The following is a 72,089-nucleotide window of genomic DNA, read 5'->3' as shown; positions in this document are numbered from 1 at the left end:
CGAGGGGTCCGGGAATTGTCCACAGACTATTTTTTCGTTTTTCGCGTTTATCTCGGCTCCTGGGCTTCCTAGAGCCAAACGGGCCCGGATTTGGGATCACACAGTTTTTCGCCCATATCTTTGAGAATATCATAGCTAGGACAATTTGGCTGGCGCCATTGGATTCGTGAGACGATTTCCGATTTTTCTAGGGAACCGGGAATTTCCTAAAGTCGATTTTTTCGTTTTTCGCGTTTTTCTCGGCTCCTGGGCCTCCTACAGCAAAACGGGCCCTGATTTGGGATCACACCGTTTTTGGCCCATATCTTTGGAAATATCATAGCTAAGACAATTTGGCCGGCCCCATTGGATTCGTGAGAAGATTTCCGATTTTTCTAGGGGTCCGGGAATTGTCCACAGACTATTTTTTCGTTTTTCGCGTTTATCTCGGCTCCTGGGCCTCCTAGAGCCAAACGGGCCCGGATTTGGGATCACACCGTTTTTCGCCCATATCTTTGAGAATATCATAGCTAGGACAATTTGGCTGGCGCCATTGGATTCGTGAGACGATTTCCGATTTTTCGAGGGGTCCGGGAATTTTCTAAAGTCGATTTTTTCGTTTTTCGCGTTTTTCTCGACTCCTGGGCCTCCTAGAGTCAAACGGGCCCGGATTTGGGATCACACCGTTTTTCGCCCATATCTTTGAGAATATCATAGCTAGGACAATTTGGCTGGCGCCATTGGATTCGTCAGACGATTTCCGATTTTTCGAGGGGTCCGGGAATTGTCCACAGACTATTTTTTCGTTTTTCGCGTTTATCTCGGCTCCTGGGCCTCCTAGAGCCAAACGGGCCCGGATTTGGGATCACACAGTTTTTCGCCCATATCTTTGAGAATATCATAGCTAGGACAATTTGGCTGGCGCCATTGGATTCGTGAGACGAGTTCCGATTTTTCTAGGGAACCGGGAATTTCCTAAAGTCGATTTTTTCGTTTTTCGCGTTTTTCTCGGCTCCTGGGCCTCCTACAGCAAAACGGGCCCTGATTTGGGATCACACCGTTTTTGGCCCATATCTTTGGAAATATCATAGCTAAGACAATTTGGCCGGCCCCATTGGATTCGTGAGACGATTTCCGATTTATCTAGAGGTCCGGGAATTGTCCACAGACTATTTTTTCGTTTTTCGCGTTTATCTCGGCTCCTGGGCCTCCTAGAGCCAAACGGGCCCGAATTTGGGATCACACCGTTTTTCGCCCATATCTTTGAGAATATCATAGCTAGGACAATTTGGCTGGCGCCATTATATTCGCGAGACGATTTCCGATATTTCGAGGGGTCCGGGATTTTTCTAAAGTCGATTTTTTCGTTTTTCGCGTTTTTCTCGGCTCCTGGGCCTCCTAGAGCCAAACGGGCCCGGATTTGGGATCACACCGTCTTTCGCCCATATCGTTGAGAATATCATAGCTAAGACAATTTGGCTGGCGGTATTGGATTCGTGAGACGATTTCCGATTTTTCGAGGGGTCCGGGAATTTTCTAAAGTCGATTTTTTCGTTTTTCGCTTTTTTCTCGGCTCCTGGGCCTCCTAGAGCAAAACGCGTTCGGATTTAGACTCAGACAGTTTTTTGCCCATATCTTGGGAAATATCATAGCTAGGACAATTTGGCTGGCGCCCTTGGATTCGTGAGACGATTTCCGATTTTTGTAGGGGTCCGGGAATTGTCCACAGACTATTTTTTAGTTTTTCGCCTTTATCTTGGCTCCTGGGCCTCCTAGAGCCAAACGGGCCCGGATTTGGGATCACACCGTTTTTCGCCCATTTCTTTGAGAATATCATCGCTAGGACAATTTGGCTGGCGCCATTATATTCGCGAGACGATTTCCGATTTTTCGAGGGGTCCGGGAATTTTCTAAAGTCGATTTTTTCGTATTTCGCGTTTTTCTCGACTCCTGGGCCTCCTAGAGCAAAACGCGCCCGGATTTAGACTCAGACCGTTTTTTGCCCATATCTTTGGAAATATCATAGCTAGGACAATTTGGCTGGCGCCCTTGGATTCGTGAGACGATTTCCGATTTTTGTAGGGGTCCGGGAATTGTCCACAGACTATTTTTTAGTTTTTCGCCTTTATCTTGGCTCCTGGGCCTCCTAGAGCCAAACGGGCCCGGATTTGGGATCACACCGTTTTTCGCCCATTTCTTTGAGAATATCATCGCTAGGACAATTTGGCTGGCGCCATTATATTCGCGAGACGATTTCCGATTTTTCGAGGGGTCCGGGAATTTTCTAAAGTCGATTTTTTCGTATTTCGCGTTTTTCTCGACTCCTGGGCCTCCTAGAGCAAAACGCGCCCGGATTTAGACTCAGACCGTTTTTCGCCCATTTCTTTGAGAATATCATAGCTAGGACAATTTGGCTGACGCCATTGGATTCGTGGGACGATTTCCGATTTTTCGAGGGGTCCGGGAATTGTCCACAGACTATTTTTTCGTTTCTCGCGTTTATCTCGGCTCCTGGGCCTCCTAGAGCCAAACGGGCCCGGATTTGGGATCACACCGTTTTTCGCCCATATCTTTGATAATATCATAGCTAGGACAATTTGGCTGGCGCCATTGGATTCGTCAGACGATTTCCGATTTTTCTAGGGGTCCGGGAATTGTCCACAGACTATTTTTTCGTTTTTCGCGTTTATCTCGGCTCCTGGGCCTCCTACAGCAAAACGGGCCCTGATTTGGGATCACACCGATTTTGGCCCATATCTTTGAGAATATCATAGCTAAGACAATTTGGCCGGCCCCATAGGATTCGTGAGACGATTTCCGATTTTTCGAGGGGTCCGGGAATTGTCCACAGACTATTTTTTCGTTTCTCGCGTTTATCTCGGCTCCTGGGCCTCCTAGAGCCAAACGGGCCCGGATTTGGGATCACACCGTTTTTCGCCCATATCTTTGATAATATCATAGCTAGGACAATTTGGCTGGCGCCATTGGATTCGTCAGACGATTTCCGATTTTTCTAGGGGTCCGGGAATTGTCCACAGACTATTTTTTCGTTTTTCGCGTTTATCTCGGCTCCTGGGCCTCCTAGAGCCAAACGGGCCCGGATTTGGGATCACACCGTTTTTCGCCCATATCTTTGAGAATATCATAGCTAGGACAATTTGGCTGGCGCCACTGGATTCGTGAGACGATTTCCGATTTTTCGAGGGGTCCGGGAATTTTCTAAAGTCGATTTTTTCGTTTTTCGCTTTTTTCTCGGCTCCTGGGCCTCCTGGAGCAAAACGCGTTCGGATTTAGACTCAGACCGTTTTTTGCCCATATCTTTGGAAATATCATAGCTAGGACAATTTGGCTGGCGCCCTTGGATTCGTGAGACGATTTCCGATTTTTGTAGGGGTCCGGGAATTGTCCACAGACTATTTTTTAGTTTTTCGCGTTTTTCTCGGCTCCTGGGCCTCCTAGAGCAAAACGCGCCCGGATTTAGACTCAGACCGTTTTTCGCCCATTTCTTTGAGAATATCATAGCTAGGACAATTTGGCTGACGCCATTGGATTCGTGGGACGATTTCCGATTTTTCGAGGGGTCCGGAAATTTTCTACAGTCGATTTTTTCATTTTTCGCGTTTTTCTCGGCTCCTGGGCCTCCTACAGCAAAACGGGCTCGGATTTGGGATCACACCGTTTTTGGCCCATATCTTTGAGAATATCATAGCTAAGACAATTTGGCCGGCCCCATTGGATTCGTGAGACGATTTCCGATTTTTCGAGGGGTCCGGGAATTGTCCACAGACTATTTTTTCGTTTTTCGCGTTTATCTCGGCTCCTGGGCTTCCTAGAGCCAAACGGGCCCGGATTTGGGATCACACAGTTTTTCGCCCATATCTTTGAGAATATCATAGCTAGGACAATTTGGCTGGCGCCATTGGATTCGTGAGACGATTTCCGATTTTTCTAGGGAACCGGGAATTTCCTAAAGTCGATTTTTTCGTTTTTCGCGTTTTTCTCGGCTCCTGGGCCTCCTACAGCAAAACGGGCCCTGATTTGGGATCACACCGTTTTTGGCCCATATCTTTGGAAATATCATAGCTAAGACAATTTGGCCGGCCCCATTGGATTGGTGAGAAGATTTCCGATTTTTCTAGGGATCCGGGAATTGTCCACAGACTATTTTTTCGTTTTTCGCGTTTATCTCGGCTCCTGGGCCTCCTAGAGCCAAACGGGCCCGGATTTGGGATCACACCGTTTTTCGCCCATATCTTTGAGAATATCATAGCTAGGACAATTTGGCTGGCGCCATTGGATTCGTGAGACGATTTCCGATTTTTCGAGGGGTCCGGGAATTTTCTAAAGTCGATTTTTTCGTTTTTCGCGTTTTTCTCGACTCCTGGGCCTCCTAGAGTCAAACGGGCCCGGATTTGGGATCACACCGTTTTTCGCCCATATCTTTGAGAATATCATAGCTAGGACAATTTGGCTGGCGCCACTGGATTCGTGAGACGATTTCCGATTTTTCGAGGGGTCCGGGAATTTTCTAAAGTCGATTTTTTCGTTTTTCGCTTTTTTCTCGGCTCCTGGGCCTCCTAGAGCAAAACGCGCCCGGATTTAGACTCAGAGCGTTTTTCGCCCATATCTTTGGAAATATCATAGCTAAGACAATTTGGCCGGCCCCATAGGATTCGTGAGACGATTTCCGATTTTTCGAGGGGTCCGGGAATTGTCCACAGACTATTTTTTCGTTTCTCGCGTTTATCTCGGCTCCTGGGCCTCCTAGAGCCAAACGGGCCCGGATTTGGGATCACACTGTTTTTCGCCCATATCTTTGATAATATCATAGCTAGGACAATTTGGCTGGCGCCATTGGATTCGTCAGACGATTTCCGATTTTTCTAGGGGTCCGGGAATTGTCCACAGACTATTTTTTAGTTTTTCGCGTTTATCTCGGCTCCTGGGCCTCCTAGAGCCAAACGGGCCCGGATTTGGGATCACACCGTTTTTCGCCCATTTCTTTGAGAATATCATAGCTAGGACAATTTGGCTGGCGCCATTGGATTCGTGAGACGATTTCCGATTTTTCTAGGGAACCGGGAATTTTCTAAAGTCGATTTTTTCGTTATTCGCGTTTTTCTCGGCTCCTGGGCCTCCTACAGCAAAACGGGCCCGGATTTGGGATCACACTGTTTTTGGCCCATATCTTTGGAAATATCATAGCTAAGACAATTTGGCCGGCCCCATTGGATTCGTGAGACGTTTTCCGATTTTTCTAGGGGTCCGGGAATTGTCCACAGACTATTTTTTCGTTTTTCGCGTTTATCTCGGCTCTTGGGCCTCCTACAGCAAAACGGGCCCTGCTTTGGGATCACACCGTTTTTGGCCCATATCTTTCGAAATATCATAGCTAAGACAATTTGGCTGGCGCCATTGGATTCGTGAGACGATTTCCGATCTTTCTAGGGGTCCAGGAATTTTCTAAAGTCAATTTTTTCGTTTTTCGCGTTTTTCTCGGCTCCTGTGCCTCGTAGAGCAAAACGCGCCCGGATTTAGACTCAGACCGTTTTTTGCCCATATCTTTGGAAATATCATAGCTAGGACAATTTGGCTGGCGCCCTTGGATTCGTGAGACGATTTCCGATTTTTGTAGGGGTCCGGGAATTGTCCACAGACTATTTTTTAGTTTTTCGCGTTTATCTCGGCTCCTGGGCCTCCTAGAGCCAAACGGGCCCGGATTTGGGATCACACCGTTTTTCGCCCATTTCTTTGAGAATATCATCGCTAGGACAATTTGGCTGGCGCCATTGGATTCGTCAGACGATTTCCGATTTTTCTAGGGGTCCGGGAATTGTCCACAGACTATTTTTTCGTTTTTCGCGTTTATCTCGGCTCCTGGGCCTCCTACAGCAAAACGGGCCCTGATTTGGGATCACACCGATTTTGGCCCATATCTTTGAGAATGTCATAGCTAAGACAATTTGGCCGGCCCCATAGGATTCGTGAGACGATTTCCGATTTTTCGAGGGGTCCGGGAATTGTCCACAGACTATTTTTTCGTTTTTCGCGTTTATCTCGGCTCCTGGGCCTCCTAGAGCCAAACGGGCCCGGATTTGGGATCACACCGTTTTTCGCCCATATCTTTGAGAATATCATAGCTAGGACAATTTGGCTGGCGCCACTGGATTCGTGAGACGATTTCCGATTTTTCGAGGGGTCCGGGAATTTTCTAAAGTCGATTTTTTCGTTTTTCGCTTTTTTCTCGGCTCCTGGGCCTCCTGGAGCAAAACGCGTTCGGATTTAGACTCAGACCGTTTTTTGCCCATATCTTTGGAAATATCATAGCTAGGACAATTTGGCTGGCGCCCTTGGATTCGTGAGACGATTTCCGATTTTTGTAGGGGTCCGGGAATTGTCCACAGACTATTTTTTAGTTTTTCGCGTTTATCTCGGCTCCTGGCCCTCCTAGAGCCAAACGGGCCCGGATTTGGGATCACACCGTTTTTCGCCCATTTCTTTGAGAATATCATCGCTAGGACAATTTGGCTGGCGCCATTGGATTCGTGAGACGATTTCCGATTTTTCGAGGGGTCCGGGAATTTTCTAAAGTCGATTTTTTCGTTTTTCGCTTTTTTCTCGGCTCCTGGGCCTCCTAGAGCAAAACGCGTTCGGATTTAGACTCAGACCGTTTTTCGCCCATTTCTTTGAGAATATCATAGCTAGGACAATTTGGCTGACGCCATTGGATTCGTGGGACGATTTCCGATTTTTCGAGGGGTCCGGGAATTTTCTACAGTCGATTTTTTCATTTTTCGCGTTTTTCTCGACTCCTGGGCCTCCTACAGCAAAACGGGCCCGGATTTGGGATCACACCGTTTTTGGCCCATATCTTTGAGAATATCATAGCTAAGACAATTTGGCCGGCCCCATTGGATTCGTGAGACGATTTCCGATTTTCGAGGGGTCCGGGAATTGTCCACAGACTATTTTTTCGTTTTTCGCGTTTATCTCGGCTCCTGGGCCTCCTAGAGCCAAACGGGCCCGGATTTGGGATCACACAGTTTTTCGCCCATATCTTTGAGAATATCATAGCTAGGACAATTTGGCTGGCGCCATTATATTCGCGAGACGATTTCCGATATTTCGAGGGGTCCGGGATTTTTCTAAAGTCGATTTTTTCGTTTTTCGCGTTTTTCTCGGCTCCTGGGCCTCCTAGAGCCAAACGGGCCCGGATTTGGGATCACACCGTCTTTCGCCCATATCGTTGAGAATATCATAGCTAAGACAATTTGGCTGGCGGTATTGGATTCGTAAGACGATTTCCGATTTTTCGAGGGGTCCGGGAATTTTCTAAAGTCGATTTTTTCGTTTTTCGCTTTTTTCTCGGCTCCTGGGCCTCCTAGAGCAAAACGCGTTCGGATTTAGACTCAGACAGTTTTTTGCCCATATCTTGGGAAATATCATAGCTAGGACAATTTGGCTGGCGCCCTTGGATTCGTGAGACGATTTCCGATTTTTGTAGGGGTCCGGGAATTGTCCACAGACTATTTTTTAGTTTTTCGCCTTTATCTTGGCTCCTGGGCCTCCTAGAGCCAAACGGGCCCGGATTTGGGATCACACCGTTTTTCGCCCATTTCTTTGAGAATATCATCGCTAGGACAATTTGGCTGGCGCCATTATATTCGCGAGACGATTTCCGATTTTTCGAGGGGTCCGGGAATTTTCTAAAGTCGATTTTTTCGTATTTCGCGTTTTTCTCGACTCCTGGGCCTCCTAGAGCAAAACGCGCCCGGATTTAGACTCAGACCGTTTTTCGCCCATTTCTTTGAGAATATCATAGCTAGGACAATTTGGCTGACGCCATTGGATTCGTGGGACGATTTCCGATTTTTCGAGGGGTCCGGGAATTTTCTACAGTCGATTTTTTCATTTTTCGCGTTTTTCTCGGCTCCTGGGCCTCCTACAGCAAAACGGGCCCTGATTTGGGATCACACCGATTTTGGCCCATATCTTTGAGAATATCATAGCTAAGACAATTTGGCCGGCCCCATAGGATTCGTGAGACGATTTCCGATTTTTCGAGGGGTCCGGGAATTGTCCACAGACTATTTTTTCGTTTCTCGCGTTTATCTCGGCTCCTGGGCCTCCTAGAGCCAAACGGGCCCGGATTTGGGATCACACCGTTTTTCGCCCATATCTTTGATAATATCATAGCTAGGACAATTTGGCTGGCGCCATTGGATTCGTCAGACGATTTCCGATTTTTCTAGGGGTCCGGGAATTGTCCACAGACTATTTTTTCGTTTTTCGCGTTTATCTCGGCTCCTGGGCCTCCTAGAGCCAAACGGGCCCGGATTTGGGATCACACCGTTTTTCGCCCATATCTTTGAGAATATCATAGCTAGGACAATTTGGCTGGCGCCACTGGATTCGTGAGACGATTTCCGATTTTTCGAGGGGTCCGGGAATTTTCTAAAGTCGATTTTTTCGTTTTTCGCTTTTTTCTCGGCTCCTGGGCCTCCTGGAGCAAAACGCGTTCGGATTTAGACTCAGACCGTTTTTTGCCCATATCTTTGGAAATATCATAGCTAGGACAATTTGGCTGGCGCCCTTGGATTCGTGAGACGATTTCCGATTTTTGTAGGGGTCCGGGAATTGTCCACAGACTATTTTTTAGTTTTTCGCGTTTATCTCGGCTCCTGGGCCTCCTAGAGCCAAACGGGCCCGGATTTGGGATCACACCGTTTTTCGCCCATTTCTTTGAGAATATCATCGCTAGGACAATTTGGCTGGCGCCATTGGATTCGTGAGACGATTTCCGATTTTTCGAGGGGTCCGGGAATTTTCTAAAGTCGATTTTTTCGTTTTTCGCTTTTTTCTCGGCTCCTGGGCCTCCTAGAGCAAAACGCGTTCGGATTTAGACTCAGACCGTTTTTCGCCCATTTCTTTGAGAATATCATAGCTAGGACAATTTGGCTGACGCCATTGGATTCGTGGGACGATTTCCGATTTTTCGAGGGGTCCGGGAATTTTCTACAGTCGATTTTTTCATTTTTCGCGTTTTTCTCGACTCCTGGGCCTCCTACAGCAAAACGGGCCCGGATTTGGGATCACACCGTTTTTGGCCCATATCTTTGAGAATATCATAGCTAAGACAATTTGGCCGGCCCCATTGGATTCGTGAGACGATTTCCGATTTTCGAGGGGTCCGGGAATTGTCCACAGACTATTTTTTCGTTTTTCGCGTTTATCTCGGCTCCTGGGCCTCCTAGAGCCAAACGGGCCCGGATTTGGGATCACACAGTTTTTCGCCCATATCTTTGAGAATATCATAGCTAGGACAATTTGGCTGGCGCCATTGGATTCGTGAGACGAGTTCCGATTTTTCTAGGGAACCGGGAATTTCCTAAAGTCGATTTTTTCGTTTTTCGCGTTTTTCTCGGCTCCTGGGCCTCCTACAGCAAAACGTGCCCTGATTTGGGATCACACCGTTTTTGGCCCATATCTTTGGAAATATCATAGCTAAGACAATTTGGCCGGCCCCATTGGATTCGTGAGACGATTTCCGATTTATCTAGAGGTCCGGGAATTGTCCACAGACTATTTTTTCGTTTTTCGCGTTTATCTCGGCTCCTGGGCCTCCTAGAGCCAAACGGGCCCGAATTTGGGATCACACCGTTTTTCGCCCATATCTTTGAGAATATCATAGCTAGGACAATTTGGCTGGCGCCATTATATTCGCGAGACGATTTCCGATATTTCGAGGGGTCCGGGATTTTTCTAAAGTCGATTTTTTCGTTTTTCGCGTTTTTCTCGGCTCCTGGGCCTCCTAGAGCCAAACGGGCCCGGATTTGGGATCACACCGTCTTTCGCCCATATCGTTGAGAATATCATAGCTAAGACAATTTGGCTGGCGGTATTGGATTCGTAAGACGATTTCCGATTTTTCGAGGGGTCCGGGAATTTTCTAAAGTCGATTTTTTCGTTTTTCGCTTTTTTCTCGGCTCCTGGGCCTCCTAGAGCAAAACGCGTTCGGATTTAGACTCAGACAGTTTTTTGCCCATATCTTGGGAAATATCATAGCTAGGACAATTTGGCTGGCGCCCTTGGATTCGTGAGACGATTTCCGATTTTTGTAGGGGTCCGGGAATTGTCCACAGACTATTTTTTAGTTTTTCGCCTTTATCTTGGCTCCTGGGCCTCCTAGAGCCAAACGGGCCCGGATTTGGGATCACACCGTTTTTCGCCCATTTCTTTGAGAATATCATCGCTAGGACAATTTGGCTGGCGCCATTATATTCGCGAGACGATTTCCGATTTTTCGAGGGGTCCGGGAATTTTCTAAAGTCGATTTTTTCGTATTTCGCGTTTTTCTCGACTCCTGGGCCTCCTAGAGCAAAACGCGCCCGGATTTAGACTCAGACCGTTTTTCGCCCATTTCTTTGAGAATATCATAGCTAGGACAATTTGGCTGACGCCATTGGATTCGTGGGACGATTTCCGATTTTTCGAGGGGTCCGGGAATTTTCTACAGTCGATTTTTTCATTTTTCGCGTTTTTCTCGGCTCCTGGGCCTCCTACAGCAAAACGGGCCCTGATTTGGGATCACACCGATTTTGGCCCATATCTTTGAGAATATCATAGCTAAGACAATTTGGCCGGCCCCATAGGATTCGTGAGACGATTTCCGATTTTTCGAGGGGTCCGGGAATTGTCCACAGACTATTTTTTCGTTTCTCGCGTTTATCTCGGCTCCTGGGCCTCCTAGAGCCAAACGGGCCCGGATTTGGGATCACACCGTTTTTCGCCCATATCTTTGATAATATCATAGCTAGGACAATTTGGCTGGCGCCATTGGATTCGTCAGACGATTTCCGATTTTTCTAGGGGTCCGGGAATTGTCCACAGACTATTTTTTCGTTTTTCGCGTTTATCTCGGCTCCTGGGCCTCCTAGAGCCAAACGGGCCCGGATTTGGGATCACACCGTTTTTCGCCCATATCTTTGAGAATATCATAGCTAGGACAATTTGGCTGGCGCCACTGGATTCGTGAGACGATTTCCGATTTTTCGAGGGGTCCGGGAATTTTCTAAAGTCGATTTTTTCGTTTTTCGCTTTTTTCTCGGCTCCTGGGCCTCCTGGAGCAAAACGCGTTCGGATTTAGACTCAGACCGTTTTTTGCCCATATCTTTGGAAATATCATAGCTAGGACAATTTGGCTGGCGCCCTTGGATTCGTGAGACGATTTCCGATTTTTGTAGGGGTCCGGGAATTGTCCACAGACTATTTTTTAGTTTTTCGCGTTTATCTCGGCTCCTGGGCCTCCTAGAGCCAAACGGGCCCGGATTTGGGATCACACCGTTTTTCGCCCATTTCTTTGAGAATATCATCGCTAGGACAATTTGGCTGGCGCCATTGGATTCGTGAGACGATTTCCGATTTTTCGAGGGGTCCGGGAATTTTCTAAAGTCGATTTTTTCGTTTTTCGCTTTTTTCTCGGCTCCTGGGCCTCCTAGAGCAAAACGCGTTCGGATTTAGACTCAGACAGTTTTTTGCCCATATCTTTGGAAATATCATAGCTAGGACAATTTGGCTGGCGCCCTTGGATTCGTGAGACGATTTCCGATTTTTGTAGGGGTCCGGGAATTGTCCACAGACTATTTTTTAGTTTTTCGCCTTTATCTTGGCTCCTGGGCCTCCTAGAGCCAAACGGGCCCGGATTTGGGATCACACCGTTTTTCGCCCATTTCTTTGAGAATATCATCGCTAGGACAATTTGGCTGGCGCCATTATATTCGCGAGACGATTTCCGATTTTTCGAGGGGTCCGGGAATTTTCTAAAGTCGATTTTTTCGTATTTCGCGTTTTTCTCGACTCCTGGGCCTCCTAGAGCAAAACGCGCCCGGATTTAGACTCAGACCGTTTTTCGCCCATTTCTTTGAGAATATCATAGCTAGGACAATTTGGCTGACGCCATTGGATTCGTGGGACGATTTCCGATTTTTCGAGGGGTCCGGGAATTTTCTACAGTCGATTTTTTCATTTTTCGCGTTTTTCTCGGCTCCTGGGCCTCCTACAGCAAAACGGGCCCTGATTTGTGATCACACCGATTTTGGCCCATATCTTTGAGAATATCATAGCTAAGACAATTTGGCCGGCCCCATAGGATTCGTGAGACGATTTCCGATTTTTCGAGGGGTCCGGGAATTGTCCACAGACTATTTTTTCGTTTCTCGCGTTTATCTCGGCTCCTGGGCCTCCTAGAGCCAAACGGGCCCGGATTTGGGATCACACCGTTTTTCGCCCATATCTTTGATAATATCATAGCTAGGACAATTTGGCTGGCGCCATTGGATTCGTCAGACGATTTCCGATTTTTCTAGGGGTCCGGGAATTGTCCACAGACTATTTTTTCGTTTTTCGCGTTTATCTCGGCTCCTGGGCCTCCTACAGCAAAACGGGCCCTGATTTGGGATCACACCGATTTTGGCCCATATCTTTGAGAATATCATAGCTAAGACAATTTGGCCGGCCCCATAGGATTCGTGAGACGATTTCCGATTTTTCGAGGGGTCCGGGAATTGTCCACAGACTATTTTTTCGTTTCTCGCGTTTATCTCGGCTCCTGGGCCTCCTAGAGCCAAACGGGCCCGGATTTGGGATCACACCGTTTTTCGCCCATATCTTTGATAATATCATAGCTAGGACAATTTGGCTGGCGCCATTGGATTCGTCAGACGATTTCCGATTTTTCTAGGGGTCCGGGAATTGTCCACAGACTATTTTTTCGTTTTTCGCGTTTATCTCGGCTCCTGGGCCTCCTAGAGCCAAACGGGCCCGGATTTGGGATCACACCGTTTTTCGCCCATATCTTTGAGAATATCATAGCTAGGACAATTTGGCTGGCGCCACTGGATTCGTGAGACGATTTCCGATTTTTCGAGGGGTCCGGGAATTTTCTAAAGTCGATTTTTTCGTTTTTCGCTTTTTTCTCGGCTCCTGGGCCTCCTGGAGCAAAACGCGTTCGGATTTAGACTCAGACCGTTTTTTGCCCATATCTTTGGAAATATCATAGCTAGGACAATTTGGCTGGCGCCCTTGGATTCGTGAGACGATTTCCGATTTTTGTAGGGGTCCGGGAATTGTCCACAGACTATTTTTTAGTTTTTCGCGTTTTTCTCGGCTCCTGGGCCTCCTAGAGCAAAACGCGCCCGGATTTAGACTCAGACCGTTTTTCGCCCATTTCTTTGAGAATATCATAGCTAGGACAATTTGGCTGACGCCATTGGATTCGTGGGACGATTTCCGATTTTTCGAGGGGTCCGGAAATTTTCTACAGTCGATTTTTTCATTTTTCGCGTTTTTCTCGGCTCCTGGGCCTCCTACAGCAAAACGGGCTCGGATTTGGGATCACACCGTTTTTGGCCCATATCTTTGAGAATATCATAGCTAAGACAATTTGGCCGGCCCCATTGGATTCGTGAGACGATTTCCGATTTTTCGAGGGGTCCGGGAATTGTCCACAGACTATTTTTTCGTTTTTCGCGTTTATCTCGGCTCCTGGGCTTCCTAGAGCCAAACGGGCCCGGATTTGGGATCACACAGTTTTTCGCCCATATCTTTGAGAATATCATAGCTAGGACAATTTGGCTGGCGCCATTGGATTCGTGAGACGATTTCCGATTTTTCTAGGGAACCGGGAATTTCCTAAAGTCGATTTTTTCGTTTTTCGCGTTTTTCTCGGCTCCTGGGCCTCCTACAGCAAAACGGGCCCTGATTTGGGATCACACCGTTTTTGGCCCATATCTTTGGAAATATCATAGCTAAGACAATTTGGCCGGCCCCATTGGATTGGTGAGAAGATTTCCGATTTTTCTAGGGATCCGGGAATTGTCCACAGACTATTTTTTCGTTTTTCGCGTTTATCTCGGCTCCTGGGCCTCCTAGAGCCAAACGGGCCCGGATTTGGGATCACACCGTTTTTCGCCCATATCTTTGAGAATATCATAGCTAGGACAATTTGGCTGGCGCCATTGGATTCGTGAGACGATTTCCGATTTTTCGAGGGGTCCGGGAATTTTCTAAAGTCGATTTTTTCGTTTTTCGCGTTTTTCTCGACTCCTGGGCCTCCTAGAGTCAAACGGGCCCGGATTTGGGATCACACCGTTTTTCGCCCATATCTTTGAGAATATCATAGCTAGGACAATTTGGCTGGCGCCACTGGATTCGTGAGACGATTTCCGATTTTTCGAGGGGTCCGGGAATTTTCTAAAGTCGATTTTTTCGTTTTTCGCTTTTTTCTCGGCTCCTGGGCCTCCTAGAGCAAAACGCGCCCGGATTTAGACTCAGAGCGTTTTTCGCCCATATCTTTGGAAATATCATAGCTAAGACAATTTGGCCGGCCCCATAGGATTCGTGAGACGATTTCCGATTTTTCGAGGGGTCCGGGAATTGTCCACAGACTATTTTTTCGTTTCTCGCGTTTATCTCGGCTCCTGGGCCTCCTAGAGCCAAACGGGCCCGGATTTGGGATCACACCGTTTTTCGCCCATATCTTTGATAATATCATAGCTAGGACAATTTGGCTGGCGCCATTGGATTCGTCAGACGATTTCCGATTTTTCTAGGGGTCCGGGAATTGTCCACAGACTATTTTTTAGTTTTTCGCGTTTATCTCGGCTCCTGGGCCTCCTAGAGCCAAACGGGCCCGGATTTGGGATCACACCGTTTTTCGCCCATTTCTTTGAGAATATCATAGCTAGGACAATTTGGCTGGCGCCATTGGATTCGTGAGACGATTTCCGATTTTTCTAGGGAACCGGGAATTTTCTAAAGTCGATTTTTTCGTTATTCGCGTTTTTCTCGGCTCCTGGGCCTCCTACAGCAAAACGGGCCCGGATTTGGGATCACACTGTTTTTGGCCCATATCTTTGGAAATATCATAGCTAAGACAATTTGGCCGGCCCCATTGGATTCGTGAGACGTTTTCCGATTTTTCTAGGGGTCCGGGAATTGTCCACAGACTATTTTTTCGTTTTTCGCGTTTATCTCGGCTCTTGGGCCTCCTACAGCAAAACGGGCCCTGCTTTGGGATCACACCGTTTTTGGCCCATATCTTTCGAAATATCATAGCTAAGACAATTTGGCTGGCGCCATTGGATTCGTGAGACGATTTCCGATCTTTCTAGGGGTCCAGGAATTTTCTAAAGTCAATTTTTTCGTTTTTCGCGTTTTTCTCGGCTCCTGTGCCTCGTAGAGCAAAACGCGCCCGGATTTAGACTCACACCGTTTTTCGCCCATTTCTTTGAGAATATCATAGCTAGGACAATTTGGCTGACGCCATTGGATTCGTGGGACGATTTCCGATTTTTCGAGGGGTCCGGGAATTGTCCACAGACTATTTTTTCGTTTTTCGCGTTTATCTCGGCTCCTGGGCCTCCTAGAGCCGAACGGGCCCGGATTTGGGATCACACCGTTTTTCGCCCATATCTTTGAGAATATCATAGCTAGGACAATTTGGCCGGCCCCATTGGATTCGTGAGACGATTTCCGATTTTTCTAGGGGTCCGGGAATTGTCCACAGACTATTTTTTAGTTTTTCGCGTTTATCTCGGCTCCTGGGCCTCCTAGAGCCAAACGGGCCCGGATTTGGGATCACACCGTTTTTCGCCCATATCTTTGAGAATATCATAGCTAAGACAATTTGGCTGGCGCCATTGGATTCGTGAGACGATTTCCGATTTTTCTAGGGGTCCGGGAATTGTCCACAGACTATTTTTTCGTTTTTCGCGTTTATCTCGGCTCCTGGGCCTCCTACAGCAAAACGCGCCCTGCTTTGGGATCACACCGTTTTTGGCCCATATCTTTGGAAATATCATAGCTAAGACAATTGGGCTGGCGCCATTGGATTCGTGAGACGATTTCCGATCTTTCTAGGGGTCCAGGAATTTTCTAAAGTCAATTTTTTCGTTTTTCGCGTTTTTCTCGGCTCCTGGGCCTCCTAGTGCCAAACGGGCCCGGATTGGGACGCAGATCGTTTTTCGCCCATAACTTTGGAAATATCATAGCTAGGACCATTTGGCTGACGCCATTGGATTCGTGAGACGATTTCCGATCTTTCTAGGGAACCGGGAATTTTCTAAAGTCGATTTTTTCGTTTTTCGCGTTTTTCTCGGCTCCTGGGCCTCCTACAGCAAAACGGGCCCTGATTTGGGATCACACCGTTTTTGGCCCATATCTGTGGAAATATCATAGCTAAGACAATTTGGCCGGCCCCATTGGATTCGTGAGACGATTTCCGATTTTTCTAGGGGTCCGGGAATTGTCCACAGACTATTTTTTAGTTTTTCGCGTTTATCTCGGCTCCTGGGCCTCCTAGAGCCAAACGGGCCCGGATTTGGGATCACACCGTTTTTCGCCCATATCTTTGAGAATATCATAGCTAGGACAATTTGGCTGGCGCCATTGGATTCGTGGGACGATTTCCGATTTTTCGAGGGGTCCGGGAATTTTCTAAAGTCGATTTTTTCGTTTTTCGGGTTTTTCTCGGCTCCTGGGCCTCCTACATCAAAACGGGCCCTGATTTGGGATCACACCGTTTTTGGCCCATATCTTTGAGAATATCATAGCTAGGACAATTTGGCTGGCGCCATTGGATTCGTGAGACGAGTTCCGATTTTTCTAGGGAACCGGGAATTTCCTAAAGTCGATTTTTTCGTTTTTCGCGTTTTTCTCGGCTCCTGGGCCTCCTACAGCAAAACGGGCCCTGATTTGGGATCACACCGTTTTTGGCCCATATCTGTGGAAATATCATAGCTAAGACAATTTGGCCGGCCCCATTGGATTCGTGAGACGATTTCCGATTTTTCTAGGGGTCCGGGAATTGTCCACAGACTATTTTTTAGTTTTTCGCGTTTATCTCGGCTCCTGGGCCTCCTAGAGCCAAACGGGCCCGGATTTGGGATCACACCGTTTTTCGCCCATTTCTTTGAGAATATCATCGCTAGGACAATTTGGCTGGCGCCATTGGATTCGTGAGACGATTTCCGATTTTTCTAGGGAACCGGGAATTTTCTAAAGTCGATTTTTTCGTTATTCGCGTTTTTCTCGGCTCCTGGGCCTCCTACAGCAAAACGGGCCCGGATTTGGGATCACACTGTTTTTGGCCCATATCTTTGGAAATATCATAGCTAAGACAATTTGGCCGGCCCCATTGGATTCGTGAGACGTTTTCCGATTTTTCTAGGGGTCCGGGAATTGTCCACAGACTATTTTTTCGTTTTTCGCGTTTATCTCGGCTCTTGGGCCTCCTACAGCAAAACGGGCCCTGCTTTGGGATCACACCGTTTTTGGCCCATATCTTTCGAAATATCATAGCTAAGACAATTTGGCTGGCGCCATTGGATTCGTGAGACGATTTCCGATCTTTCTAGGGGTCCAGGAATTTTCTAAAGTCAATTTTTTCGTTTTTCGCGTTTTTCTCGGCTCCTGTGCCTCGTAGAGCAAAACGCGCCCGGATTTAGACTCACACCGTTTTTCGCCCATTTCTTTGAGAATATCATAGCTAGGACAATTTGGCTGACGCCATTGGATTCGTGGGACGATTTCCGATTTTTCGAGGGGTCCGGGAATTGTCCACAGACTATTTTTTCGTTTTTCGCGTTTATCTCGGCTCCTGGGCCTCCTAGAGCCGAACGGGCCCGGATTTGGGATCACACCGTTTTTCGCCCATATCTTTGAGAATATCATAGCTAGGACAATTTGGCCGGCCCCATTGGATTCGTGAGACGATTTCCGATTTTTCTAGGGGTCCGGGAATTGTCCACAGACTATTTTTTAGTTTTTCGCGTTTATCTCGGCTCCTGGGCCTCCTAGAGCCAAACGGGCCCGGATTTGGGATCACACCGTTTTTCGCCCATATCTTTGAGAATATCATAGCTAAGACAATTTGGCTGGCGCCATTGGATTCGTGAGACGATTTCCGATTTTTCTAGGGGTCCGGGAATTGTCCACAGACTATTTTTTCGTTTTTCGCGTTTATCTCGGCTCCTGGGCCTCCTACAGCAAAACGCGCCCTGCTTTGGGATCACACCGTTTTTGGCCCATATCTTTGGAAATATCATAGCTAAGACAATTGGGCTGGCGCCATTGGATTCGTGAGACGATTTCCGATCTTTCTAGGGGTCCAGGAATTTTCTAAAGTCAATTTTTTCGTTTTTCGCGTTTTTCTCGGCTCCTGGGCCTCCTAGTGCCAAACGGGCCCGGATTGGGACGCAGATCGTTTTTCGCCCATAACTTTGGAAATATCATAGCTAGGACCATTTGGCTGACGCCATTGGATTCGTGAGACGATTTCCGATCTTTCTAGGGAACCGGGAATTTTCTAAAGTCGATTTTTTCGTTTTTCGCGTTTTTCTCGGCTCCTGGGCCTCCTACAGCAAAACGGGCCCTGATTTGGGATCACACCGTTTTTGGCCCATATCTGTGGAAATATCATAGCTAAGACAATTTGGCCGGCCCCATTGGATTCGTGAGACGATTTCCGATTTTTCTAGGGGTCCGGGAATTGTCCACAGACTATTTTTTAGTTTTTCGCGTTTATCTCGGCTCCTGGGCCTCCTAGAGCCAAACGGGCCCGGATTTGGGATCACACCGTTTTTCGCCCATATCTTTGAGAATATCATAGCTAGGACAATTTGGCTGGCGCCATTGGATTCGTGGGACGATTTCCGATTTTTCGAGGGGTCCGGGAATTTTCTAAAGTCGATTTTTTCGTTTTTCGGGTTTTTCTCGGCTCCTGGGCCTCCTACAGCAAAACGGGCCCTGATTTGGGATCACACCGTTTTTGGCCCATATCTTTGAGAATATCATAGCTAGGACAATTTGGCTGGCGCCATTGGATTCGTGAGACGAGTTCCGATTTTTCTAGGGAACCGGGAATTTCCTAAAGTCGATTTTTTCGTTTTTCGCGTTTTTCTCGGCTCCTGGGCCTCCTACAGCAAAACGGGCCCTGATTTGGGATCACACCGTTTTTGGCCCATATCTGTGGAAATATCATAGCTAAGACAATTTGGCCGGCCCCATTGGATTCGTGAGACGATTTCCGATTTTTCTAGGGGTCCGGGAATTGTCCACAGACTATTTTTTAGTTTTTCGCGTTTATCTCGGCTCCTGGGCCTCCTAGAGCCAAACGGGCCCGGATTTGGGATCACACCGTTTTTCGCCCATTTCTTTGAGAATATCATCGCTAGGACAATTTGGCTGGCGCCATTATATTAGCGAGACGATTTCCGATTTTTCGAGGGGTCCGGGAATTTTCTAAAGTCGATTTTTTCGTATTTCGCGTTTTTCTCGACTCCTGGGCCTCCTAGAGCAAAACGCGCCCGGATTTAGACTCAGACCGTTTTTCGCCCATTTCTTTGAGAATATCATAGCTAGGACAATTTGGCTGACGCCATTGGATTCGTGGGACGATTTCCGATTTTTCGAGGGGTCCGGGAATTTTCTACAGTCGATTTTTTCATTTTTCGCGTTTTTCTCGGCTCCTGGGCCTCCTACAGCAAAACGGGCCCTGATTTGGGATCACACCGTTTTTGGCCCATATCTTTGAGAATATCATAGCTAAGACAATTTGGCCGGCCCCATTGGATTCGTGAGACGATTTCCGATTTTTCGAGGGGTCCGGGAATTGTCCACAGACTATTTTTTCGTTTTTCGCGTTTATCTCGGCTCCTGGGCCTCCTAGAGCCGAACGGGCCCGGATTTGGGATCACACCGTTTTTCGCCCATATCTTTGAGAATATCATAGCTAGGATAATTTGGCTGGCGCCATTGGATTCGTGAGACGATTTCCGATCTTTCTAGGGAACCGGGAATTTTCTAAAGTCGATTTTTTCGTTTTTCGCGTTTATCTCGGCTCCTGGGCCTCCTAGAGCCGAACGGGCCCGGATTTGGGATCACACCGTTTTTCGCCCATATCTTTGAGAATATCATAGCTAGGACAATTTGGCTGGCGCCACTGGATTCGTGAGACGATTTCCGATTTTTCGAGGGGTCCGGGAATTTTCTAAAGTCGATTTTTTCGTTTTTCACTTTTTTCTCGGCTCCTGGGCCTCCTAGAGCAAAACGCGCCCGGATTTAGACTCAGAGCGTTTTTCGCCCATATCTTTGGAAATATCATAGCTAAGACAATTTGGCCGGCCCCATAGGATTCGTGAGACGATTTCCGATTTTTCGAGGGGTCCGGGAATTGTCCACAGACTATTTTTTCGTTTCTCGCGTTTATCTCGGCTCCTGGGCCTCCTAGAGCCAAACGGGCCCGGATTTGGGATCACACCGTTTTTCGCCCATATCTTTGATAATACCATAGCTAGGACAATTTGGCTGGCGCCATTGGATTCGTCAGACGATTTCCGATTTTTCTAGGGGTCCGGGAATTGTCCACAGACTATTTTTTAGTTTTTCGCGTTTATCTCGGCTCCTGGGCCTCCTAGAGCCAAACGGGCCCGGATTTGGGATCACACCGTTTTTCGCCCATTTCTTTGAGAATATCATAGCTAGGACAATTTGGCTGGCGCCATTGGATTCGTGAGACGATTTCCGATTTTTCTAGGGAACCGGGAATTTCCTAAAGTCGATTTTTTCGTTATTCGCGTTTTTCTCGGCTCCTGGGCCTCCTACAGCAAAACGGGCCCGGATTTGGGATCACACTGTTTTTGGCCCATATCTTTGGAAATATCATAGCTAAGACAATTTGGCCGGCCCCATTGGATTCGTGAGACGATTTCCGATTTTTCTAGGGGTCCGGGAATTGTCCACAGACTATTTTTTCGTTTTTCGCGTTTATCTCGGCTCCTGGGCCTCCTACAGCAAAACGGGCCCTGCTTTGGGATCACACCGTTTTTGGCCCATATCTTTGGAAATATCATAGCTAAGACAATTTGGCTGGCGCCATTGGATTCGTGAGACGATTTCCGATCTTTCTAGGGGTCCAGGAATTTTCTAAAGTCAATTTTTTCGTTTTTCGCGTTTTTCTCGGCTCCTGTGCCTCCTAGAGCAAAACGCGCCCGGATTTAGACTCAGACCGTTTTTCGCCCATTTCTTTGAGAATATCATAGCTAGGACAATTTGGCTGACGCCATTGGATTCGTGGGACGATTTCCGATTTTTCGAGGGGTCCGGGAATTGTCCACAGACTATTTTTTAGTTTTTCGCGTTTATCTCGGCTCCTGGGCCTCCTAGAGCCAAACGGGCCCGGATTTGGGATCACACCGTTTTTCGCCCATATCTTTGAGAATATCATAGCTAGGACAATTTGGCTGGCGCCATTGGATTCGTGAGACGATTTCCGATCTTTCTAGGGAACCGGGAATTTTCTAAAGTCGATTTTTTCGTTTTTCGCGTTTTTCTCGGCTCCTGGGCCTCCTACAGCAAAACGGGCCCTGATTTGGGATCACACCGTTTTTGGCCCATATCTGTGGAAATATCATAGCTAAGACAATTTGGCCGGCCCCATTGGATTCGTGAGACGATTTCCGATTTTTCTAGGGGTCCGGGAATTGTCCACAGACTATTTTTTAGTTTTTCGCGTTTATCTCGGCTCCTGGGCCTCCTAGAGCCAAACGGGCCCGGATTTGGGATCACACCGTTTTTCGCCCATATCTTTGAGAATATCATAGCTAGGACAATTTGGCTGGCGCCATTGGATTCGTGGGACGATTTCCGATTTTTCGAGGGGTCCGGGAATTTTCTAAAGTCGATTTTTTCGTTTTTCGGGTTTTTCTCGGCTCCTGGGCCTCCTACAGCAAAACGGGCCCTGATTTGGGATCACACCGTTTTTGGCCCATATCTTTGAGAATATCATAGCTAGGACAATTTGGCTGGCGCCATTGGATTCGTGAGACGAGTTCCGATTTTTCTAGGGAACCGGGAATTTCCTAAAGTCGATTTTTTCGTTTTTCGCGTTTTTCTCGGCTCCTGGGCCTCCTACAGCAAAACGGGCCCTGATTTGGGATCACACCGTTTTTGGCCCATATCTGTGGAAATATCATAGCTAAGACAATTTGGCCGGCCCCATTGGATTCGTGAGACGATTTCCGATTTTTCTAGGGGTCCGGGAATTGTCCACAGACTATTTTTTAGTTTTTCGCGTTTATCTCGGCTCCTGGGCCTCCTAGAGCCAAACGGGCCCGGATTTGGGATCACACCGTTTTTCGCCCATTTCTTTGAGAATATCATCGCTAGGACAATTTGGCTGGCGCCATTATATTAGCGAGACGATTTCCGATTTTTCGAGGGGTCCGGGAATTTTCTAAAGTCGATTTTTTCGTATTTCGCGTTTTTCTCGACTCCTGGGCCTCCTAGAGCAAAACGCGCCCGGATTTAGACTCAGACCGTTTTTCGCCCATTTCTTTGAGAATATCATAGCTAGGACAATTTGGCTGACGCCATTGGATTCGTGGGACGATTTCCGATTTTTCGAGGGGTCCGGGAATTTTCTACAGTCGATTTTTTCATTTTTCGCGTTTTTCTCGGCTCCTGGGCCTCCTACAGCAAAACGGGCCCTGATTTGGGATCACACCGTTTTTGGCCCATATCTTTGAGAATATCATAGCTAAGACAATTTGGCCGGCCCCATTGGATTCGTGAGACGATTTCCGATTTTTCGAGGGGTCCGGGAATTGTCCACAGACTATTTTTTCGTTTTTCGCGTTTATCTCGGCTCCTGGGCCTCCTAGAGCCGAACGGGCCCGGATTTGGGATCACACCGTTTTTCGCCCATATCTTTGAGAATATCATAGCTAGGATAATTTGGCTGGCGCCATTGGATTCGTGAGACGATTTCCGATCTTTCTAGGGAACCGGGAATTTTCTAAAGTCGATTTTTTCGTTTTTCGCGTTTATCTCGGCTCCTGGGCCTCCTAGAGCCGAACGGGCCCGGATTTGGGATCACACCGTTTTTCGCCCATATCTTTGAGAATATCATAGCTAGGACAATTTGGCTGGCGCCACTGGATTCGTGAGACGATTTCCGATTTTTCGAGGGGTCCGGGAATTTTCTAAAGTCGATTTTTTCGTTTTTCACTTTTTTCTCGGCTCCTGGGCCTCCTAGAGCAAAACGCGCCCGGATTTAGACTCAGAGCGTTTTTCGCCCATATCTTTGGAAATATCATAGCTAAGACAATTTGGCCGGCCCCATAGGATTCGTGAGACGATTTCCGATTTTTCGAGGGGTCCGGGAATTGTCCACAGACTATTTTTTCGTTTCTCGCGTTTATCTCGGCTCCTGGGCCTCCTAGAGCCAAACGGGCCCGGATTTGGGATCACACCGTTTTTCGCCCATATCTTTGATAATACCATAGCTAGGACAATTTGGCTGGCGCCATTGGATTCGTCAGACGATTTCCGATTTTTCTAGGGGTCCGGGAATTGTCCACAGACTATTTTTTAGTTTTTCGCGTTTATCTCGGCTCCTGGGCCTCCTAGAGCCAAACGGGCCCGGATTTGGGATCACACCGTTTTTCGCCCATTTCTTTGAGAATATCATAGCTAGGACAATTTGGCTGGCGCCATTGGATTCGTGAGACGATTTCCGATTTTTCTAGGGAACCGGGAATTTCCTAAAGTCGATTTTTTCGTTATTCGCGTTTTTCTCGGCTCCTGGGCCTCCTACAGCAAAACGGGCCCGGATTTGGGATCACACTGTTTTTGGCCCATATCTTTGGAAATATCATAGCTAAGACAATTTGGCCGGCCCCATTGGATTCGTGAGACGATTTCCGATTTTTCTAGGGGTCCGGGAATTGTCCACAGACTATTTTTTCGTTTTTCGCGTTTATCTCGGCTCCTGGGCCTCCTACAGCAAAACGGGCCCTGCTTTGGGATCACACCGTTTTTGGCCCATATCTTTGGAAATATCATAGCTAAGACAATTTGGCTGGCGCCATTGGATTCGTGAGACGATTTCCGATCTTTCTAGGGGTCCAGGAATTTTCTAAAGTCAATTTTTTCGTTTTTCGCGTTTTTCTCGGCTCCTGTGCCTCCTAGAGCAAAACGCGCCCGGATTTAGACTCAGACCGTTTTTCGCCCATTTCTTTGAGAATATCATAGCTAGGACAATTTGGCTGACGCCATTGGATTCGTGGGACGATTTCCGATTTTTCGAGGGGTCCGGGAATTGTCCACAGACTATTTTTTAGTTTTTCGCGTTTATCTCGGCTCCTGGGCCTCCTAGAGCCAAACGGGCCCGGATTTGGGATCACACCGTTTTTCGCCCATATCTTTGAGAATATCATAGCTAGGACAATTTGGCTGGCGCCATTGGATTCGTGAGACGATTTCCGATTTTTCGAGGGGTCCGGGAATTTTCTAAAGTCGATTTTTTCGTTTTTCGCGTTTTTCTCGGGTCCTGGGCCTCCTAGAGCCAAACGCGCCCGGATTTAGACTCAGACTGTTTTTCGCCCATATCTTTGGAAATATCATAGCTAGGACAATTTGGCTGGCGCCCTTGGATTCGTGAAACGATTTCCGATTTTGTAGGGGTCCGGGAATTGTCCACAGACTATTTTTTAGTTTTTCGCGTTTATCTCGGCTCCTGGGCCTCCTAGAGCCAAACGGGCCCGGATTTGGGATCACACCGTTTTTCGCCCATTTCTTTGAGAATATCATAGCTAGGACAATTTGGCTGGCGCCATTGGATTCGTGGGACGATTTCCGATTTTTCGAGGGGTCCGGGAATTTTCTAAAGTCGATTTTTTCGTTTTTCGGGTTTTTCTCGGCTCCTGGGCCTCCTACAGCAAAACGGGCCCTGATTTGGGATCACACCGTTTTTGGCCCATATCTTTGAGAATATCATAGCTAAGACAATTTGGCCGGCCCCATTGGATTCGTGAGACGATTTCCGATTTTTCGAGGGGTCCGGGAATTTTCTAAAGTCGATTTTTTCGTTTTTCGGGTTTTTCTCGGCTCCTGGGCCTCCTACAGCAAAACGGGCCCTGATTTGGGATCACACCGTTTTTGGCCCATATCTTTGAGAATATCATAGCTAAGACAATTTGGCCGGCCCCATTGGATTCGTGAGACGATTTCCGATTTATCTAGAGGTCCGGGAATTGTCCACAGACTATTTTTTCGTTTTTCGCGTTTATCTCGGCTCCTGGGCCTCCTAGAGCCAAACGGGCCCGAATTTGGGATCACACCGTTTTTCGCCCATATCTTTGAGAATATCATAGCTAGGACAATATGGCTGGCGCCATTATATTCGCGAGACGATTTCCGATATTTCGAGGGGTCCGGGATTTTTCTAAAGTCGATTTTTTCGTTTTTCGCGTTTTTCTCGGCTCCTGGGCCTCCTAGAGCCAACCGGGCCCGGATTTGGGATCACACCGTCTTTCGCCCATATCGTTGAGAATATCATAGCTAAGACAATTTGGCTGGCGCCATTGGATTCGTGAGACGATTTCCGATTTTTCGAGGGGTCCGGGAATTTTCTAAAGTCGATTTTTTCGTATTTCGCGTTTTTCTCGACTCCTGGGCCTCCTAGAGCAAAACGCGCCCGGATTTAGACTCAGACCGTTTTTCGCCCATTTCTTTGAGAATATCATAGCTAGGACAATTTGGCTGACGCCATTGGATTCGTGGGACGATTTCCGATTTTTCGAGGGGTCCGGGAATTTTCTACAGTCGATTTTTTCATTTTTCGCGTTTTTCTCGGCTCCTGGGCCTCCTACAGCAAAACGGGCCCTGATTTGGGATCACACCGTTTTTGGCCCATATCTTTGAGAATATCATAGCTAAGACAATTTGGCCGGCCCCATTGGATTCGTGAGACGATTTCCGATTTTTCGAGGGGTCCGGGAATTGTCCACAGACTATTTTTTCGTTTTTCGCGTTTATCTCGGCTCCTGGGCCTCCTAGAGCCGAACGGGCCCGGATTTGGGATCACACCGTTTTTCGCCCATATCTTTGAGAATATCATAGCTAGGATAATTTGGCTGGCGCCATTGGATTCGTGAGACGATTTCCGATCTTTCTAGGGAACCGGGAATTTTCTAAAGTCGATTTTTTCGTTTTTCGCGTTTATCTCGGCTCCTGGGCCTCCTAGAGCCGAACGGGCCCGGATTTGGGATCACACCGTTTTTCGCCCATATCTTTGAGAATATCATAGCTAGGACAATTTGGCTGGCGCCACTGGATTCGTGAGACGATTTCCGATTTTTCGAGGGGTCCGGGAATTTTCTAAAGTCGATTTTTTCGTTTTTCACTTTTTTCTCGGCTCCTGGGCCTCCTAGAGCAAAACGCGCCCGGATTTAGACTCAGAGCGTTTTTCGCCCATATCTTTGGAAATATCATAGCTAAGACAATTTGGCCGGCCCCATAGGATTCGTGAGACGATTTCCGATTTTTCGAGGGGTCCGGGAATTGTCCACAGACTATTTTTTCGTTTCTCGCGTTTATCTCGGCTCCTGGGCCTCCTAGAGCCAAACGGGCCCGGATTTGGGATCACACCGTTTTTCGCCCATATCTTTGATAATACCATAGCTAGGACAATTTGGCTGGCGCCATTGGATTCGTCAGACGATTTCCGATTTTTCTAGGGGTCCGGGAATTGTCCACAGACTATTTTTTAGTTTTTCGCGTTTATCTCGGCTCCTGGGCCTCCTAGAGCCAAACGGGCCCGGATTTGGGATCACACCGTTTTTCGCCCATTTCTTTGAGAATATCATAGCTAGGACAATTTGGCTGGCGCCATTGGATTCGTGAGACGATTTCCGATTTTTCTAGGGAACCGGGAATTTCCTAAAGTCGATTTTTTCGTTATTCGCGTTTTTCTCGGCTCCTGGGCCTCCTACAGCAAAACGGGCCCGGATTTGGGATCACACTGTTTTTGGCCCATATCTTTGGAAATATCATAGCTAAGACAATTTGGCCGGCCCCATTGGATTCGTGAGACGATTTCCGATTTTTCTAGGGGTCCGGGAATTGTCCACAGACTATTTTTTCGTTTTTCGCGTTTATCTCGGCTCCTGGGCCTCCTACAGCAAAACGGGCCCTGCTTTGGGATCACACCGTTTTTGGCCCATATCTTTGGAAATATCATAGCTAAGACAATTTGGCTGGCGCCATTGGATTCGTGAGACGATTTCCGATCTTTCTAGGGGTCCAGGAATTTTCTAAAGTCAATTTTTTCGTTTTTCGCGTTTTTCTCGGCTCCTGTGCCTCCTAGAGCAAAACGCGCCCGGATTTAGACTCAGACCGTTTTTCGCCCATTTCTTTGAGAATATCATAGCTAGGACAATTTGGCTGACGCCATTGGATTCGTGGGACGATTTCCGATTTTTCGAGGGGTCCGGGAATTGTCCACAGACTATTTTTTAGTTTTTCGCGTTTATCTCGGCTCCTGGGCCTCCTAGAGCCAAACGGGCCCGGATTTGGGATCACACCGTTTTTCGCCCATATCTTTGAGAATATCATAGCTAGGACAATTTGGCTGGCGCCATTGGATTCGTGAGACGATTTCCGATTTTTCGAGGGGTCCGGGAATTTTCTAAAGTCGATTTTTTCGTTTTTCGCGTTTTTCTCGGGTCCTGGGCCTCCTAGAGCCAAACGCGCCCGGATTTAGACTCAGACTGTTTTTCGCCCATATCTTTGGAAATATCATAGCTAGGACAATTTGGCTGGCGCCCTTGGATTCGTGAAACGATTTCCGATTTTGTAGGGGTCCGGGAATTGTCCACAGACTATTTTTTAGTTTTTCGCGTTTATCTCGGCTCCTGGGCCTCCTAGAGCCAAACGGGCCCGGATTTGGGATCACACCGTTTTTCGCCCATTTCTTTGAGAATATCATAGCTAGGACAATTTGGCTGGCGCCATTGGATTCGTGGGACGATTTCCGATTTTTCGAGGGGTCCGGGAATTTTCTAAAGTCGATTTTTTCGTTTTTCGGGTTTTTCTCGGCTCCTGGGCCTCCTACAGCAAAACGGGCCCTGATTTGGGATCACACCGTTTTTGGCCCATATCTTTGAGAATATCATAGCTAAGACAATTTGGCCGGCCCCATTGGATTCGTGAGACGATTTCCGATTTTTCGAGGGGTCCGGGAATTTTCTAAAGTCGATTTTTTCGTTTTTCGGGTTTTTCTCGGCTCCTGGGCCTCCTACAGCAAAACGGGCCCTGATTTGGGATCACACCGTTTTTGGCCCATATCTTTGAGAATATCATAGCTAAGACAATTTGGCCGGCCCCATTGGATTCGTGAGACGATTTCCGATTTATCTAGAGGTCCGGGAATTGTCCACAGACTATTTTTTCGTTTTTCGCGTTTATCTCGGCTCCTGGGCCTCCTAGAGCCAAACGGGCCCGAATTTGGGATCACACCGTTTTTCGCCCATATCTTTGAGAATATCATAGCTAGGACAATATGGCTGGCGCCATTATATTCGCGAGACGATTTCCGATATTTCGAGGGGTCCGGGATTTTTCTAAAGTCGATTTTTTCGTTTTTCGCGTTTTTCTCGGCTCCTGGGCCTCCTAGAGCCAACCGGGCCCGGATTTGGGATCACACCGTCTTTCGCCCATATCGTTGAGAATATCATAGCTAAGACAATTTGGCTGGCGCCATTGGATTCGTGAGACGATTTCCGATTTTTCGAGGGGTCCGGGAATTTTCTAAAGTCGATTTTTTCGTTTTTCGCTTTTTTCTCGGCTCCTGGGCCTCCTAGAGTAAAACGCGTTCGGATTTAGACTCAGACAGTTTTTTGCCCATATCTTTGGAAATATCATAGCTAGGACAATTTGGCTGGCGCCCTTGGATTCGTGAGACGATTTCCGATGTTTGTAGGGGTCCGGGAATTGTCCACAGACTATTTTTTAGTTTTTCGCGTTTATCTTGGCTCCTGGGCCTCCTAGAGCCAAACGGGCCCGGATTTGGGATCACACCGTTTTTCGCCCATTTCTTTGATTATTTTTCCCATCCAAATCTTGGCCAATAGGATTGCACCATTCGACGTTATTTTGTATAGTCAACACGGTATTTCAGCGGATATTCTTGAAAATTACACTGGAAATTTTGCATGTTGATATATATAAAAAAAAACAAATGTTGAAGTAACCCTCAATTGTATCTGACAGATTAAATGGCAATTCGTTAAAAATTATGTCTCATGGTGCAATTCTATCGGCCAACATTTGGATGCAAAAAATAATCCCCCGAATACCACTCGAACTTCGAAATTATCTGATATTTCCCTCAAGGTTCCCTGCAAACAAATAAGCTCGTCAAGTTTTCCAGAAAAATCACTCGCGCTTCGCGCTCGTGATTTTAAAACTGGAAAACTTGACACGTTCATTTGTTTGCAACGAACCTATCGGGAAATATCCGATAATTTCGGAGCTCTTGTGGTATTACATGCGAGAATATCATCGCTAGGACAATTTGGCTGGCGCCATTATATTCGCGAGACGATTTCCGATTTTTCGAGGGGTCCGGGAATTTTGTAAAGTCGATTTTTTCGTTTTTCGCGTTTTTCTCGACTCCTGGGCCTCCTAGAGCAAAACGCGTTCGGATTTAGACTCAGACTGTTTTTCGCCCATATCTTTGGAAATATCATAGCTAGGACAATTTGGCTGGCGCCCTTGGATTCGTGAAACGATTTCCGATTTTGTAGGGGTCCGGGAATTGTCCACAGACTATTTTTTAGTTTTTCGCGTTTATCTCGGCTCCTGGGCCTCCTAGAGCCAAACGGGCGCGGATTTGGGATCACACCGTTTTTCGCCCATTTCTTTGAGAATATCATAGCTAGGACAATTTGGCTGGCGCCATTGGACTCGTGGGACGATTTCCGATTTTTCGAGGGGTCCGGGAATTTTCTAAAGTCGATTTTTTCGTTTTTCGGGTTTTTCTCGGCTCCTGGGCCTCCTACAGCAAAACGGGCCCTGATTTGGGATCACACCGTTTTTGGCCCATATCTTTGAGAATATCATAGCTAGGACAATTTGGCTGGCGCCATTGGATTCGTGAGACGAGTTCCGATTTTTCTAGGGAACCGGGAATTTCCTAAAGTCGATTTTTTCGTTTTTCGCGTTTTTCTCGGCTCCTGGGCCTCCTACAGCAAAACGGGCCCTGATTTGGGATCACACCGTTTTTGGCCCATATCTTTGGAAATATCATAGCTAAGACAATTTGGCCGGCCCCATTGGATTCGTGAAACGATTTCCGATTTATCTAGAGGTCCGGGAATTGTCCACAGACTATTTTTTCGTTTTTCGCGTTTATCTCGGCTCCTGGGCCTCCTAGAGCCAAACGGGCCCGAATTTGGGATCACACCGTTTTTCGCCCATATCTTTGAGAATATCATAGCTAGGACAATTTGGCTGGCGCCATTATATTCGCGAGACGATTTCCGATATTTCGAGGGAACCGGGAATTTTCTAAAGTCGATTTTTTCGTTTTTCGCGTTTATCTCGGCTCCTGGGCCTCCTAGAGCCGAACGGGCCCGGATTTGGGATCACACCGTTTTTCGCCCATATCTTTGAGAATATCATAGCTAGGACAATTTGGCTGGCACCATTGGATTCGTGAGACGATTTCCGATTTTTCTAGGGGTCCGGGAATTGTCCACAGACTATTTTTTCGTTTTTCGCGTTTATCTCGGCTCCTGGGCCTCCTAGAGCCAAACGGGCCCGGATTTGGGATCACACCGTTTTTCGCCCATATCTTTGAGAATATCATAGCTAGGACAATTTGGCTGGCGCCATTGGATTCGTGAGACGATTTCCGATTTTTCGAGGGGTCCGGGAATTTTCTAAAGTCGATTTTTTCGTTTTTCGCGTTTTTCTCGACTCCTGGGCCTCCTAGAGTCAAACGGGCCCGGATTTGGGATAACACCGTTTTTCGCCCATATCTTTGAGAATATCATAGCTAGGACAATTTGGCTGGCGCCACTGGATTCGTGAGACGATTTCCGATTTTTCGAGGGGTCCGGGAATTTTCTAAAGTCGATTTTTTCGTTTTTCGCTTTTTTCTCGGCTCCTGGGCCTCCTAGAGCAAAACGCGCCCGGATTTAGACTCAGAGCGTTTTTCGCCCATATCTTTGGAAATATCATAGCTAAGACAATTTGGACGGCCCCATAGGATTCGTGAGACGATTTCCGATTTTTCGAGGGGTCCGGGAATTGTCCACAGACTATTTTTTCGTTTCTCGCGTTTATCTCGGCTCCTGGGCCTCCTAGAGCCAAACGGGCCCGGATTTGGGATCACACCGTTTTTCGCCCATATCTTTGATAATATCATAGCTAGGACAATTTGGCTGGCGCCATTGGATTCGTCAGACGATTTCCGATTTTTCTAGGGGTCCGGGAATTGTCCACAGACTATTTTTTAGTTTTTCGCGTTTATCTCGGCTCCTGGGCCTCCTAGAGCCAAACGGGCCCGGATTTGGGATCACACCGTTTTTCGCCCATTTCTTTGAGAATATCATAGCTAGGACAATTTGGCTGGCGCCATTGGATTCGTGAGACGATTTCCGATTTTTCTAGGGAACCGGGAATTTTCTAATGTCGATTTTTTCGTTATTCGCGTTTTTCTCGGCTCCTGGGCCTCCTACAGCAAAACGGGTCCGGATTTGGGATCACACTGTTTTTGGCCCATATCTTTGGAAATATCATAGCTAAGACAATTTGGCCGGCCCCATTGGATTCGTGAGACGATTTCCGATTTTTCTAGGGGTCCGGGAATTGTCCACAGACTATTTTTTCGTTTTTCGCGTTTATCTCGGCTCCTGGGCCTCCTACAGCAAAACGGGCCCTGCTTTGGGATCACACCGTTTTTGGCCCATATCTTTGGAAATATCATAGCTAAGACAATTTGGCTGGCGCCATTGGATTCGTGAGACGATTTCCGATCTTTCTAGGGGTCCAGGAATTTTCTAAAGTCAATTTTTTCGTTTTTCGCGTTTTTCTCGGCTCCTGTGCCTCCTAGAGCAAAACGCGCCCGGATTTAGACTCAGACCGTTTTTCGCCCATTTCTTTGAGAATATCATAGCTAGGACAATTTGGCTGACGCCATTGGATTCGTGGGACGATTTCCGATTTTTCGAGGGGTCCGGGAATTGTCCACAGACTATTTTTTAGTTTTTCGCGTTTATCTCGGCTCCTGGGCCTCCTAGAGCCAAACGGGCCCGGATTTGGGATCACACCGTTTTTCGCCCATATCTTTGAGAATATCATAGCTAGGACAATTTGGCTGGCGCCATTGGATTCGTGAGACGATTTCCGATTTTTCGAGGGGTCCGGGAATTTTCTAAAGTCGATTTTTTCGTTTTTCGCGTTTTTCTCGGCTCCTGGGCCTCCTAGAGCCAAACGCGCCCGGATTTAGACTCAGACTGTTTTTCGCCCATATCTTTGGAAATATCATAGCTAGGACAATTTGGCTGGCGCCCTTGGATTCGTGAAACGATTTCCGATTTTGTAGGGGTCCGGGAATTGTCCACAGACTATTTTTTAGTTTTTCGCGTTTATCTCGGCTCCTGGGCCTCCTAGAGCCAAACGGGCCCGGATTTGGGATCACACCGTTTTTCGCCCATTTCTTTGAGAATATCATAGCTAGGACAATTTGGCTGGCGCCATTGGATTCGTGGGACGATTTCCGATTTTTCGAGGGGTCCGGGAATTTTCTAAAGTCGATTTTTTCGTTTTTCGGGTTTTTCTCGGCTCCTGGGCCTCCTACAGCAAAACGGGCCCTGATTTGGGATCACACCGTTTTTGGCCCATATCTTTGAGAATATCATAGCTAAGACAATTTGGCCGGCCCCATTGGATTCGTGAGACGATTTCCGATTTTTCGAGGGGTCCGGGAATTTTCTAAAGTCGATTTTTTCGTTTTTCGGGTTTTTCTCGGCTCCTGGGCCTCCTACAGCAAAACGGGCCCTGATTTGGGATCACACCGTTTTTGGCCCATATCTTTGAGAATATCATAGCTAAGACAATTTGGCCGGCCCCATTGGATTCGTGAGACGATTTCCGATTTATCTAGAGGTCCGGGAATTGTCCACAGACTATTTTTTCGTTTTTCGCGTTTATCTCGGCTCCTGGGCCTCCTAGAGCCAAACGGGCCCGAATTTGGGATCACACCGTTTTTCGCCCATATCTTTGAGAATATCATAGCTAGGACAATATGGCTGGCGCCATTATATTCGCGAGACGATTTCCGATATTTCGAGGGGTCCGGGATTTTTCTAAAGTCGATTTTTTCGTTTTTCGCGTTTTTCTCGGCTCCTGGGCCTCCTAGAGCCAAACTCGCCCGGATTTAGACTCAGACTGTTTTTCGCCCATATCTTTGGAAATATCATAGCTAGGACAATTTGGCTGGCGCCCTTGGATTCGTGAAACGATTTCCGATTTTGTAGGGGTCCGGGAATTGTCCACAGACTATTTTTTAGTTTTTCGCGTTTATCTCGGCTCCTGGGCCTCCTAGAGCCAAACGGGCCAGGATTTGGGATCACACCGTTTTTCGCCCATTTCTTTGAGAATATCATAGCTAGGACAATTTGGCTGGCGCCATTGGATTCGTGGGACGATTTCCGATTTTTCGAGGGGTCCGGGAATTTTCTAAAGTCGATTTTTTCGTTTTTCGCGTTTTTCTCGACTCCTGGGCCTCCTAGAGCAAAACGCGCCCGGATTTAGACTCAGACCGTTTTTCGCCCATTTCTTTGAGAATATCATAGCTAGGACAATTTGGCTGACGCCATTGGATTCGTGGGACGATTTCCGATTTTTCGAGGGGTCCGGGAATTGTCCACAGACTATTTTTTAGTTTTTCGCGTTTATCTCGGCTCCTGGGCCTCCTAGAGCCAAACGGGCCCGGATTTGGGATCACACCGTTTTTCGCCCATTTCTTTGAGAATATCATCGCTAGGACAATTTGGCTGGCGCCATTGGATTCGTGAGACGATTTCCGATTTTTCGAGGGGTCCGGGAATTTTCTAAAGTCGATTTTTTCGTTTTTCGCGTTTTTCTCGGCTCCTGGGCCTCCTAGAGCAAAACGCGCCCGGATTTAGACTCAGACCGTTTTTCGCCCATTTCTTTGAGAATATCATAGCTAGGACAATTTGGCTGACGCCATTGGATTCGTGGGACGATTTCCGATTTTTCGAGGGGTCCGGGAATTTTCTACAGTCGATTTTTTCATTTTTCACGTTTTTCTCGGCTCCTGGGCCTCCTACAGCAAAACGGGCCCGGATTTGGGATCACACCGTTTTTGGCCCATATCTTTGAGAATATCATAGCTAAGACAATTTGGCCGGCCCCATTGGATTCGTGAGACGATTTCCGATTTTTCGAGGGGTCCGGGAATTGTCCACAGACTATTTTTTCGTTTTTCGCGTTTATCTCGGCTCCTGGGCTTCCTAGAGCCAAACGGGCCCGGATTTGGGATCACACAGTTTTTCGCCCATATCTTTGAGAATATCATAGCTAGGACAATTTGGCTGGCGCCATTGGATTCGTGAGACGATTTCCGATTTTTCGAGGGGTCCGGGAATTTTCTAAAGTCGATTTTTTCGTTTTTCGCGTTTTTCTCGACTCCTGGGCCTCCTAGAGTCAAACGGGCCCGGATTTGGGATAACACCGTTTTTCGCCCATATCTTTGAGAATATCATAGCTAGGACAATTTGGCTGGCGCCACTGGATTCGTGAGACGATTTCCGATTTTTCGAGGGGTCCGGGAATTTTCTAAAGTCGATTTTTTCGTTTTTCGCTTTTTTCTCGGCTCCTGGGCCTCCTAGAGCAAAACGCGCCCGGATTTAGACTCAGAGCGTTTTTCGCCCATATCTTTGGAAATATCATAGCTAAGACAATTTGGACGGCCCCATAGGATTCGTGAGACGATTTCCGATTTTTCGAGGGGTCCGGGAATTGTCCACAGACTATTTTTTCGTTTCTCGCGTTTATCTCGGCTCCTGGGCCTCCTAGAGCCAAACGGGCCCGGATTTGGGATCACACCGTTTTTCGCCCATATCTTTGATAATATCATAGCTAGGACAATTTGGCTGGCGCCATTGGATTCGTCAGACGATTTCCGATTTTTCTAGGGGTCCGGGAATTGTCCACAGACTATTTTTTAGTTTTTCGCGTTTATCTCGGCTCCTGGGCCTCCTAGAGCCAAACGGGCCCGGATTTGGGATCACACCGTTTTTCGCCCATTTCTTTGAGAATATCATAGCTAGGACAATTTGGCTGGCGCCATTGGATTCGTGAGACGATTTCCGATTTTTCTAGGGAACCGGGAATTTTCTAATGTCGATTTTTTCGTTATTCGCGTTTTTCTCGGCTCCTGGGCCTCCTACAGCAAAACGGGTCCGGATTTGGGATCACACTGTTTTTGGCCCATATCTTTGGAAATATCATAGCTAAGACAATTTGGCCGGCCCCATTGGATTCGTGAGACGATTTCCGATTTTTCTAGGGGTCCGGGAATTGTCCACAGACTATTTTTTCGTTTTTCGCGTTTATCTCGGCTCCTGGGCCTCCTACAGCAAAACGGGCCCTGCTTTGGGATCACACCGTTTTTGGCCCATATCTTTGGAAATATCATAGCTAAGACAATTTGGCTGGCGCCATTGGATTCGTGAGACGATTTCCGATCTTTCTAGGGGTCCAGGAATTTTCTAAAGTCAATTTTTTCGTTTTTCGCGTTTTTCTCGGCTCCTGTGCCTCCTAGAGCAAAACGCGCCCGGATTTAGACTCAGACCGTTTTTCGCCCATTTCTTTGAGAATATCATAGCTAGGACAATTTGGCTGACGCCATTGGATTCGTGGGACGATTTCCGATTTTTCGAGGGGTCCGGGAATTGTCCACAGACTATTTTTTAGTTTTTCGCGTTTATCTCGGCTCCTGGGCCTCCTAGAGCCAAACGGGCCCGGATTTGGGATCACACCGTTTTTCGCCCATATCTTTGAGAATATCATAGCTAGGACAATTTGGCTGGCGCCATTGGATTCGTGAGACGATTTCCGATTTTTCGAGGGGTCCGGGAATTTTCTAAAGTCGATTTTTTCGTTTTTCGCGTTTTTCTCGGCTCCTGGGCCTCCTAGAGCCAAACGCGCCCGGATTTAGACTCAGACTGTTTTTCGCCCATATCTTTGGAAATATCATAGCTAGGACAATTTGGCTGGCGCCCTTGGATTCGTGAAACGATTTCCGATTTTGTAGGGGTCCGGGAATTGTCCACAGACTATTTTTTAGTTTTTCGCGTTTATCTCGGCTCCTGGGCCTCCTAGAGCCAAACGGGCCCGGATTTGGGATCACACCGTTTTTCGCCCATTTCTTTGAGAATATCATAGCTAGGACAATTTGGCTGGCGCCATTGGATTCGTGGGACGATTTCCGATTTTTCGAGGGGTCCGGGAATTTTCTAAAGTCGATTTTTTCGTTTTTCGGGTTTTTCTCGGCTCCTGGGCCTCCTACAGCAAAACGGGCCCTGATTTGGGATCACACCGTTTTTGGCCCATATCTTTGAGAATATCATAGCTAAGACAATTTGGCCGGCCCCATTGGATTCGTGAGACGATTTCCGATTTTTCGAGGGGTCCGGGAATTTTCTAAAGTCGATTTTTTCGTTTTTCGGGTTTTTCTCGGCTCCTGGGCCTCCTACAGCAAAACGGGCCCTGATTTGGGATCACACCGTTTTTGGCCCATATCTTTGAGAATATCATAGCTAAGACAATTTGGCCGGCCCCATTGGATTCGTGAGACGATTTCCGATTTATCTAGAGGTCCGGGAATTGTCCACAGACTATTTTTTCGTTTTTCGCGTTTATCTCGGCTCCTGGGCCTCCTAGAGCCAAACGGGCCCGAATTTGGGATCACACCGTTTTTCGCCCATATCTTTGAGAATATCATAGCTAGGACAATATGGCTGGCGCCATTATATTCGCGAGACGATTTCCGATATTTCGAGGGGTCCGGGATTTTTCTAAAGTCGATTTTTTCGTTTTTCGCGTTTTTCTCGGCTCCTGGGCCTCCTAGAGCCAAACTCGCCCGGATTTAGACTCAGACTGTTTTTCGCCCATATCTTTGGAAATATCATAGCTAGGACAATTTGGCTGGCGCCCTTGGATTCGTGAAACGATTTCCGATTTTGTAGGGGTCCGGGAATTGTCCACAGACTATTTTTTAGTTTTTCGCGTTTATCTCGGCTCCTGGGCCTCCTAGAGCCAAACGGGCCAGGATTTGGGATCACACCGTTTTTCGCCCATTTCTTTGAGAATATCATAGCTAGGACAATTTGGCTGGCGCCATTGGATTCGTGGGACGATTTCCGATTTTTCGAGGGGTCCGGGAATTTTCTAAAGTCGATTTTTTCGTTTTTCGCGTTTTTCTCGACTCCTGGGCCTCCTAGAGCAAAACGCGCCCGGATTTAGACTCAGACCGTTTTTCGCCCATTTCTTTGAGAATATCATAGCTAGGACAATTTGGCTGACGCCATTGGATTCGTGGGACGATTTCCGATTTTTCGAGGGGTCCGGGAATTGTCCACAGACTATTTTTTAGTTTTTCGCGTTTATCTCGGCTCCTGGGCCTCCTAGAGCCAAACGGGCCCGGATTTGGGATCACACCGTTTTTCGCCCATTTCTTTGAGAATATCATCGCTAGGACAATTTGGCTGGCGCCATTGGATTCGTGAGACGATTTCCGATTTTTCGAGGGGTCCGGGAATTTTCTAAAGTCGATTTTTTCGTTTTTCGCGTTTTTCTCGGCTCCTGGGCCTCCTAGAGCAAAACGCGCCCGGATTTAGACTCAGACCGTTTTTCGCCCATTTCTTTGAGAATATCATAGCTAGGACAATTTGGCTGACGCCATTGGATTCGTGGGACGATTTCCGATTTTTCGTGGGGTCCGGGAATTTTCTACAGTCGATTTTTTCATTTTTCACGTTTTTCTCGGCTCCTGGGCCTCCTACAGCAAAACGGGCCCGGATTTGGGATCACACCGTTTTTGGCCCATATCTTTGAGAATATCATAGCTAAGACAATTTGGCCGGCCCCATTGGATTCGTGAGACGATTTCCGATTTTTCGAGGGGTCCGGGAATTGTCCACAGACTATTTTTTCGTTTTTCGCGTTTATCTCGGCTCCTGGGCTTCCTAGAGCCAAACGGGCCCGGATTTGGGATCACACAGTTTTTCGCCCATATCTTTGAGAATATCATAGCTAGGACAATTTGGCTGGCGCCATTGGATTCGTGAGACGATTTCCGATTTTTCTAGGGAACCGGGAATTTTCTAATGTCGATTTTTTCGTTATTCGCGTTTTTCTCGGCTCCTGGGCCTCCTACAGCAAAACGGGCCCGGATTTGGGATCACACTGTTTTTGGCCCATATCTTTGGAAATATCATAGCTAAGACAATTTGGCCGGCCCCATTGGATTCGTGAGACGATTTCCGATTTTTCTAGGGGTCCGGGAATTGTCCACAGACTATTTTTTCGTTTTTCGCGTTTATCTCGGCTCCTGGGCCTCCTACAGCAAAACGGGCCCTGCTTTGGGATCACACCGTTTTTGGCCCATATCTTTGGAAATATCATAGCTAAGACAATTTGGCTGGCGCCATTGGATTCGTGAGACGATTTCCGATCTTTCTAGGGGTCCAGGAATTTTCTAAAGTCAATTTTTTCGTTTTTCGCGTTTTTCTCGGCTCCTGTGCCTCCTAGAGCAAAACGCGCCCGGATTTAGACTCAGACCGTTTTTCGCCCATTTCTTTGAGAATATCATAGCTAGGACAATTTGGCTGACGCCATTGGATTCGTGGGACGATTTCCGATTTTTCGAGGGGTCCGGGAATTGTCCACAGACTATTTTTTAGTTTTTCGCGTTTATCTCGGCTCCTGGGCCTCCTAGAGCCAAACGGGCCCGGATTTGGGATCACACCGTTTTTCGCCCATATCTTTGAGAATATCATAGCTAGGACAATTTGGCTGGCGCCATTGGATTCGTGAGACGATTTCCGATTTTTCGAGGGGTCCGGGAATTTTCTAAAGTCGATTTTTTCGTTTTTCGCGTTTTTCTCGGCTCCTGGGCCTCCTAGAGCCAAACGCGCCCGGATTTAGACTCAGACTGTTTTTCGCCCATATCTTTGGAAATATCATAGCTAGGACAATTTGGCTGGCGCCCTTGGATTCGTGAAACGATTTCCGATTTTGTAGGGGTCCGGGAATTGTCCACAGACTATTTTTTAGTTTTTCGCGTTTATCTCGGCTCCTGGGCCTCCTAGAGCCAAACGGGCCCGGATTTGGGATCACACCGTTTTTCGCCCATTTCTTTGAGAATATCATAGCTAGGACAATTTGGCTGGCGCCATTGGATTCGTGGGACGATTTCCGATTTTTCGAGGGGTCCGGGAATTTTCTAAAGTCGATTTTTTCGTTTTTCGGGTTTTTCTCGGCTCCTGAGCCTCCTACAGCAAAACGGGCCCTGATTTGGGATCACACCGTTTTTGGCTCATATCTTTGAGAATATCATAGCTAAGACAATTTGGCCGGCCCCATTGGATTCGTGAGACGATTTCCGATTTTTCGAGGGGTCCGGGAATTTTCTAAAGTCGATTTTTTCGTTTTTCGGGTTTTTCTCGGCTCCTGGGCCTCCTACAGCAAAACGGGCCCTGATTTGGGATCACACCGTTTTTGGCCCATATCTTTGAGAATATCATAGCTAAGACAATTTGGCCGGCCCCATTGGATTCGTGAGACGATTTCCGATTTATCTAGAGGTCCGGGAATTGTCCACAGACTATTTTTTCGTTTTTCGCGTTTATCTCGGCTCCTGGGCCTCCTAGAGCCAAACGGGCCCGAATTTGGGATCACACCGTTTTTCGCCCATATCTTTGAGAATATCATAGCTAGGACAATATGGCTGGCGCCATTATATTCGCGAGACGATTTCCGATATTTCGAGGGGTCCGGGATTTTTCTAAAGTCGATTTTTTCGTTTTTCGCGTTTTTCTCGGCTCCTGGGCCTCCTAGAGCCAAACGCGCCCGGATTTAGACTCAGACTGTTTTTCGCCCATATCTTTGGAAATATCATAGCTAGGACAATTTGGCTGGCGCCCTTGGATTCGTGAAACGATTTCCGATTTTGTAGGGGTCCGGGAATTGTCCACAGACTATTTTTTAGTTTTTCGCGTTTATCTCGGCTCCTGGGCCTCCTAGAGCCAAACGGGCCAGGATTTGGGATCACACCGTTTTTCGCCCATTTCTTTGAGAATATCATAGCTAGGACAATTTGGCTGGCGCCATTGGATTCGTGGGACGATTTCCGATTTTTCGAGGGGTCCGGGAATTGTCCACAGACTATTTTTTAGTTTTTCGCGTTTATCTCGGCTCCTGGGCCTCCTAGAGCCAAACGGGCCCGGATTTGGGATCACACCGTTTTTCGCCCATTTCTTTGAGAATATCATCGCTAGGACAATTTGGCTGGCGCCATTGGATTCGTGAGACGATTTCCGATTTTTCGAGGGGTCCGGGAATTTTCTAAAGTCGATTTTTTCGTTTTTCGCGTTTTTCTCGGCTCCTGGGCCTCCTAGAGCAAAACGCGCCCGGATTTAGACTCAGACCGTTTTTCGCCCATTTCTTTGAGAATATCATAGCTAGGACAATTTGGCTGACGCCATTGGATTCGTGGGACGATTTCCGATTTTTCGAGGGGTCCGGGAATTTTCTACAGTCGATTTTTTCATTTTTCACGTTTTTCTCGGCTCCTGGGCCTCCTACAGCAAAACGGGCCCGGATTTGGGATCACACCGTTTTTGGCCCATATCTTTGAGAATATCATAGCTAAGACAATTTGGCCGGCCCCATTGGATTCGTGAGACGATTTCCGATTTTTCGAGGGGTCCGGGAATTGTCCACAGACTATTTTTTCGTTTTTCGCGTTTATCTCGGCTCCTGGGCTTCCTAGAGCCAAACGGGCCCGGATTTGGGATCACACAGTTTTTCGCCCATATCTTTGAGAATATCATAGCTAGGACAATTTGGCTGGCGCCATTGGATTCGTGAGACGATTTCCGATTTTTCTAGGGAACCGGGAATTTCCTAAAGTCGATTTTTTCGTTTTTCGCGTTTTTCTCGGCTCCTGGGCCTCCTACAGCAAAACGGGCCCTGATTTGGGATCACACCGTTTTTGGCCCATATCTTTGGTAATATCATAGCTAAGACAATTTGGCCGGCCCCATTGGATTCGTGAGAAGATTTCCGATTTTTCTAGGGGTCCGGGAATTGTCCACAGACTATTTTTTCGTTTTTCGCGTTTATCTCGGCTCCTGGGCCTCCTAGAGCCAAACGGGCCCGGATTTGGGATCACACCGTTTTTCGCCCATATCTTTGAGAATATCATAGCTAGGACAATTTGGCTGGCGCCATTGGATTCGTGAGACGATTTCCGATTTTTCGAGGGGTCCGGGAATTTTCTAAAGTCGATTTTTTCGTTTTTCGCGTTTTTCTCGACTCCTGGGCCTCCTAGAGTCAAACGGGCCCGGATTTGGGATCACACCGTTTTTCGCCCATATCTTTGAGAATATCATAGCTAGGACAATTTGGCTGGCGCCACTGGATTCGTGAGACGATTTCCGATTTTTCGAGGGGTCCGGGAATTTTCTAAAGTCGATTTTTTCGTTTTTCGCTTTTTTCTCGGCTCCTGGGCCTCCTAGAGCAAAACGCGTTCGGATTTAGACTCAGACAGTTTTTTGCCCATATCTTTGGAAATATCATAGCTAGGACAATTTGGCTGGCGCCCTTGGATTCGTGAGACGATTTCCGATGTTTGTAGGGGTCCGGGAATTGCCCACAGACTATTTTTTAGTTTTTCGCGTTTATCTTGGCTCCTGGGCCTCCTAGAGCCAAACGGGCCCGGATTTGGGATCACACCGTTTTTCGCCCATTTCTTTGAGAATATCATCGCTAGGACAATTTGGCTGGCGCCATTATATTCGCGAGACGATTTCCGATTTTTCGAGGGGTCCGGGAATTTTGTAAAGTCGATTTTTTCGTTTTTCGCGTTTTTCTCGACTCCTGGGCCTCCTAGAGCAAAACGCGCCCGGATTTAGACTCAGACCGTTTTTCGCCCATTTCTTTGAGAATATCATAGCTAGGACAATTTGGCTGACGCCATTGGATTCGTGGGTCGATTTCCGATTTTTCGAGGGGTCCGGGAATTGTCCACAGACTATTTTTTAGTTTTTCGCGTTTATCTCGGCTCCTGGGCCTCCTAGAGCCAAACGGGCCCGGATTTGGGATCACACCGTTTTTCGCCCATTTCTTTGAGAAAATCATCGCTAGGACAATTTGGCTGGCGCCCTTGGATTCGTGAGACGATTTCCGATGTGTGTAGGGGTCCGGGAATTGTCCACAGACTATTTTTTAGTTTTTCGCGTTTATCTTGGCTCCTGGGCCTCCTAGAGCCAAACGGGCCCGGATTTGGGATCACACCGTTTTTCGCCCATTTCTTTGAGAATATCATCGCTAGGACAATTTGGCTGGCGCCATTATATTCGCGAGACGATTTCCGATTTTTCGAGGGGTCCGGGAATTTTGTAAAGTCGATTTTTTCGTTTTTCGCGTTTTTCTCGACTCCTGGGCCTCCTAGAGCAAAACGCGCCCGGATTTAGACTCAGACCGTTTTTCGCCCATTTCTTTGAGAATATCATAGCTAGGACAATTTGGCTGACGCCATTGGATTCGTGGGACGATTTCCGATTTTTCGAGGGGTCCGGGAATTGTCCACAGACTATTTTTTAGTTTTTCGCGTTTATCTCGGCTCCTGGGCCTCCTAGAGCCAAACGGGCCCGGATTTGGGATCACACCGTTTTTCGCCCATTTCTTTGAGAATATCATCGCTAGGACAATTTGGCTGGCGCCATTGGATTCGTGAGACGATTTCCGATTTTTCGAGGGGTCCGGGAATTTTCTAAAGTCGATTTTTTCGTTTTTCGCGTTTTTCTCGGCTCCTGGGCCTCCTAGAGCAAAACGCGCCCGGATTTAGACTCAGACCGTTTTTCGCCCATTTCTTTGAGAATATCATAGCTAGGACAATTTGGCTGACGCCATTGGATTCGTGGGACGATTTCCGATTTTTCGAGGGGTCCGGGAATTTTCTACAGTCGATTTTTTCATTTTTCGCGTTTTTCTCGGCTCCTGGGCCTCCTACAGCAAAACGGGCCCGGATTTGGGATCACACCGTTTTTGGCCCATATCTTTGAGAATATCATAGCTAAGACAATTTGGCCGGCCCCATTGGATTCGTGAGACGATTTCCGAGTTTTCGAGGGGTCCGGGAATTGTCCACAGCCTATTTTTTCGTTTTTCGCGTTTATCTCGGCTCCTGGGCTTCCTAGAGCCAAACGGGCCCGGATTTGGGATCACACAGTTTTTCGCCCATATCTTTGAGAATATCATAGCTAGGACAATTTGGCTGGCGCCATTGGATTCGTGAGACGATTTCCGATTTTTCTAGGGAACCGGGAATTTCCTAAAGTCGATTTTTTCGTTTTTCGCGTTTTTCTCGGCTCCTGGGCCTCCTACAGCAAAACGGGCCCTGATTTGGGATCACACCGTTTTTGGCCCATATCTTTGAGAATATCATAGCTAAGACAATTTGGCCGGCCCCATTGGAATCGTGAGACGATTTCCGATTTTTCGAGGGGTCCGGGAATTTTCTAAAGTCGATTTTTTCGTTTTTCGGGTTTTTCTCGGCTCCTGGGCCTCCTACAGCAAAACGGGCCCTGATTTGGGATCACACCGTTTTTGGCCCATATCTTTGAGAATATCATAGCTAAGACAATTTGGCCGGCCCCATTGGATTCGTGAGACGATTTCCGATTTATCTAGAGGTCCGGGAATTGTCCACAGACTATTTTTTCGTTTTTCGCGTTTATCTCGGCTCCTGGGCCTCCTAGAGCCAAACGGGCCCGAATTTGGGATCACACCGTTTTTCGCCCATATCTTTGAGAATATCATAGCTAGGACAATATGGCTGGCGCCATTATATTCGCGAGACGATTTCCGATATTTCGAGGGGTCCGGGATTTTTCTAAAGTCGATTTTTTCGTTTTTCGCGTTTTTCTCGGCTCCTGGGCCTCCTAGAGCCAAACGGGCCCGGATTTGGGATCGCACCGTCTTTCGCCCATATCGTTGAGAATATCATAGCTAAGACAATTTGGCTGGCGCCATTGGATTCGTGAGACGATTTCCGATTTTTCGAGGGCTCCGGGAATTTTCTAAAGTCGATTTTTTCGTTTTTCGCTTTTTTCTCGGCTCCTGGGCCTCCTAGAGCAAAACGCGTTCGGATTTAGACTCAGACAGTTTTTTGCCCATATCTTTGGAAATATCATAGCTAGGACAATTTGGCTGGCGCCCTTGGATTCGTGAGACGATTTCCGATGTTTGTAGGGGTCCGGGAATTGTCCACAGACTATTTTTTAGTTTTTCGCGTTTATCTTGGCTCCTGGGCCTCCTAGAGCCAAACGGGCCCGGATTTGGGATCACACCGTTTTTCGCCCATTTCTTTGAGAATATCATAGCTAGGACAATTTGGCTGACGCCATTGGATTCGTGGGACGATTTCCGATTTTTCGAGGGGTCCGGGAATTGTCCACAGACTATTTTTTAGTTTTTCGCGTTTATCTCGGCTCCTGGGCCTCCTAGAGCCAAACGGGCCCGGATTTGGGATCACACCGTTTTTCGCCCATTTCTTTGAGAATATCATCGCTAGGACAATTTGGCTGGCGCCATTGGATTCGTGAGACGATTTCCGATTTTTCGAGGGGTCCGGGAATTTTCTAAAGTCGATTTTTTCGTTTTTCGCGTTTTTCTCGGCTCCTGGGCCTCCTAGAGCAAAACGCGCCCGGATTTAGACTCAGACCGTTTTTCGCCCATTTCTTTGAGAATATCATAGCTAGGACAATTTGGCTGACGCCATTGGATTCGTGGGACGATTTCCGATTTTTCGAGGGGTCCGGGAATTTTCTACAGTCGATTTTTTCATTTTTCACGTTTTTCTCGGCTCCTGGGCCTCCTACAGCAAAACGGGCCCGGATTTGGGATCACACCGTTTTTGGCCCATATCTTTGAGAATATCATAGCTAAGACAATTTGGCCGGCCCCATTGGATTCGTGAGACGATTTCCGATTTTTCGAGGGGTCCGGGAATTGTCCACAGACTATTTTTTCGTTTTTCGCGTTTATCTCGGCTCCTGGGCTTCCTAGAGCCAAACGGGCCCGGATTTGGGATCACACAGTTTTTCGCCCATATCTTTGAGAATATCATAGCTAGGACAATTTGGCTGGCGCCATTGGATTCGTGAGACGATTTCCGATTTTTCTAGGGAACCGGGAATTTCCTAAAGTCGATTTTTTCGTTTTTCGCGTTTTTCTCGGCTCCTGGGCCTCCTACAGCAAAACGGGCCCTGATTTGGGATCACACCGTTTTTGGCCCATATCTTTGGTAATATCATAGCTAAGACAATTTGGCCGGCCCCATTGGATTCGTGAGAAGATTTCCGATTTTTCTAGGGGTCCGGGAATTGTCCACAGACTATTTTTTCGTTTTTCGCGTTTATCTCGGCTCCTGGGCCTCCTAGAGCCAAACGGGCCCGGATTTGGGATCACACCGTTTTTCGCCCATATCTTTGAGAATATCATAGCTAGGACAATTTGGCTGGCGCCATTGGATTCGTGAGACGATTTCCGATTTTTCGAGGGGTCCGGGAATTTTCTAAAGTCGATTTTTTCGTTTTTCGCGTTTTTCTCGACTCCTGGGCCTCCTAGAGTCAAACGGGCCCGGATTTGGGATCACACCGTTTTTCGCCCATATCTTTGAGAATATCATAGCTAGGACAATTTGGCTGGCGCCACTGGATTCGTGAGACGATTTCCGATTTTTCGAGGGGTCCGGGAATTTTCTAAAGTCGATTTTTTCGTTTTTCGCTTTTTTCTCGGCTCCTGGGCCTCCTACAGCAAAACGGGCCCTGATTTGGGATCACACCGTTTTTGGCCCATATCTTTGAGAATATCATAGCTAAGACAATTTGGCCGGCCCCATTGGATTCGTGAGACGATTTCCGATTTATCTAGAGGTCCGGGAATTGTCCACAGACTATTTTTTCGTTTTTCGCGTTTATCTCGGCTCCTGGGCCTCCTAGAGCCAAACGGGCCCGAATTTGGGATCACACCGTTTTTCGCCCATATCTTTGAGAATATCATAGCTAGGACAATATGGCTGGCGCCATTATATTCGCGAGACGATTTCCGATATTTCGAGGGGTCCGGGATTTTTCTAAAGTCGATTTTTTCGTTTTTCGCGTTTTTCTCGGCTCCTGGGCCTCCTAGAGCCAAACGGGCCCGGATTTGGGATCACACCGTCTTTCGCCCATATCGTTGAGAATATCATAGCTAAGACAATTTGGCTGGCGCCATTGGATTCGTGAGACGATTTCCGATTTTTCGAGGGCTCCGGGAATTTTCTAAAGTCGATTTTTTCGTTTTTCGCTTTTTTCTCGGCTCCTGGGCCTCCTAGAGCAAAACGCGTTCGGATTTAGACTCAGACAGTTTTTTGCCCATATCTTTGGAAATATCATAGCTAGGACAATTTGGCTGGCGCCCTTGGATTCGTGAGACGATTTCCGATGTTTGTAGGGGTCCGGGAATTGTCCACAGACTATTTTTTAGTTTTTCGCGTTTATCTTGGCTCCTGGGCCTCCTAGAGCCAAACGGGCCCGGATTTGGGATCACACCGTTTTTCGCCCATTTCTTTGAGAATATCATCGCTAGGACAATTTGGCTGGCGCCATTATATTCGCGAGACGATTTCCGATTTTTCGAGGGGTCCGGGAATTTTGTAAAGTCGATTTTTTCGTTTTTCGCGTTTTTCTCGACTCCTGGGCCTCCTAGAGCAAAACGCGCCCGGATTTAGACTCAGACCGTTTTTCGCCCATTTCTTTGAGAATATCATAGCTAGGACAATTTGGCTGACGCCATTGGATTCGTGGGACGATTTCCGATTTTTCGAGGGGTCCGGGAATTGTCCACAGACTATTTTTTAGTTTTTCGCGTTTATCTCGGCTCCTGGGCCTCCTAGAGCCAAACGGGCCCGGATTTGGGATCACACCGTTTTTCGCCCATTTCTTTGAGAATATCATCGCTAGGACAATTTGGCTGGCGCCATTGGATTCGTGAGACGATTTCCGATTTTTCGAGGGGTCCGGGAATTTTCTAAAGTCGATTTTTTCGTTTTTCGCGTTTTTCTCGGCTCCTGGGCCTCCTAGAGCAAAACGCGCCCGGATTTAGACTCAGACCGTTTTTCGCCCATTTCTTTGAGAATATCATAGCTAGGACAATTTGGCTGACGCCATTGGATTCGTGGGACGATTTCCGATTTTTCGAGGGGTCCGGGAATTTTCTACAGTCGATTTTTTCATTTTTCACGTTTTTCTCGGCTCCTGGGCCTCCTACAGCAAAACGGGCCCGGATTTCGGATCACACCGTTTTTGGCCCATATCTTTGAGAATATCATAGCTAAGACAATTTGGCCGGCCCCATTGGATTCGTGAGACGATTTCCGATTTTTCGAGGGGTCCGGGAATTGTCCACAGACTATTTTTTCGTTTTTCGCGTTTATCTCGGCTCCTGGGCTTCCTAGAGCCAAACGGGCCCGGATTTGGGATCACACAGTTTTTCGCCCATATCTTTGAGAATATCATAGCTAGGACAATTTGGCTGGCGCCATTGGATTCGTGAGACGATTTCCGATTTTTCTAGGGAACCGGGAATTTTCTAATGTCGATTTTTTCGTTATTCGCGTTTTTCTCGGCTCCTGGGCCTCCTACAGCAAAACGGGCCCGGATTTGGGATCACACTGTTTTTGGCCCATATCTTTGGAAATATCATAGCTAAGACAATTTGGCCGGCCCCATTGGATTCGTGAGACGATTTCCGATTTTTCTAGGGGTCCGGGAATTGTCCACAGACTATTTTTTCGTTTTTCGCGTTTATCTCGGCTCCTGGGCCTCCTACAGCAAAACGGGCCCTGCTTTGGGATCACACCGTTTTTGGCCCATATCTTTGGAAATATCATAGCTAAGACAATTTGGCTGGCGCCATTGGATTCGTGAGACGATTTCCGATCTTTCTAGGGGTCCAGGAATTTTCTAAAGTCAATTTTTTCGTTTTTCGCGTTTTTCTCGGCTCCTGTGCCTCCTAGAGCAAAACGCGCCCGGATTTAGACTCAGACCGTTTTTCGCCCATTTCTTTGAGAATATCATAGCTAGGACAATTTGGCTGACGCCATTGGATTCGTGGGACGATTTCCGATTTTTCGAGGGGTCCGGGAATTGTCCACAGACTATTTTTTAGTTTTTCGCGTTTATCTCGGCTCCTGGGCCTCCTAGAGCCAAACGGGCCCGGATTTGGGATCACACCGTTTTTCGCCCATATCTTTGAGAATATCATAGCTAGGACAATTTGGCTGGCGCCATTGGATTCGTGAGACGATTTCCGATTTTTCGAGGGGTCCGGGAATTTTCTAAAGTCGATTTTTTCGTTTTTCGCGTTTTTCTCGGCTCCTGGGCCTCCTAGAGCCAAACGCGCCCGGATTTAGACTCAGACTGTTTTTCGCCCATATCTTTGGAAATATCATAGCTAGGACAATTTGGCTGGCGCCCTTGGATTCGTGAAACGATTTCCGATTTTGTAGGGGTCCGGGAATTGTCCACAGACTATTTTTTAGTTTTTCGCGTTTATCTCGGCTCCTGGGCCTCCTAGAGCCAAACGGGCCCGGATTTGGGATCACACCGTTTTTCGCCCATTTCTTTGAGAATATCATAGCTAGGACAATTTGGCTGGCGCCATTGGATTCGTGGGACGATTTCCGATTTTTCGAGGGGTCCGGGAATTTTCTAAAGTCGATTTTTTCGTTTTTCGGGTTTTTCTCGGCTCCTGGGCCTCCTACAGCAAAACGGGCCCTGATTTGGGATCACACCGTTTTTGGCCCATATCTTTGAGAATATCATAGCTAAGACAATTTGGCCGGCCCCATTGGATTCGTGAGACGATTTCCGATTTTTCGAGGGGTCCGGGAATTTTCTAAAGTCGATTTTTTCGTTTTTCGGGTTTTTCTCGGCTCCTGGGCCTCCTACAGCAAAACGGGCCCTGATTTGGGATCACACCGTTTTTGGCCCATATCTTTGAGAATATCATAGCTAAGACAATTTGGCCGGCCCCATTGGATTCGTGAGACGATTTCCGATTTATCTAGAGGTCCGGGAATTGTCCACAGACTATTTTTTCGTTTTTCGCGTTTATCTCGGCTCCTGGGCCTCCTAGAGCCAAACGGGCCCGAATTTGGGATCACACCGTTTTTCGCCCATATCTTTGAGAATATCATAGCTAGGACAATATGGCTGGCGCCATTATATTCGCGAGACGATTTCCGATATTTCGAGGGGTCCGGGATTTTTCTAAAGTCGATTTTTTCGTTTTTCGCGTTTTTCTCGGCTCCTGGGCCTCCTAGAGCCAAACGCGCCCGGATTTAGACTCAGACTGTTTTTCGCCCATATCTTTGGAAATATCATAGCTAGGACAATTTGGCTGGCGCCCTTGGATTCGTGAAACGATTTCCGATTTTGTAGGGGTCCGGGAATTGTCCACAGACTATTTTTTAGTTTTTCGCGTTTATCTCGGCTCCTGGGCCTCCTAGAGCCAAACGGGCCAGGATTTGGGATCACACCGTTTTTCGCCCATTTCTTTGAGAATATCATAGCTAGGACAATTTGGCTGGCGCCATTGGATTCGTGGGACGATTTCCGATTTTTCGAGGGGTCCGGGAATTTTCTAAAGTCGATTTTTTCGTTTTTCGGGTTTTTCTCGGCTCCTGGGCCTCCTACAGCAAAACGGGCCCTGATTTGGGATCACACCGTTTTTGGCCCATATCTTTGAGAATATCATAGCTAAGACAATTTGGCCGGCCCCATTGGAATCGTGAGACGATTTCCGATTTTTCGAGGGGTCCGGGAATTTTCTAAAGTCGATTTTTTCGTTTTTCGGGTTTTTCTCGGCTCCTGGGCCTCCTACAGCAAAACGGGCCCGGATTTAGACTCAGACCGTTTTTCGCCCATTTCTTTGAGAATATCATAGCTAGGACAATTTGGCTGACGCCATTGGATTCGTGGGTCGATTTCCGATTTTTCGAGGGGTCCGGGAATTGTCCACAGACTATTTTTTAGTTTTTCGCGTTTATCTCGGCTCCTGGGCCTCCTAGAGCCAAACGGGCCCGGATTTGGGATCACACCGTTTTTCGCCCATTTCTTTGAGAAAATCATCGCTAGGACAATTTGGCTGGCGCCCTTGGATTCGTGAGACGATTTCCGATGTGTGTAGGGGTCCGGGAATTGTCCACAGACTATTTTTTAGTTTTTCGCGTTTATCTTGGCTCCTGGGCCTCCTAGAGCCAAACGGGCCCGGATTTGGGATCACACCGTTTTTCGCCCATTTCTTTGAGAATATCATCGCTAGGACAATTTGGCTGGCGCCATTATATTCGCGAGACGATTTCCGATTTTTCGAGGGGTCCGGGAATTTTGTAAAGTCGATTTTTTCGTTTTTCGCGTTTTTCTCGACTCCTGGGCCTCCTAGAGCAAAACGCGCCCGGATTTAGACTCAGACCGTTTTTCGCCCATTTCTTTGAGAATATCATAGCTAGGACAATTTGGCTGACGCCATTGGATTCGTGGGACGATTTCCGATTTTTCGAGGGGTCCGGGAATTGTCCACAGACTATTTTTTAGTTTTTCGCGTTTATCTCGGCTCCTGGGCCTCCTAGAGCCAAACGGGCCCGGATTTGGGATCACACCGTTTTTCGCCCATTTCTTTGAGAATATCATCGCTAGGACAATTTGGCTGGCGCCATTGGATTCGTGAGACGATTTCCGATTTTTCGAGGGGTCCGGGAATTTTCTAAAGTCGATTTTTTCGTTTTTCGCGTTTTTCTCGGCTCCTGGGCCTCCTAGAGCAAAACGCGCCCGGATTTAGACTCAGACCGTTTTTCGCCCATTTCTTTGAGAATATCATAGCTAGGACAATTTGGCTGACGCCATTGGATTCGTGGGACGATTTCCGATTTTTCGAGGGGTCCGGGAATTTTCTACAGTCGATTTTTTCATTTTTCGCGTTTTTCTCGGCTCCTGGGCCTCCTACAGCAAAACGGGCCCGGATTTGGGATCACACCGTTTTTGGCCCATATCTTTGAGAATATCATAGCTAAGACAATTTGGCCGGCCCCATTGGATTCGTGAGACGATTTCCGAGTTTTCGAGGGGTCCGGGAATTGTCCACAGCCTATTTTTTCGTTTTTCGCGTTTATCTCGGCTCCTGGGCTTCCTAGAGCCAAACGGGCCCGGATTTGGGATCACACAGTTTTTCGCCCATATCTTTGAGAATATCATAGCTAGGACAATTTGGCTGGCGCCATTGGATTCGTGAGACGATTTCCGATTTTTCTAGGGAACCGGGAATTTCCTAAAGTCGATTTTTTCGTTTTTCGCGTTTTTCTCGGCTCCTGGGCCTCCTACAGCAAAACGGGCCCTGATTTGGGATCACACCGTTTTTGGCCCATATCTTTGAGAATATCATAGCTAAGACAATTTGGCCGGCCCCATTGGAATCGTGAGACGATTTCCGATTTTTCGAGGGGTCCGGGAATTTTCTAAAGTCGATTTTTTCGTTTTTCGGGTTTTTCTCGGCTCCTGGGCCTCCTACAGCAAAACGGGCCCTGATTTGGGATCACACCGTTTTTGGCCCATATCTTTGAGAATATCATAGCTAAGACAATTTGGCCGGCCCCATTGGATTCGTGAGACGATTTCCGATTTATCTAGAGGTCCGGGAATTGTCCACAGACTATTTTTTCGTTTTTCGCGTTTATCTCGGCTCCTGGGCCTCCTAGAGCCAAACGGGCCCGAATTTGGGATCACACCGTTTTTCGCCCATATCTTTGAGAATATCATAGCTAGGACAATATGGCTGGCGCCATTATATTCGCGAGACGATTTCCGATATTTCGAGGGGTCCGGGATTTTTCTAAAGTCGATTTTTTCGTTTTTCGCGTTTTTCTCGGCTCCTGGGCCTCCTAGAGCCAAACGGGCCCGGATTTGGGATCGCACCGTCTTTCGCCCATATCGTTGAGAATATCATAGCTAAGACAATTTGGCTGGCGCCATTGGATTCGTGAGACGATTTCCGATTTTTCGAGGGCTCCGGGAATTTTCTAAAGTCGATTTTTTCGTTTTTCGCTTTTTTCTCGGCTCCTGGGCCTCCTAGAGCAAAACGCGTTCGGATTTAGACTCAGACAGTTTTTTGCCCATATCTTTGGAAATATCATAGCTAGGACAATTTGGCTGGCGCCCTTGGATTCGTGAGACGATTTCCGATGTTTGTAGGGGTCCGGGAATTGTCCACAGACTATTTTTTAGTTTTTCGCGTTTATCTTGGCTCCTGGGCCTCCTAGAGCCAAACGGGCCCGGATTTGGGATCACACCGTTTTTCGCCCATTTCTTTGAGAATATCATAGCTAGGACAATTTGGCTGACGCCATTGGATTCGTGGGACGATTTCCGATTTTTCGAGGGGTCCGGGAATTGTCCACAGACTATTTTTTAGTTTTTCGCGTTTATCTCGGCTCCTGGGCCTCCTAGAGCCAAACGGGCCCGGATTTGGGATCACACCGTTTTTCGCCCATTTCTTTGAGAATATCATCGCTAGGACAATTTGGCTGGCGCCATTGGATTCGTGAGACGATTTCCGATTTTTCGAGGGGTCCGGGAATTTTCTAAAGTCGATTTTTTCGTTTTTCGCGTTTTTCTCGGCTCCTGGGCCTCCTAGAGCAAAACGCGCCCGGATTTAGACTCAGACCGTTTTTCGCCCATTTCTTTGAGAATATCATAGCTAGGACAATTTGGCTGACGCCATTGGATTCGTGGGACGATTTCCGATTTTTCGAGGGGTCCGGGAATTTTCTACAGTCGATTTTTTCATTTTTCACGTTTTTCTCGGCTCCTGGGCCTCCTACAGCAAAACGGGCCCGGATTTGGGATCACACCGTTTTTGGCCCATATCTTTGAGAATATCATAGCTAAGACAATTTGGCCGGCCCCATTGGATTCGTGAGACGATTTCCGATTTTTCGAGGGGTCCGGGAATTGTCCACAGACTATTTTTTCGTTTTTCGCGTTTATCTCGGCTCCTGGGCTTCCTAGAGCCAAACGGGCCCGGATTTGGGATCACACAGTTTTTCGCCCATATCTTTGAGAATATCATAGCTAGGACAATTTGGCTGGCGCCATTGGATTCGTGAGACGATTTCCGATTTTTCTAGGGAACCGGGAATTTCCTAAAGTCGATTTTTTCGTTTTTCGCGTTTTTCTCGGCTCCTGGGCCTCCTACAGCAAAACGGGCCCTGATTTGGGATCACACCGTTTTTGGCCCATATCTTTGGTAATATCATAGCTAAGACAATTTGGCCGGCCCCATTGGATTCGTGAGAAGATTTCCGATTTTTCTAGGGGTCCGGGAATTGTCCACAGACTATTTTTTCGTTTTTCGCGTTTATCTCGGCTCCTGGGCCTCCTAGAGCCAAACGGGCCCGGATTTGGGATCACACCGTTTTTCGCCCATATCTTTGAGAATATCATAGCTAGGACAATTTGGCTGGCGCCATTGGATTCGTGAGACGATTTCCGATTTTTCGAGGGGTCCGGGAATTTTCTAAAGTCGATTTTTTCGTTTTTCGCGTTTTTCTCGACTCCTGGGCCTCCTAGAGTCAAACGGGCCCGGATTTGGGATCACACCGTTTTTCGCCCATATCTTTGAGAATATCATAGCTAGGACAATTTGGCTGGCGCCACTGGATTCGTGAGACGATTTCCGATTTTTCGAGGGGTCCGGGAATTTTCTAAAGTCGATTTTTTCGTTTTTCGCTTTTTTCTCGGCTCCTGGGCCTCCTACAGCAAAACGGGCCCTGATTTGGGATCACACCGTTTTTGGCCCATATCTTTGAGAATATCATAGCTAAGACAATTTGGCCGGCCCCATTGGATTCGTGAGACGATTTCCGATTTATCTAGAGGTCCGGGAATTGTCCACAGACTATTTTTTCGTTTTTCGCGTTTATCTCGGCTCCTGGGCCTCCTAGAGCCAAACGGGCCCGAATTTGGGATCACACCGTTTTTCGCCCATATCTTTGAGAATATCATAGCTAGGACAATATGGCTGGCGCCATTATATTCGCGAGACGATTTCCGATATTTCGAGGGGTCCGGGATTTTTCTAAAGTCGATTTTTTCGTTTTTCGCGTTTTTCTCGGCTCCTGGGCCTCCTAGAGCCAAACGGGCCCGGATTTGGGATCACACCGTCTTTCGCCCATATCGTTGAGAATATCATAGCTAAGACAATTTGGCTGGCGCCATTGGATTCGTGAGACGATTTCCGATTTTTCGAGGGCTCCGGGAATTTTCTAAAGTCGATTTTTTCGTTTTTCGCTTTTTTCTCGGCTCCTGGGCCTCCTAGAGCAAAACGCGTTCGGATTTAGACTCAGACAGTTTTTTGCCCATATCTTTGGAAATATCATAGCTAGGACAATTTGGCTGGCGCCCTTGGATTCGTGAGACGATTTCCGATGTTTGTAGGGGTCCGGGAATTGTCCACAGACTATTTTTTAGTTTTTCGCGTTTATCTTGGCTCCTGGGCCTCCTAGAGCCAAACGGGCCCGGATTTGGGATCACACCGTTTTTCGCCCATTTCTTTGAGAATATCATCGCTAGGACAATTTGGCTGGCGCCATTATATTCGCGAGACGATTTCCGATTTTTCGAGGGGTCCGGGAATTTTGTAAAGTCGATTTTTTCGTTTTTCGCGTTTTTCTCGACTCCTGGGCCTCCTAGAGCAAAACGCGCCCGGATTTAGACTCAGACCGTTTTTCGCCCATTTCTTTGAGAATATCATAGCTAGGACAATTTGGCTGACGCCATTGGATTCGTGGGACGATTTCCGATTTTTCGAGGGGTCCGGGAATTGTCCACAGACTATTTTTTAGTTTTTCGCGTTTATCTCGGCTCCTGGGCCTCCTAGAGCCAAACGGGCCCGGATTTGGGATCACACCGTTTTTCGCCCATTTCTTTGAGAATATCATCGCTAGGACAATTTGGCTGGCGCCATTGGATTCGTGAGACGATTTCCGATTTTTCGAGGGGTCCGGGAATTTTCTAAAGTCGATTTTTTCGTTTTTCGCGTTTTTCTCGGCTCCTGGGCCTCCTAGAGCAAAACGCGCCCGGATTTAGACTCAGACCGTTTTTCGCCCATTTCTTTGAGAATATCATAGCTAGGACAATTTGGCTGACGCCATTGGATTCGTGGGACGATTTCCGATTTTTCGAGGGGTCCGGGAATTTTCTACAGTCGATTTTTTCATTTTTCACGTTTTTCTCGGCTCCTGGGCCTCCTACAGCAAAACGGGCCCGGATTTCGGATCACACCGTTTTTGGCCCATATCTTTGAGAATATCATAGCTAAGACAATTTGGCCGGCCCCATTGGATTCGTGAGACGATTTCCGATTTTTCGAGGGGTCCGGGAATTGTCCACAGACTATTTTTTCGTTTTTCGCGTTTATCTCGGCTCCTGGGCTTCCTAGAGCCAAACGGGCCCGGATTTGGGATCACACAGTTTTTCGCCCATATCTTTGAGAATATCATAGCTAGGACAATTTGGCTGGCGCCATTGGATTCGTGAGACGATTTCCGATTTTTCTAGGGAACCGGGAATTTTCTAATGTCGATTTTTTCGTTATTCGCGTTTTTCTCGGCTCCTGGGCCTCCTACAGCAAAACGGGCCCGGATTTGGGATCACACTGTTTTTGGCCCATATCTTTGGGAATATCATAGCTAGGACAATTTGGCTGGCGCCACTGGATTCGTGAGACGATTTCCGATTTTTCGAGGGGTCCGGGAATTTTCTAAAGTCGATTTTTTCGTTTTTCGCTTTTTTCTCGGCTCCTGGGCCTCCTAGAGCAAAACGCGTTCGGATTTAGACTCAGACAGTTTTTTGCCCATATCTTTGGAAATATCATACCTAGGACAATTTGGCTGGCGCCCTTGGATTCGTGAGACGATTTCCGATGTTTGTAGGGGTCCGGGAATTGCCCACAGACTATTTTTTAGTTTTTCGCGTATATCTTGGCTCCTGGGCCTCCTAGAGCCAAACGGGCCCGGATTTGGGATCACACCGTTTTTCGCCCATTTCTTTGAGAATATCATCGCTAGGACAATTTGGCTGGCGCCATTATATTCGCGAGACGATTTCCGATTTTTCGAGGGGTCCGGGAATTTTGTAAAGTCGATTTTTTCGTTTTTCGCGTTTTTCTCGACTCCTGGGCCTCCTAGAGCAAAACGCGCCCGGATTTAGACTCAGACCGTTTTTCGCCCATTTCTTTGAGAATATCATAGCTAGGACAATTTGGCTGACGCCATTGGATTCGTGGGACGATTTCCGATTTTTCGAGGGGTCCGGGAATTGTCCACAGACTATTTTTTAGTTTTTCGCGTTTATCTCGGCTCCTGGGCCTCCTAGAGCCAAACGGGCCCGGATTTGGGATCACACCGTTTTTCGCCCATTTCTTTGAGAATATCATCGCTAGGACAATTTGGCTGGCGCCATTGGATTCGTGAGACGATTTCCGATTTTTCGAGGGGTCCGGGAATTTTCTAAAGTCGATTTTTTCGTTTTTCGCGTTTTTCTCGGCTCCTGGGCCTCCTAGAGCAAAACGCGCCCGGATTTAGACTCAGACCGTTTTTCGCCGATATCTTTGGAGATATCATAGCTAGGACAATTTGGCTGGCGTCATTGGATTCGTGAGACGATCTCCGATTTTTCTAGCGTATGTATAATCGACATTTTCTCGAAGACAAATCGTTCCCACACAAACTTCGCGCATTGCACTCGTGTAGTTCGACGAGACGAAGCGATTGCACGCGCTTTTATCGGCCTACGATAATGTGTACTCAAGTTATATGCCATCATATCGAACCTGAATATCAACTTCTATGATTGAGTTTTTCGTGAGCAGTGGTCAGGAAGAAAACGATGTTGCATCAGTTTCCTTGGTGATCCGACGTGCTGAAACCGAATATGATGCCAGATTTCGTCTATGTGCAGCCAAAAAAAAGTGATTCCCACGATGTCGTAAAAACGCATATGTCTAATCGACTTTTTCTCGAAGACAAATCGTTCCCACACAAACTTCGCGCATTGCACTCGTGTAGTTCGACGTGATGAAGCTATTGCAACTGGTTTCATCGGTCAACGACAATGTGTACTCAAGTGATATGCCATCCATCCGGTACCGAATATCAAATTGTATGATTGAGTTTTACGTGAGCTGTGTCCGCGACAAAAACGATGTTGCATCAGTTGCATTGGTTATTCGATGCGCGGAACACGAATATGATGCCAGATTTCGTCTATGTGCAGCCAAAAAAAAGTGATTCCCACGATGGCGTAAAAACGCATATGTATAATCAACTTTTTCTCGAAGACAAATCGTTCCCACACAAACTTCGCGCATTGTACTCGTGTAATTCGACGAGACGAAGCTATTGCACGCGGTTTTATTGGCCTACGACAATGTGTACGCAAGTCATATGCCATCATATCGGACCCGAATATCAAATTCTATGATTGCGTTTTCGTGAGCTGTGTCCGCAACAAAAACGATGTTGCACAGTTTCAGGGGTGATTCGACGTGCTGAAACCGAATATGATGCCGGATTTTGTCTTGGTTCAGCCAAAAGAAGTGATTCTCATGATGTCCTAAAAACGCATATGTATAATGTAACGGTTTTCCTGTGGCCTCAGCGAAAACTCAATACCCTAACATCCAAATGTCTCGACTATCCATAAATCTGGCCAAACCATTACCTTCGTTCTCGTAATCCGACAAATCCGTAACGCCAAAAACGTAATACATAAACGGGATCTCGGGGAAAATTAGCAGCCCAAGTGTCCTCGGTACGGTGACCTCTGGCATCATATTCGGTTTCAGCACGTCGAATAACCAAGGAAACTGATGCAACATCGTTTTCTTCGCGACCACTGCTCACGAAAAACTCAATCATAGAAGTTGATATTGGGGTTCAATATGATGGCATATAACTTGCGTACGCATTGTCGTAGGCCGATAATAGCGCGTGCAATAGCTTCGTCTCGTCGAACTACACGGGTGCAATGCGCAAAGTTTATGTGGGAACGATTTGTGTTCGAGAAAAAGTCGATTATACATATGCGTTTTTACGACATAGTGGGAACGATTTGTGTTCAAGAAAAAGTCGATTATACATATGCGTTTTTACGACATCGTGGGAATCACTTGTTTTTGGCTGCACCTAGACGAAATCTGGCATCATATTCGGTTTCAGCTCGTCCAATAACCGAGGAAACTGATGCAACATCGTTTTCTTCGCGACCACTGCTCACGAAAAACTCAATCATAGAAGTTGATAGTCGGGTTCGATATGATGGCATATAACTTGAGTACACATTGTCATAGGCCGATAAAACCGCGTGCAATAGCTTCGTCTCGTCGAACTACACGAGTGCAATGCGCGAAGTTTGTGTGGGAACGATTTGTCTTCGAGAAAAAGTCGATTAGACATATGCGTTTTTACGACATCGTGGGAACGATTTGTGTTCGAGAAAAAGTCGATTATACATATGCGTTTTTACGACATCGTGGGAATCACTTTTTTTTGGCTGCACCTAGACGAAATCTGGCACCATATTCCGTTTCAGCACGTCCAATAACCGAGGAAGCTGATGCAACATCGTTTTCTTCGTGTCCACTGCTCACGAAAAACTCAATCATAGAAGTTGATATTCGGGTTCGATATGATGGCATATAACTTGAGTACACATTGTCGTAGGCCGATAAAACCGCGTGCAATAGCTTCGTCTCGTCGAACTACTCGAGTGCAATGCGCCAAGTTCGTGTGGGAGCGATTTGTCTTCGAGAAAAAGTCGATTATACATATGCGTTTTTACGACATCGTGGGAATCACTTTTTTTTGGCTGCACCTAGACGAAATCTGGCATCATATTCGGTTTCAGCACGTCGAATCACCAAGGAAACTGATGCAACATCGTTTTCTTCCTGACCGCTGCTCACGAAAAACTCAATCATAGAAGTTGATATTCGGGTTCGATATGATGGCATATAACTTGAGTACATATTGTCGTAGGCCGATAAAAGCGCGTGAAATAGCTTCGTCTCGTCGAATTACACGTGTGCAATGCGGAAAGTGTATGTGGGAACGATTTGTCTTCGAGAAAAAGTCGATTATACATATGCGTTTTTACGCCATCGTGGGAATCACTTTTTTTTGGCTGCACATAGACGAAATCTGGCATCATATTCCGTTTCAGCACGTCCAATAACCGAGGAAGCTGATGCAACATCGTTTTCTTCGCGACCACTGCTCACGAAAAACTAAATCATAGAAGTTGATAGTCGGGTTCGATATGACGGCTTATATCTTGCGTACACATTGTCGTAGGCCGATAAAACCGCGTGCAATAGCTTCGTCTCGTCGAACTACACGAGTGTAATGCGGAAAGTTTATGTGGGAACGATTTGTGTTCGAGAAAAAGTCGATTATACATATGCGTTTTTACGACATCTTGGGAATCACTTTTTTTTGGCTGCACCTAGACGAAATCTGGCATCATATTCGGTTTCAGCACGTCGAATAACCAAGGAAACTGACGCAACATCGTTTTCTTCGCGACCACTGCTCACGAAAAACTCAATCATAGAAGTTGATATTGGGGTTCGATATGATGGCTTATAACTTGCGTACACATTGTCGTAGGCCGAGAAAACCGCGTGCAATAGCTTCGTCTCGTCGAACTACACGAGTGCAATGCGCGAAGTTTGTGTGGGAACGATTTGTCTTCGAGAAAAAGTCGATTATACATATGCGTTTTTACGCCATCGTGGGAAAGATTTGTGTTCAAGAAAAAGTCGATTATACATATGCGTTTTTACGACATCGTGGGAATCACTTTTTTTTGGCTGCACCTAGACGAAATCTGGCATCATATTCGGTTTCAGCTCGTCCAATAACCGAGGAAACTGATGCAACATCGTTTTCTTCGCGACCACTGCTCACGAAAAACTCAATCATAGAAGTTGATAGTCGGGTTCGATATGATAGCATATAACTTGAGTACACATTGTCGTAGGCCGATAAAACCTCGTGTAATAGCTTCGTCTCGTCGAACTACACGAGTGCAATGCGCAAAGTTTATGTGGGAACGATTTGTGTTCGAGAAAAAGTCGATTATACATATGCGTTTTTACGACATCGTGGAAACGATGTGTGTTCAAGAAAAAGTCGATTATACATATGCGTTGTTACGACATCGTGGGAACGATGTGTGTTCAAGAAAAAGTCGATTATACATATGCGTTTTTACGACATCGTGGGAATCACTTTTTTTTGGCTGCACCTAGACGAAATCTGGCATCATATTCGGTTTCAGCACGTCGAATCACCAAGGAAACTGATGCAACATCGTTTTCTTCCTGACCACTGCTCACGAAAAACTCAATCATAGAAGTTGATATTCGGGTTCGATATGATGGCATATAACTTGAGTACACATTGTCGTAGGCCGATAAAACCGCGTGCAATAGCTTCGTCTCGTCGAACTACACGAGTGCAATGCGCAAAGTTTATGTGGGAACGATTTGTCTTCGAGAAAAAGTCGATTAGACATATGCGTTTTTACGACATCGTGGGAACGATTTGTGTTCGAGAAAAAGTCGATTATACATATGCGTTTTTACGACATCGTGGGAATCACTTTTTTTTGGCTGCACCTAGACGAAATCTGGCATCATATTCCGTTTCAGCACGTCCAATAACCGAGGAAGCTGATGCAACATCGTTTTCTTCGTGTCCACTGCTCACGAAAAACTAAATCATAGAAGTTGATAGTCGGGTTCGATATGACGGCTTATATCTTGCGTACACATTGTCGTAGGCCGATAAAACCGCGTGCAATAGCTTCGTCTCGTCGAACTACACGAGTGTAATGCGGAAAGTTTATGTGGGAACGATTTGTGTTCGAGAAAAAGTCGATTATACATATGCGTTTTTACGACATCTTGGGAATCACTTTTTTTTGGCTGCACCTAGACGAAATCTGGCATCATATTCGGTTTCAGCACGTCGAATAACCAAGGAAACTGACGCAACATCGTTTTCTTCGCGACCACTGCTCACGAAAAACTCAATCATAGAAGTTGATATTGGGGTTCGATATGATGGCTTATAACTTGCGTACACATTGTCGTAGGCCGAGAAAACCGCGTGCAATAGCTTCGTCTCGTCGAACTACACGAGTGCAATGCGCGAAGTTTGTGTGGGAACGATTTGTCTTCGAGAAAAAGTCGATTATACATATGCGTTTTTACGCCATCGTGGGAAAGATTTGTGTTCAAGAAAAAGTCGATTATACATATGCGTTTTTACGACATCGTGGGAATCACTTTTTTTTGGCTGCACCTAGACGAAATCTGGCATCATATTCGGTTTCAGCTCGTCCAATAACCGAGGAAACTGATGCAACATCGTTTTCTTCGCGACCACTGCTCACGAAAAACTCAATCATAGAAGTTGATAGTCGGGTTCGATATGATAGCATATAACTTGAGTACACATTGTCGTAGGCCGATAAAACCTCGTGTAATAGCTTCGTCTCGTCGAACTACACGAGTGCAATGCGCAAAGTTTATGTGGGAACGATTTGTGTTCGAGAAAAAGTCGATTATACATATGCGTTTTTACGACATCGTGGAAACGATGTGTGTTCAAGAAAAAGTCGATTATACATATGCGTTGTTACGACATCGTGGGAACGATGTGTGTTCAAGAAAAAGTCGATTATACATATGCGTTTTTACGACATCGTGGGAATCACTTTTTTTTGGCTGCACCTAGACGAAATCTGGCATCATATTCGGTTTCAGCACGTCGAATCACCAAGGAAACTGATGCAACATCGTTTTCTTCCTGACCACTGCTCACGAAAAACTCAATCATAGAAGTTGATATTCGGGTTCGATATGATGGCATATAACTTGAGTACACATTGTCGTAGGCCGATAAAACCGCGTGCAATAGCTTCGTCTCGTCGAACTACACGAGTGCAATGCGCAAAGTTTATGTGGGAACGATTTGTCTTCGAGAAAAAGTCGATTATACAAATGCGTTTTTACGACATCGTGGGAACGATTTGTGTTCAAGAAAAAGTCGATTATACATATGCGTTTTTACGACATCGTGGGAATCACTTTTTTTTGGCTGCACCTAGACGAAATCTGGCATCATAGTCGGTTTCAGCTCGTCCAATAACCGAGGAAACTGATGCAACATCGTTTTCTTCGCGACCACTGCTCACGAAAAACTAAATCATAGAAGTTGATAGTCGGGTTCGATATGATGGCTTATATCTTGCGTACACATTGTCGTAGGCCGAGAAAACCGCGTGCAATAGCTTCGTCTCGTCGAACTACACGAGTGCAATGCGCGAAGTTTGTGTGGGAACGATTTGTCTTCGAGAAAAAGTCGATTATACATATGCGTTTTTACGCCATCGTGGGAAAGATTTGTGTTCAAGAAAAAGTCGATTATACATATGCGTTTTTACGACATCGTGGGAATCACTTTTTTTTGGCTGCACCTAGACGAAATCTGGCATCATATTCGGTTTCAGCTCGTCCAATAACCGAGGAAACTGATGCAACATCGTTTTCTTCGCGACCACTGCTCACGAAATACTCAATCATAGAAGTTGATAGTCGGGTTCGATATGATAGCATATAACTTGAGTACACATTGTCGTAGGCCGATAAAACCTCGTGTAATAGCTTCGTCTCGTCGAACTACACGAGTGCAATGTGCCAAGTTCGTGTGGGAGCGATTTGTCTTCGAGAAAAAGTCGATTATACATATGCGTTTTTACGACATCGTGGGAATCACTTTTTTTTGGCTGCACCTAGACGAAATCTGGCATCATATTCGGTTTCAGCACGTCGAATCACCAAGGAAACTGATGCAACATCGTTTTCTTTCTGACCACTGCTCACGAAAAACTCAATCATAGAAGTTGATATTCGGGTTCGATATGATGGCATATAACTTGAGTACATATTGTCGTAGGCCGATAAAACCGCGTGAAATAGCTTCGTCTCGTCGAATTACACGTGTGCAATGCGCAAAGTGTATGTGGGAACGATTTGTCTTCGAGAAAAAGTCGATTATACATATGCGTTTTTACGCCATCGTGGGAATCACTTTTTTTTGGCTGCACATAGACGAAATCTGGCATCATATTCCGTTTCAGCACGTCCAATAACCGAGGAAGCTGATGCACCATCGTTTTCTTCGTGACCACTGCTCACGAAAAACTCAATCATAGAAGTTGATATTCGGGTTCGATATGATGGCATATAACTTGAGTACACATTGTCGTAGGCCGATAAAACCGCGTGCAATAGCTTCGTCTCGTCGAACTACACGAGTGCAATGCGCGAAGTTTGTGTGGGAACGATTTGTCTTCGAGAAAAAGTCGATTAGACATATGCGTTTTTACGACATCGTGGGAACGATTTGTGTTCGAGAAAAAGTCGATTATACATATGCGTTTTTACGACATCGTGGGAATCACTTTTTTTTGGCTGCACCTAGACGAAATCTGGCATCATATTCCGTTTCAGCACGTCCAATAACCGAGGAAGCTGATGCAACATCGTTTTCTTCGTGTCCACTGCTCACGAAAAACTCAATCATAGAAGTTGATATTCGGGTTCGATATGATGGCATATAACTTGAGTACACATTGTCGTAGGCCGATAAAACCGCGTGCAATAGCTTCGTCTCGTCGAACTACTCGAGTGCAATGCGCCAAGTTCGTGTGGGAGCGATTTGTCTTCGAGAAAAAGTCGATTATACATATGCGTTTTTACGACATCGTGGGAATCACTTTTTTTTGGCTGCACCTAGACGAAATCTGGCATCATATTCGGTTTCAGCACGTCGAATCACCAAGGAAACTGATGCAACATCGTTTTCTTCCTGACCGCTGCTCACGAAAAACTCAATCATAGAAGTTGATATTCGGGTTCGATATGATGGCATATAACTTGAGTACATATTGTCGTAGGCCGATAAAAGCGCGTGAAATAGCTTCGTCTCGTCGAATTACACGAGTGCAATGCGCAAAGTTTATGTGGGAACGATTTGTCTTCAAGAAAAAGTCGATTATACATATGCGTTTTTACGACATCGTGGGAACGATTTGTGTTCAAGAAAAAGTCGATTATACATATGCGTTTTTACGACATCGTGGGAATCACTTTTTTTTGGCTGCACCTAGACGAAATCTGGCATCATAGTCGGTTTCAGCACGTCGAATCACCAAGGAAACTGATGCAACATCGTTTTCTTCCTGACCACTGCTCACGAAAAACTCAATCATAGAAGTTGATATTCGGGTTCGATATGATGGCATATATTTTGAGTACATATTGTCGTAGGCCGATAAAACCGCGTGAAATAGGTTCGTCTCGTCGAATTACACGTGTGCAATGCGCAAAGTGTATGTGGGAACGATTTGTCTTCGAGAAAAAGTCGATTATACATATGCATTTTTACGCCATCGTGGGAATCACTTTTTTTGGCTGCACATAGACGAAATCTGGCATCATATTCCGTTTCAGCACGTCCAATAACCGAGGAAGCTGGTGCAACATCGTTTTCTTCGTGACCACTGCTCACGAAAAACTCAATCATAGAAGTTGATATTCGGGTTCGATATGATGGCATATAACTTGAGTACACATTGTCGTAGGCCGATAAAACCGCGTGCAATAGCTTCGTCTCGTCGAACTACACGAGTGCAATGCGCGAAGTTTGTGTGGGAACGATTTGTCTTCGAGAAAAAGTCGATTAGACATATGCGTTTTTACGACATCGTGGGAACGATTTGTGTTCGAGAAAAAGTCGATTATACATATGCGTTTTTACGACATCGTGGGAATCACTTTTTTTTGGCTGCACCTAGACGAAATCTGGCATCATATTCCGTTTCAGCACGTCGAATAACCAAGGAGACTGATGCAACAAGGTTTTCTTCCCGAGCACTGCTCACGAAAAACTCAATCATAGGAGTTGATATTCGGGTTCGATATGATGGCATATAACTTGAGTACACATTGTCGTAGGCCGATACAACCGCGTGCAATAGCTTCGTCGCGTCGAACTACACGAGTGCAATGCGCGAAGTTTATGTGGAACGATTTGTGTTCGAGAATAAGTCGATTATACATATGCGTTTTTACGACATCGTGGGAATCACTTTTTTTTGGCTGCACCTAGACGAAATTTGGCATCATATTCGGTTTCAGCCCGTCGAATAACCAAGGAAACTGATGCAACATCGTTTTCTTCGCGACCACTGCTCACGAAAAACTCAATCATAGAAGTTGATATTCGGGTTCGATATGATGGCATATAATTTGAGTACACATTGTCGTAGGCCGATAAAACCGCGTGCAATAGCTTCGTCTCGTCGAACTACTCGAGTGCAATGTGCCAAGTTCGTGTGGGAGCGATTTGTCTTCGAGAAAAAGTCGATTATACATATGCGTTTTTACGACATCGTGGGAATCACTTTTTTTTGGCTGCACCTAGACGAAATCTGGCATCATATTCGGTTTCAGCACGTCGAATCACCAAGGAAACTGATGCAACATCGTTTTCTTTCTGACCACTGCTCACGAAAAACTCAATCATAGAAGTTGATATTCGGGTTCGATATGATGGCATATAACTTGAGTACATATTGTCGTAGGCCGATAAAACCGCGTGAAATAGCTTCGTCTCGTCGAATTACACGTGTGCAATGCGCAAAGTGTATGTGGGAACGATTTGTCTTCGAGAAAAAGTCGATTATACATATGCGTTTTTACGCCATCGTGGGAATCACTTTTTTTTGGCTGCACATAGACGAAATCTGGCATCATATTCCGTTTCAGCACGTCCAATAACCGAGGAAGCTGATGCACCATCGTTTTCTTCGTGACCACTGCTCACGAAAAACTCAATCATAGAAGTTGATATTCGGGTTCGATATGATGGCATATAACTTGAGTACACATTGTCGTAGGCCGATAAAACCGCGTGCAATAGCTTCGTCTCGTCGAACTACACGAGTGCAATGCGCGAAGTTTGTGTGGGAACGATTTGTCTTCGAGAAAAAGTCGATTAGACATATGCGTTTTTACGACATCGTGGGAACGATTTGTGTTCGAGAAAAAGTCGATTATACATATGCGTTTTTACGACATCGTGGGAATCACTTTTTTTTGGCTGCACCTAGACGAAATCTGGCATCATATTCCGTTTCAGCACGTCCAATAACCGAGGAAGCTGATGCAACATCGTTTTCTTCGTGTCCACTGCTCACGAAAAACTCAATCATAGAAGTTGATATTCGGGTTCGATATGATGGCATATAACTTGAGTACACATTGTCGTAGGCCGATAAAACCGCGTGCAATAGCTTCGTCTCGTCGAACTACTCGAGTGCAATGCGCCAAGTTCGTGTGGGAGCGATTTGTCTTCGAGAAAAAGTCGATTATACATATGCGTTTTTACGACATCGTGGGAATCACTTTTTTTTGGCTGCACCTAGACGAAATCTGGCATCATATTCGGTTTCAGCACGTCGAATCACCAAGGAAACTGATGCAACATCGTTTTCTTCCTGACCGCTGCTCACGAAAAACTCAATCATAGAAGTTGATATTCGGGTTCGATATGATGGCATATAACTTGAGTACATATTGTCGTAGGCCGATAAAAGCGCGTGAAATAGCTTCGTCTCGTCGAATTACACGTGTGCAATGCGGAAAGTGTATGTGGGAACGATTTGTCTTCGAGAAAAAGTCGATTATACATATGCGTTTTTACGCCATCGTGGGAATCACTTTTTTTTGGCTGCACATAGACGAAATCTGGCATCATATTCCGTTTCAGCACGTCCAATAACCGAGGAAGCTGATGCAACATCGTTTTCTTCGCGACCACTGCTCACGAAAAACTCAATCATAGAAGTTGATAGTCGGGTTCGATATGATGGCATATAACTTGAGTACACATTGTCATAGGCCGATAAAACCGCGTGCAACAGCTTCGTCTCATCGAACTACACGAGTGCAATGCGCGAAGTTTGTGTGGGAACGATTTGTCTTCGAGAAAAAGTCGATTAGACATATGCGTTTTTACGACATCGTGGGAACGATTTGTGTTCGAGAAAAAGTCGATTATACATATGCGTTTTTACGACATCGTGGGAATCACTTTTTTTTGGCTGCACCTAGACGAAATCTGGCATCACATTCGGTTTCGGCACGTCGAATAACCAAGGAGACTGATGCAACATCGTTTTCTTCCCGAGCACTGCTCACGAAAAACTCAATCATAGGAGTTGATATTCGGGTTCGATATGATGGCATATAACTTGAGTACACATTGTCGTAGGCCGATACAACCGCGTGCAATAGCTTCGTCGCGTCGAACTACACGAGTGCAATGCGCGAAGTTTATGTGGAACGATTTGTGTTCGAGAATAAGTCGATTATACATATGCGTTTTTACGACATCGTGGGAATCACTTTTTTTTGGCTGCACCTAGACGAAATTTGGCATCATATTCGGTTTCAGCCCGTCGAATAACCAAGGAAACTGATGCAACATCGTTTTCTTCGCGACCACTGCTCACGAAAAACTAAATCATAGAAGTTGATAGTCGGGTTCGATATGACGGCTTATATCTTGCGTACACATTGTCGTAGGCCGATAAAACCGCGTGCAATAGCTTCGTCTCGTCGAACTACACGAGTGTAATGCGGAAAGTTTATGTGGGAACGATTTGTGTTCGAGAAAAAGTCGATTATACATATGCGTTTTTACGACATCTTGGGAATCACTTTTTTTTGGCTGCACCTAGACGAAATCTGGCATCATATTCGGTTTCAGCACGTCGAATAACCAAGGAAACTGACGCAACATCGTTTTCTTCGCGACCACTGCTCACGAAAAACTCAATCATAGAAGTTGATATTGGGGTTCGATATGATGGCTTATAACTTGCGTACACATTGTCGTAGGCCGAGAAAACCGCGTGTAATAGCTTCGTCTCGTCGAACTACACGAGTGCAATGCGCGAAGTTTGTGTGGGAACGATTTGTCTTCGAGAAAAAGTCGATTATACATATGCGTTTTTACGCCATCGTGGGAAAGATTTGTGTTCAAGAAAAAGTCGATTATACATATTCGTTTTTACGACATCGTGGGAATCACTTTTTTTTGGCTGCACCTAGACGAAATCTGGCATCATATTCGGTTTCAGCTCGTCCAATAACCGAGGAAACTGATGCAACATCGTTTTCTTCGCGACCACTGCTCACGAACAACTCAATCATAGAAGTTGATAGTCGGGTTCGATATGATAGCATATAACTTGAGTACACATTGTCGTAGGCCGATAAAACCTCGTGTAATAGCTTCGTCTCGTCGAACTACACGAGTGCAATGCGCAAAGTTTATGTGGGAACGATTTGTGTTCGAGAAAAAGTCGATTATACATATGCGTTTTTACGACATCGTGGGAACGATTTGTGTTCGAGAAAAAGTCGATTATACATATGCGTTTTTACGACATCGTGGGAATCACTTTTTTTTGGCTGCACCTAGACGAAATCTGGCATCATATTCCGTTTCAGCACGTCCAATAACCGAGGAAGCTGATGCAACATCGTTTTCTTCGTGTCCACTGCTCACGAAAAACTCAATCATAGAAGTTGATATTCGGGTTCGATATGATGGCATATAACTTGAGTACACATTGTCGTAGGCCGATAAAACCGCGTGCAATAGCTTCGTCTCGTCGAACTACTCGAGTGCAATGCGCCAAGTTCGTGTGGGAGCGATTTGTCTTCGAGAAAAAGTCGATTATACATATGCGTTTTTACGACATCGTGGGAATCACTTTTTTTTGGCTGCACCTAGACGAAATCTGGCATCATATTCGGTTTCAGCACGTCGAATCACCAAGGAAACTGATGCAACATCGTTTTCTTCCTGACCGCTGCTCACGAAAAACTCAATCATAGAAGTTGATATTCGGGTTCGATATGATGGCATATAACTTGAGTACATATTGTCGTAGGCCGATAAAAGCGCGTGAAATAGCTTCGTCTCGTCGAATTACACGTGTGCAATGCGGAAAGTGTATGTGGGAACGATTTGTCTTCGAGAAAAAGTCGATTATACATATGCGTTTTTACGCCATCGTGGGAATCACTTTTTTTTGGCTGCACATAGACGAAATCTGGCATCATATTCCGTTTCAGCACGTCCAATAACCGAGGAAGCTGATGCAACATCGTTTTCTTCGCGACCACTGCTCACGAAAAACTCAATCATAGAAGTTGATAGTCGGGTTCGATATGATGGCATATAACTTGAGTACACATTGTCATAGGCCGATAAAACCGCGTGCAATAGCTTCGTCTCATCGAACTACACGAGTGCAATGCGCGAAGTTTGTGTGGGAACGATTTGTCTTCGAGAAAAAGTCGATTAGACATATGCGTTTTTACGACATCGTGGGAACGATTTGTGTTCGAGAAAAAGTCGATTATACATATGCGTTTTTACGACATCGTGGGAATCACTTTTTTTTGGCTGCACCTAGACGAAATCTGGCATCACATTCGGTTTCGGCACGTCGAATAACCAAGGAGACTGATGCAACATCGTTTTCTTCCCGAGCACTGCTCACGAAAAACTCAATCATAGGAGTTGATATTCGGGTTCGATATGATGGCATATAACTTGAGTACACATTGTCGTAGGCCGATACAACCGCGTGCAATAGCTTCGTCGCGTCGAACTACACGAGTGCAATGCGCGAAGTTTATGTGGAACGATTTGTGTTCGAGAATAAGTCGATTATACATATGCGTTTTTACGACATCGTGGGAATCACTTTTTTTTGGCTGCACCTAGACGAAATTTGGCATCATATTCGGTTTCAGCCCGTCGAATAACCAAGGAAACTGATGCAACATCGTTTTCTTCGCGACCACTGCTCACGAAAAACTAAATCATAGAAGTTGATAGTCGGGTTCGATATGACGGCTTATATCTTGCGTACACATTGTCGTAGGCCGATAAAACCGCGTGCAATAGCTTCGTCTCGTCGAACTACACGAGTGTAATGCGGAAAGTTTATGTGGGAACGATTTGTGTTCGAGAAAAAGTCGATTATACATATGCGTTTTTACGACATCTTGGGAATCACTTTTTTTTGGCTGCACCTAGACGAAATCTGGCATCATATTCGGTTTCAGCACGTCGAATAACCAAGGAAACTGACGCAACATCGTTTTCTTCGCGACCACTGCTCACGAAAAACTCAATCATAGAAGTTGATATTGGGGTTCGATATGATGGCTTATAACTTGCGTACACATTGTCGTAGGCCGAGAAAACCGCGTGCAATAGCTTCGTCTCGTCGAACTACACGAGTGCAATGCGCGAAGTTTGTGTGGGAACGATTTGTCTTCGAGAAAAAGTCGATTATACATATGCGTTTTTACGCCATCGTGGGAAAGATTTGTGTTCAAGAAAAAGTCGATTATACATATGCGTTTTTACGACATCGTGGGAATCACTTTTTTTTGGCTGCACCTAGACGAAATCTGGCATCATATTCGGTTTCAGCTCGTCCAATAACCGAGGAAACTGATGCAACATCGTTTTCTTCGCGACCACTGCTCACGAAAAACTCAATCATAGAAGTTGATAGTCGGGTTCGATATGATAGCATATAACTTGAGTACACATTGTCGTAGGCCGATAAAACCTCGTGTAATAGCTTCGTCTCGTCGAACTACACGAGTGCAATGCGCAAAGTTTATGTGGGAACGATTTGTGTTCGAGAAAAAGTCGATTATACATATGCGTTTTTACGACATCGTGGAAACGATGTGTGTTCAAGAAAAAGTCGATTATACATATGCGTTGTTACGACATCGTGGGAACGATGTGTGTTCAAGAAAAAGTCGATTATACATATGCGTTTTTACGACATCGTGGGAATCACTTTTTTTTGGCTGCACCTAGACGAAATCTGGCATCATATTCGGTTTCAGCACGTCGAATCACCAAGGAAACTGATGCAACATCGTTTTCTTCCTGACCACTGCTCACGAAAAACTCAATCATAGAAGTTGATATTCGGGTTCGATATGATGGCATATAACTTGAGTACACATTGTCGTAGGCCGATAAAACCGCGTGCAATAGCTTCGACTCGTCGAACTACACGAGTGCAATGCGCAAAGTTTATGTGGGAACGATTAGTCTTCGAGAAAAAGTCGATTATACAAATGCGTTTTTACGACATCGTGGGAACGATTTGTGTTCAAGAAAAAGTCGATTATACATATGCGTTTTTACGACATCGTGGGAATCACTTTTTTTTGGCTGCACCTAGACGAAATCTGGCATCATAGTCGGTTTCAGCTCGTCCAATAACCGAGGAAACTGATGCAACATCGTTTTCTTCGCGACCACTGCTCACGAAAAACTAAATCATAGAAGTTGATAGTCGGGTTCGATATGATGGCTTATATCTTGCGTACACATTGTCGTAGGCCGAGAAAACCGCGTGCAATAGCTTCGTCTCGTCGAACTACACGAGTGCAATGCGCGAAGTTTGTGTGGGAACGATTTGTCTTCGAGAAAAAGTCGATTATACATATGCGTTTTTACGCCATCGTGGGAAAGATTTGTGTTCAAGAAAAAGTCGATTATACATATGCGTTTTTACGACATCGTGGGAATCACTTTTTTTTGGCTGCACCTAGACGAAATCTGGCATCATATTCGGTTTCAGCACGTCGAATCACCAAGG

Source organism: Diachasmimorpha longicaudata, chromosome 18, assembly GCF_034640455.1.
Source record: "Diachasmimorpha longicaudata isolate KC_UGA_2023 chromosome 18, iyDiaLong2, whole genome shotgun sequence".
NCBI lineage: Eukaryota > Metazoa > Arthropoda > Insecta > Hymenoptera > Braconidae > Diachasmimorpha > Diachasmimorpha longicaudata.
The sequence above is the reverse complement of the archived record's forward strand: the minus strand, read 5'-3'. Positions refer to the sequence as shown.